General features: G+C 41.0%; 4 protein-coding genes across 6 annotated transcripts in view; 1 reads left to right on the top strand and 3 right to left on the bottom strand.

Moving 5' to 3' along the window:
- Nucleotides 1–14,764: 14,764 nt before the first annotated feature.
- Nucleotides 14,765–27,794, bottom strand: tent4a (terminal nucleotidyltransferase 4A). Its single transcript, XM_040122699.1, has 13 exons — nucleotides 26,730–27,794; nucleotides 23,850–23,973; nucleotides 22,670–22,716; nucleotides 22,452–22,572; nucleotides 21,410–21,517; nucleotides 19,457–19,585; nucleotides 18,953–19,166; nucleotides 18,125–18,251; nucleotides 17,935–18,038; nucleotides 17,378–17,562; nucleotides 16,690–16,848; nucleotides 16,317–16,490; nucleotides 14,765–15,355 (listed from the first exon to the last, which is right to left on the bottom strand). The coding sequence occupies exons 1-13, from the start codon at nucleotides 27,560–27,562 to the stop codon at nucleotides 15,191–15,193; spliced, it is 2,490 nt and encodes an 829-aa protein (XP_039978633.1). The 5' UTR covers nucleotides 27,563–27,794; the 3' UTR covers nucleotides 14,765–15,190.
- Nucleotides 27,795–27,907: 113 nt separating this feature from the next.
- Nucleotides 27,908–38,043, bottom strand: srd5a1 (steroid-5-alpha-reductase, alpha polypeptide 1 (3-oxo-5 alpha-steroid delta 4-dehydrogenase alpha 1)). Of its 2 annotated transcripts, none has more exons than XM_040122782.1 (6): nucleotides 37,590–38,043; nucleotides 37,298–37,464; nucleotides 35,048–35,149; nucleotides 32,496–32,646; nucleotides 32,294–32,391; nucleotides 27,908–28,133 (listed from the first exon to the last, which is right to left on the bottom strand). In XM_040122782.1, exons 1-5 carry the CDS (start codon nucleotides 37,898–37,900, stop codon nucleotides 32,325–32,327), a joined length of 798 nt encoding a protein of 265 aa, XP_039978716.1. In that variant the 5' UTR covers nucleotides 37,901–38,043; the 3' UTR covers nucleotides 27,908–28,133; nucleotides 32,294–32,324. The 2 variants fall into 2 exon arrangements, with proteins under 2 accessions (XP_039978716.1, XP_039978715.1); XM_040122781.1 differs by lacking the exon at nucleotides 27,908–28,133 and adding an exon at nucleotides 29,806–32,005.
- Nucleotides 38,044–38,449: 406 nt separating this feature from the next.
- Nucleotides 38,450–49,778, top strand: nsun2 (NOP2/Sun RNA methyltransferase 2). 2 transcript variants are annotated; one of them, XM_040122668.1, is made up of 19 exons: nucleotides 38,450–38,714; nucleotides 39,579–39,736; nucleotides 40,285–40,389; nucleotides 40,475–40,580; nucleotides 40,804–40,875; nucleotides 41,028–41,112; nucleotides 41,206–41,398; nucleotides 42,067–42,141; nucleotides 42,289–42,419; nucleotides 43,812–43,885; nucleotides 44,044–44,174; nucleotides 45,119–45,215; nucleotides 45,403–45,611; nucleotides 45,994–46,086; nucleotides 46,196–46,331; nucleotides 47,946–48,026; nucleotides 48,319–48,457; nucleotides 48,905–48,944; nucleotides 49,059–49,778. In XM_040122668.1, the coding sequence occupies exons 1-19, from the start codon at nucleotides 38,658–38,660 to the stop codon at nucleotides 49,378–49,380; spliced, it is 2,304 nt and encodes a 767-aa protein (XP_039978602.1). In that variant the 5' UTR covers nucleotides 38,450–38,657; the 3' UTR covers nucleotides 49,381–49,778. The 2 variants fall into 2 exon arrangements, with proteins under 2 accessions (XP_039978602.1, XP_039978601.1); XM_040122667.1 differs by lacking the exon at nucleotides 38,450–38,714 and adding an exon at nucleotides 38,793–38,916.
- Nucleotides 49,779–69,448: 19,670 nt separating this feature from the next.
- Nucleotides 69,449–71,684, bottom strand: part of ube2ql1 (ubiquitin-conjugating enzyme E2Q family-like 1) — an 11,684-nt gene continuing 9,448 nt past the window's right edge. The window contains exon 3 of the mRNA XM_040120916.1: nucleotides 69,449–70,813. Within this exon, the coding sequence (XP_039976850.1) occupies nucleotides 70,682–70,813 (132 nt within the window). The 3' untranslated portion in view covers nucleotides 69,449–70,681. The remainder of the gene's footprint in view (nucleotides 70,814–71,684) is intronic.

Here is a 71,684-nt window from a genome sequence, read left to right as displayed (position 1 = left end):
CTAGAGGTCATGCCAAGGCTTCACTTTAGCGCTAGAACCCCCGGCCTCATATGCTTAAGTCCTGAGATACATCCGATAACACATCGGGTTATTCTCAGAGGTTCTCAGCATAAGCTAATGGCGTTATTTTATTCATTTCAGATGCTAAAGCTTCTATTGCCTCCCTGTTAGATAAACAAATGTTGCTCATTCTCATTTTATATAATAAATTGGATGAAGAGTAAACTAATGCCTTTATCACAACTGGCAGACGAGGCATGCCTGCAGACCACCCTATTTAAGATTGTCCTAGATAAATTCACAAGCTTGGGTATTATAGTTACAAGTAAACTGCGCCGGTTATCATTGGGACAAGAAAATGAAACAACTGGAGAAAAACATTGGTTTTTTCAACACCTTGCCTATCTCAATGGTGAGACATAGCAATGCCATTAAAATGGTAGCAATGCCTTGGTTTTGAACAAGTCTCAGTCTATTCCAGTGAGCATTCATCAGTCTTACTTCAGGAAGTTAGACTCTGTTTTTTTATCTTTCATATGGTCGAGTAAAGTACCAAGAATTTCTAGGAAGCATTTAAGGAAAGGTAGAGTGAAGGCTAAAAAGACACATTGTATATGGAAGTAACACCAAAGTCCAAAACTTCTTAAAATCTTGGTCTCAGGTGTTGTCTATATTGAAAACCCTTAAAATATACCTGGACACCCCTATATGCTCCAAGCATGCATCAGGACCAGGACTGGAGGACCCAGTCCTCACAATTTGGAGGGAGAAAGGTATCATCTCTCGGAGAGATTTCTATTTTAATGATCACTTCAAAAAATATTCACAGTTGTTCTGTAAAGTCTGGACATACTTTGATGAAATCTTTACACAGGCTCCGCTTTTCTCCCACTAGATTACAAAAAATATTCAAAGACACTTCACTCCTCAATGTGAAATGTTCAAATGATCAAGGAACTCTGTCTCAACAATACTAACAATGTCGTAGGTTACAAACCATCCTGGTAAACACTGAGATTTTTAATGGATAAAAACTTTCACCTGCTGCAGGCACTAGATGAAAAGTGGGGAATTTACCAAAGTCATTGGGATTCTTTCTCTGGGGACCTTGAATGCCTGTACAAAATTTCATGACAATCCATCTAATTGTTTTGACACTTCAGACAAAACCAAAAATGTCAACCTCAAGGCGGCACTAAAAGAAGTCAGGGGGATCACCAAAGTAATTAGGATTCATCCTCTGGGGAGCTTAATGGTCTGCACAAAATTTCATGGCAATCCACCATTTGGGACAATCAGCCGTACTTTCAATAGTATGGCCTTCATTGTCATTCCTAGAGCCCCGCTGCTAGCATGGCAACACAAATGCATTTAGGCAGCCAATTTACAGTGTTTCTGTTGCCTTGTTTCGATTGATTGTACACATGATTTAGTCAGTACATAAATAAATTGCCACAGTTATGGTCCAGAGGGCAGATTATTACAACAAAAAACCATATTTAATCTTCTTCCAACTGTCATTTCCACCCCCTTCCAGTGTAATTTTGAAAATCCTGGAATGCAACAGTTAGACAAATTGTAAAAATCAGATTAGGAATATTTATGAAGTCACATGTGTGATATGGACGAACACATGAATGGACTTACTCAGGATTCATAGCTTCTTATTCCCAGAAGAATCTTGTGGAGGATATTGAGCTTTGGTTCTTGGATCAACATCAGTAAAGGAAAACAAGGACAAAGCAGTTGTGGCCGTTCAATGTCCGTGTGACTGCAGAAACGAACAGAAAATGAAGTTTAAAAAAAAGAAACATTTTATAGCAATTTTCAGAGTAGAAATTTTTATGTTTAAGTCAAATTTATAAATACAAAGAAATCTCCATGCAGCTCAGTAAAAAATGTTCAATTCTCTTGATTTAAAATGGTTCAATTAATAAAATACTGTACAACTGTGATGTCATTTAGATTTAAATCTGGCTAGTTTTTAACAAGACTAGGTCAAAACCTAGTATTTGCCTGGATCGGCCTTTTTCAGTTTGATTCTCTCCTACTCTCTGTGTTCACATATACAGTATTTTAATACAGCGCAATTCCCAATAAAGCTGTTCTCATTTACATATTTTTGTGTTACTGTTTTCAGACAACGAACAAGTTTGAAATAGTGACTGAAACACGGCCCATTAAGACAACATTTTATACAACAATCACTTCCAAGCCGTTTCCAAGCTGCTGCTCTGCACTGCTCAAATCCTGATTTTATAACCGGAACATCGTCTGACAAAATCACCAAACACATAAGTTAAAGACAACAACTGTGCTGTAATTTCGGCTAAATTTACTTTTAAAATGATCACTCAGGGAGAAAGTTAGAAGCTGATTCATGTCTATGACAGCAGCCGTGCAGTCAGTTGAATGAGACACATAGAGAGGTCTGCCTGGGGTGGGAAAGCCCTACCACGCGCTTGCGGGGCAATATAGGCGACTCTCTTCTACGGAAAGTAGTTAAGGTTTGTTCAAAAAGTCGACAGGTTCTCGTTAGGTGCTTTTGTGAAGAAAAGCAGCTAAAGGGATATGAAAAGTTGGTAAATATAGGGATAAAGGTGCTAAATTAGCAACACTGCCTGTAAATGGCCCCGTGATGTTGCAATAGAAACTGTGCCAATTCATTTTGAAAGAGTAACAACCAATGGGGAAAATCCAACACTTGGCCGGCCAACCAATGGTGTAACTTCATCACTCACTCACTCACTGATGGACATTGACGTTTCACCCAGTCGAGTCCAGCCAAAAACCCCTATCAAAGCCCTATCAACTCTACACTTTTGTAACCACTAGGGGGCAAAACCAACAGAGAAACATATAGTTTGTCCCAATTCAGTACTACCTGCCAACTACCTGGGTTTCACCAATAAAGAATTACGTTACTTTGCCATAAACTGAATAACTTTAATGTAAAAGACATTTGTATGAAGTGCATTCAACCTCCATAGAAAAAGACCCAGAAGTCGTCAAAAACTACAGGTTTAACTCTTCTAAACAAAAACTAGGAGCGTGAATAAAAATAATTTTAGACAAAGATGTCAATATTTGAAGTGCTCTGTTGATGAATAATATAGGTAGATGATTTTCAGAGTAGAAAATCATCTTGATGTGTCACACCAGGAAAAGCACAGGTAAAGCTAATTACATTATTTTTGGCTGCAGTCCATGTAGGGTACTTCATCTTTCAGGGCCATGGCCTTGTGTCTGTCACAGCTTACAGGAGACACCTATGGAGAGGAGCCATCATTAATGTTGTCAGTTACACCTGTGCTTTGTCCCACAAAGCAACATGTGCACGACACCCAAACTGGTGGGAGAAAGTAAATCTAATTGTCAGAAACAGAAACATCTCAGAAAAAAAGTATTAACTCCCTGAGGAGTTAAAAAAATGTTTTTAAATTTTTACTTTGGCATGACATTAACATTAAGCATGTACAGATTTCTTGTATGCTAATGCCAGCTATCTGTAAACTTTCAAAACAGCATACTGTTAAGAATTATAGTATATAGCATTAGTGTATACTTCATAGTATTAGTATATGTGTGGATTTGTGCTACAGCTAGCGTATATTATCATTTTATCTAATTTTATCAACAGCTAATATATTAGTAAACAGTCGCCTACCTAGAAATCCTGTTCTTAACACACAGTAATATTAGCATTTATCTGGAGATGAGTTTGTAGCCCCCTGACTCACGTTTTAGCTGTGTTTTGGTCTTAATCAATTCCTAAGAAAAATATCTGGGTCTTTTGCCTGCTATGTGTCCAACTTTCTTCACCTATTCTTCACCTATGACTCCAGCTCTCTTTTTTCACTGCTGGGCAGGAAGCGCAATTTTGATGAGAGCTGTGAGACTCAACCATACAGTGTTCTGCGCCATCCCACAACCTCCCAGCCCAACCCAAACCTTATTTCTTAGTGGTTTTACTTCAGTGTAAATATTAAACAAATATATCACTTAATTCTGCTTTAAATTAAAAAAAAGAAGAAGATATTTTTCACTTAAAGTGATGCATTTTGGGAAGTTAACTCTCTTTTCAACTCTTAATTCTTAATGCTTCATGTATCCTAATCACTCTGGACTGTATTAAGTGGGCTTCATTTCTCTTTGAATCATCTTCTGTAATCACTGCCAATACAGCAAGATAGTAAAACACACTCAGCTCTCTTGGGATCATCCTACATACTCCCTGCTACACTTACAGCCCCACATCAACAGAAAGTAGAAACTACAATTACTTTAAGGCAAGAACATGAATGGGCAAATAAAGTGTTACACATCTACAGCAATACTAATTATAGATAGATACTGTAGTAATGATAAAAAAAAACTGAAACAATCACAGTTAATAGTGTAGAATTATTCCACATAAAATTATTTACCAAAGTTTATCGTTCAGTTTAATTAGATAACATAAAGTAAACTATAGTAACAAGTCAAAGGTCCAAAAGGTGCAGTAACTGAGGTTTTAATATCACTCCAATTCAACAACACCACTCGCTACAGTCTCAAAAAAGACACAGATTTGGATAGTCTGAATTTATTAAGGCCAGCTGCTCCAGTGGTTGACCAACACATGAGGATCAAGTTCTCAGTGTCAGTAACCTCCTGAATGTAAAGCAGGGCGCTGCTGTAAAAGATCAGGCTTTCTGGAATAGCAGAACCCCCAAATATTTATTTTAGTAACAGGAACGACGGAAGCGAGATAGAAGGGATGATTGACGCCAGGAGTGACGCATCATAATAACCCAGATTCCCCTTGACAAGCTGATGGCTCTATGACATGAAGTGTGATGTATTTACAGCCGTTCAGTGTTGCTCACTCTGCCTCTTGTGACTGTGAGTCCGCGCCGTCCCGAAGGCTTTTTGCCCCCGTAGAAACTGGTGTGAATCTGTGTTTCATTGTCACAACAAAAAACCCTTCTGGTGGTAAAAGAGGCATTTGACAAATGTGTGATGAGGCTTTCATCTGCAATGTTTGGTGTCTATGTCTGTTTTATTAGTCTATATCTGCGTGTGTGTCTGTGTGTGTGTGTGCGTGCGTGCACGCTCATACCATATTGCAAAATATCATATGCTTCCTGCTTGGTTGCCTTGAATAAGCGTGTAATGTAATCTAATTAGGTCTGCCTTGACACAACAAAGACAAGATTAATGAACTGAGCTGAGATCCTTGCACACAGGCACACAAACAACCCCCATGACATTTTAGCAGTGCAAGTGTGTGTGTCCGTCTGTGTAATTGCGCAAGTGAGAGACTGCTTGAACTATGAGCTGTTTTCCCTTATTTAACTTGTCCTTCGTTCACAGTGTTAAATGTTGTTTTTTATGAGCCCTTGAGCAATGGGCTCAAATTCGGGGAATCCCATTCTTTACTACCATAGAGGCACATGCACACACAGACACACGGACACACAAACTTCCCCTGTGGAAGTGTGAAGGGTAATTTACACTGTGTGGGGAAGAGGAGCAGGAGGGAGAGAAAACTTGAGGACACAAACCCGAAAATTAAGTCAAAGACACACACACACACACACACACACACACACACACACACACACACACACACACACACACACACACACTAACAGATATCAACCGATATGAGCAAGTGGTTGTAAGACACAGACAGCGACAGACAATATACTGTTGTCAAAACATTTCATTCATCATTCATGCTTGTTTTTGCTATTAATGTAAATAAATAAACAAATAAACATATTCTATACTGGCTCTTATACTCCATCACATTAACAATAGGTGTGGTTGTGCTGACCACCTGCCACCCACTCCGCACACGAACACACACACATACACACACCCAGCACTAAATGTGGTGACAGAATGAGAGCACGTTGAGGAAGAGTGGCCTTAACACGCTAATACTGCATCAACACCCTCCCACATACAGACAGAGGCACAGTGTCAGGATAGAAGACGAGGCAGTACAAGCAGATGGAGACAGGACAACAGCTGCCTTCTTGCGCTATCGGAAATATTGCAACTACTATATGAGATGAGCATTTATAAATGCAGAAATGACCCCTTATGCAGTGGCAATTACAAATGTGAAGGTTAAAACTGATCTGTCTTACAACTATTAGTGGAAATATAATCATCTTTAATAGAGTCTTATTACCTCTTAATGCTATAAATGCTGTTTCAGGATTACTCACCTTGACAGAAATACAATATGTGGAAACAAGCTCAAGTAGGATCTTAACAAATTGAAAACACAATCTGATATATTATCTCCTTTTAAAGTTTTGGCCTATACTAGAAATTAAAACAAAAAAAGTATTAAACAGTTTGCTTTCTTCCTGTTAGGTTTCCAAACTTTACTTAGCATTTAAAAGTCGCACTTGGATAAACATCCTTTGTACATTCTCTTGTTAACAGTAAGGAATATATTTCTTGTATGGTAGGTACCAATATAGTATACTATAAAGAACTGTATACTTTATATGTTTGGATTTGTGCCACAGATACAGCATCAGTTTATCAACTTTGCTAATATGTTAGCTAACAGTTTCCCATTAACATATCCAGCAGACACGGAGCAACATTAGCATTCATTTGATAATGTGTTTCTGAATAAGTGACGGATGTAATTCAATCGTCTCTTTCCTTTAGCTCCGGTTTGGTCTCTACCGACTCTTGAGGGAAAGACAGTATCTTTAGCTGCTAAAGATTCCACTTTGTTCAGCAGCTAGATACTAAGTTTGACCACCATTTGGTACCGGACAGGAAGCATACAGCACACTTACCAGAGCTTTTTAGGCCTCCGCGCCGGCCACAGCCATGGCTGGAGGCATTATGTTTTATGTTATTATGTACGTCCATCCCATTCTCGTGAACATAATATCTCAGGAACACTTTGAGGGAATTTCTTCACATTTGGCATAAACATTCAATAGGACTCAAGGATGAATTTATTAGATTTTGGTGGTCAAAGATCAAAGGTCAAGGTCACTGTGACCTCACGTCTGTCCCATTCTTGTGAACGTGATATCTTTTATTCAATTCTTTCAAAGTCTTCACTACATATATTATAAGAGTCTGGACAGACACTGATGTAAACTGCAACTTGACTGGTTGGCAAAGGCACACAATTGCGAGACGGTCATTCTAGCTTTTGGTGAAAATAGCTGCCTGCTGTGTCTGGAAAAGTTGATTGGAGTGGAAGTTGCATGACCAGAACAAAAAGCCAAAACAAAGAGCTAAAAGAAGGTAAAACGCTCCACAGATTTTCTGTGGGTCCATCATTATAAGCAACCTCTTTGACATTACACTTGTCATATGATCCATTGTTCATTTAAAATATACTGATTGGTGCGGCTCTAATGATACGATAATTCAGAGTAGAATTTTTGAAGATACTGCATTCAAAATGTGGTTTGTGGGTGCACTCATCCCAAAATATTTAAACATATAAAACATGATGATATATGAAAACATTCAAAACCCATGTCGGTTTAACTTTAAATAGAGAAGTCATCAAAAAATGAATGGCATACGTGATGAGTGTATGTCTTTTTTTTAATCCTGCTGTTGCATGGCCAAATGTTTTTCTTGCAATTGACTGTTAAATAAAAACAACAACCAAAATATAAAAAAATTACCATCACAGGATCTATTTTTGGTGGATATGGTCTATTAGTGATAGTCTATTCTTGATCAAAAACACTTGATTGCAGTGACAAATTGTGTTTACAGATTATGGACCGGAAGAAAAACATTAGAGCCTGAGGTGCAAAGTGACGGCAACATTTGAACTGTATAAAGGCTTTGTGGCTGCGACAAAGGGCCTTTGTGTGTTAAGCGATATTTCAAATGTGTCTTTGATCATGCAGTTTTGATGCAGGTTTCAAGACATTGGCTATGTGTTTAAGAATCTGTTTAGCTGTTTTTTTTTTTTTTAGCTTGTCTTGGGTAATCAAATGAATAATTAGGATGCACGATGCTGACAGACCTGCTGAGAGAAATCTGCAGCTTGTCACATTTTTAAAACAAAGAGCAGCATGAGCTCAGGAGGAGCAGAGAATTACAATTGGATTCTAGAAGAGCTGCGTGTTGCAGTTTTAAGTACACCAATAACAGCAAAAATAAACCCATAAACCCACCAGGACTGTCAGAAATCAGCATATAGACCATCTTATTTGTGCCTGCTTGGTGTCACACATCCTTTGTCATTCATATAGGAAATCAACTGTGCTGGAGATCAATCCTGTTTTATGGATTCACCAAAGTGCACAAGCACAACAAAATGTCGAAACAGAATCTGATCTTCTATATCCTAAATATCTGAAAAGAGTGACAGCTAAAAATGATGTAGGTTAAAAAGCATCTTGTGATCACTAAATCATTGATAAAATTGGATAAGACCTCAGATGTAGCTGAGCATGATGATAATGATGATAATTACAGTAGGACTGATGATATGCTAGAAATAAAGCAGATTTCCCACCTTGATGAGAGAAAAGTGGGCTTCATCACCTAACTGGGTCTCTCTCAACCCAACAGTGATTAAAACACACCGAGATGACCTAGATAAGTCGCAATCAAAGTGGGATGGTGGGAAAGAGAGCGAGGGGGAGAGCGGTACCACCCACACGAGAACTCCTGATTCTTCTTTTGAGACAAACACTGTGGGATTCATTAAGTACGACACACAGTGTTTTTCTCAATCAATCCTAGTGATTTAAGCCAGGCGGTACAATCAGCCTGTTTTGACAAAAATGTCTTATTTGGGAGATAGACAGAGTATCTGAGAATTGACAAAATGCTAAACTAATCTGGCTTTTAATTGCATTTGATAGCTATTGTTTGGGGGGTTCTTACAAGGCTCGTTAGAAAGCTATTTGGCTCTTTCTGCTGGAGAAGAAAATCTTGAGAAGTGGATAATCGTTGAGTTTGAAGACACCCTGGATAAATACCGGAGCCACACAACATAATAAAGTGGGGGATCTCTCTGCACTAAAACTGTAAAAACAACTGTAAATAAAGGTTTTTTAAACTCACCTCCTGTTTCTTTATGACTGTCATACAAAGAAAAATAACGGATATAAGATATGCTTATGACACATCTGCTTTGTCTTGCCATTGCTGTCATATAATGTATCAGATCAGCAGCCTGTGGTGCACAGTATGATAACCTTGACCAATCATCAGGGTCATGAGATGACTCATGACCACAGGGAAGAAGAGAAAATCATGCAGCATTTGTGTCATATTCATACAAAATTTAATCTTTGCTGTTCTTGTCATATTCTCGACAGTTTTTTCTATTCAGCCATGTAAAAATGATTCAAATACAGGAAACAACCAGGAAACAGAGAATCACTCTTTGGTTAACCTGCCTTTACCGATTTCTGGCCACCTGGGGGCAGTAGAAACATACTGTTAACAAAACACTGACATTTTATAATTTTGAAATTGATAAGGTGAATGTGTAGCACACAGTCCGGCTGTAGGGCCTTTTCACTTAAAACAGCTGCCCGCTGCAGCCGGAAACAGGGTTGATTAGACAAGGTGAGACTGAACCAAAACGGTCGAGTAGCTGGCACTAAAACCGAAACGACGGGTCAAAAGATGCTGAAATGCTCAGCAGAGCCGAGGGAAACTGTGGAGTCAGGTGATAATTATCTGCGGGTTGTCACTACAAGCAACACCTTTTACATTACATGCGGTCATTTGACCCCGTATTAATATAGAAATATTGATTATAGCAGCTTTAAACGTTTCGCAGCTCGTAAACATGGGAGAACTGTCTAGAGAGAAGTTGCCAGAAGACACTGTTTTATTTAAATATCAAAAGCCAAAAAGGTTGAGAACCACTGATAAAAACAATCAACAATTAAACCTAACTTTAAAGAAATACATTTTTGATATTCTTGTCAAAATTCAATAAAAAATATATGCTCTTAACAGCCAGGAAATTAAATTTCAAGTGCCTTGAGCGTTATTGTGGGAGAAGCAAAATCTCACCTGCCTGTGCTCTCTCCCCTCTGCTTTTTCTATCTAAGGATCTAACGAAGTGTGGATGCAGCTAATCACTGACTTGTGAAAAACCTGTCCATTCAGCCGTGCATGAAGCTTTTCCACTCAAAGCCGTTTAATTCGGCGCTGGCTGAGGAGTGACCGCCGGCCCGGCTCATCAGGTCGTGCGGCTGGCACTGCTCAGACATACCGAACCAAGCAATCTGTTTACTGGACAGATTCCTCTCCAGCTTAGTTATTATGGACAGTTTTCTGTTTATTTGCTGTGAAAATACAGCACTTTTCAAGCTGAAGAGATAGATTCAATATGTCAACAGCATCACAAAGATAAACTCCTTGCTTGTCTCTGTAGTTTCACATGCGAGCTTGTCACCTTAAGAGCACTCAGACTCCTCTGAGAAACTTTTGATTCTCATCTTTTCCATATCAACCTTGTCTGCGCCGCTTGGAACACTTATCCATATGTCTCAGCTTTGAACAGGTTGATGTTTTACAATTCAAATGCGCTTACTTTTTGGTCCCTTTCGCCTCCTTCAGCCAAAGCTAGAAGTCTAATCTTTTCAAGCTCCGTCTGCGGTTTAACTTTATCGCTGCTCAGAGGTCATACCAGTGAGGTTAAGAAGGTTCGTCGTGAAGATGCCTAGGAAGATGCTTTCAGGGGTAGCTAGGCGGATTCTCTCCTATCATGAGACACACCACTGCCAGCACGGATAATACACCTAATCCTTAACAAGACCACACGCATGCAAAACACCTGACAGCCACCGAAGGCACGGTGTGACGGAATGTGAAGCCCGTGGACAGAGTGTGGCAATGTGGAGTTAACGCCTCTATATTTGGTTTAGGGGGTTTAAGTGTACTGAAGACAACAGTAACGTAGCAATGTAGAGCAGCCTTGTGCTTGAGAGGTTCTCTGAATTCAACACCAACGAACAGTAGAACATGTGCACCACCTAGTGTTGATGAGGAAGGATCACATGTTGACTGAGAGCTGCTGAGCTACATAGAGACTGACACAGTGAGAACTAAATCATAAACCCTGTGTGCTCAGAATAATTAGGGACGCACAGGTTACCTGAAAGAAAATATGGCAAGTAAAAGCTGCACCAATCGGGATTTTTATATGAATAGGTCAAATGACTTTGCGCTATATGAATGCTGTTGCACGTAGAGATGAACCAGTAGAGAATTATCATTGCACCCTGCAGTTTCCCCCTCAAATCTATAGTGTGGTTTAGCACAGTGTTTAGGTTTTGTGGCCCACACCTTTACTCATTTTGTCCAGTCTCACTGCTCTCATCTTGGTCGCTTTGTTTTCAACAAATAAAACTCTGATGTCAACTGATCACTACTTGCCCATCCCCACCACGCAACAAAGTCAGCGCCTAGACCGTGAACATACTGGCGCATTTCGCAGCTCAAGAGCTAAATATTTCCCTCAGGAGCTGGTGAAACCAAATCAGAGGTAAAAGGAGAATAAATACGCACTGGCCAGAAACACGACGGCAAATCAATGCTAATGTTGCTACAAATCTGCTGAAAGTGTATGCATGTACACACACACACACACACACACACACACACACACACACACACACACACTTCTCACCAGAACTTCATAAATGGATGAAATGTCAGTTGTGTTTACAGCTTGTTGCGTTGCCCCCAAGTGGCCAAAAATAAATTATTGCAGCTTTAAGTACCCATATAATCTCAGTGTCACTTCAAAAACCACACGTTGACTGGCAGTTTTAAAATGTTTATTAAAAAATAAAATAGAAAAAAATATATTTACATAAAAATGTCAAAAACAAAAAAACAAAAACAAAAGCTGGGCAGTGGTTCCCTCTGGCCACCGATAGCTAGGTGTCCATTTTGAGGGCTACTGCTCACATGAATCAGCCAGGACAAAGAAGGGCTGCCACCTTTCTCTAAACAGCGGCCGCCAGTTTAAAATCCCTCATTTTATTGCAATGAGGGTAAAATTACATTGCATCTACATGTACATGTGTATGCCAAAATCTCAGTGGTCCAAGCCACTCTTGTTGCTTCCTTTTCCCTCAATTTTACACCAATCTGGAGAAGTGAAGGCAATGTGGCTGAGCAAGACTGATTCTTTTAATTAACCGTTTCCATCACCATCTGATGAGAGAATGAGAGAAAAGTGAGAACAGAAAGTGAGCTACGTTGGACCGCTGAGATGCACAGAGATTTTAATCCATACAGACTTTCTAAGATACTGCATGTCAGTCTTTGCTGTGAAGATGCAGGCAACTCTAACCCAGTCAACAACCTTCCATCAGCAGTTTCGTTATCAGCTCCTCATAAATGCTGGTTCTAATCTCTAAAAGCAGACATGGCTATCAGGGATGCACTTTGAAAGGGTTAAACAGGTTTGCCTACTACAACCAACCCCTTTATCCAATTTATATTGGGATAGGATTACATGTAACGGAGCATTTCATATGCCATTGTGATAACCTCCTTACAGATGGAAATAATTATTTGGAAAATAACGATCCATTTAGAAAAACACTGAGAGGGTATGATAGTATGGTTGAGCACACTTCTGAAACACTTCTCCCCTTTCTGGCAATCTGAAGTGTCCTTGATTAATTTTTTATTTGGTCAAATCATTCAAAGTTGGAGGTGATGATTAGCTCATAATCTGCCTTGCCTGTGAGCCATCGGTCAAAACGGAAACCATTTATCTGAGATTGAATTGATGCCAGGTGAAGTTTTGACTGATGGATCAGAGTTGCCATGGTTTTAAGAAAAAGAAAAATAGTGTAACATTACTGAATAAAGTCTCAGTAAAAGGTAAAGAATTGTCGGTGGACGCTTTTGTCCCATCTGAAGTGCACCTGCAGAGTGCAAGTCGCTCTCTGGGTGCACTTACTCATGAACAGTTGGGCGCCCGATTAAAAACCTGTGGTGGCAAGTCATCAAGTCTCAATACCTTCTCACACACGTTTCACTATGTCACACACGACACAGACTCAGACCCAACCTTTAACAATAACATCCCCCATTCCTTACATTTGACTGATAGATGTAGAAAACTAGACTTTGAAACCTATCAGGACCTTCGTACAAATACAAGGGGGTCAGGGGATGGGATTATAGTTCACTTGAGTTGGTTTGAGAGTCTGACAGTAACATAACTCCAGTCCAACAAGCAGTGTTTGTCATTGGAAAATAACCCCAAACGGAAAACACAAGAGAGATGACACAATAATTAGAATAATCCACTTGCATAGTAATAACACCAGCATGTGTAGTGTTCTGGGCGAGTCACAGCCTTTGACAGTCCTGTCTGTGAGTGTGTGTGTATTTGTGTGACACGGTGTGCTCGCAGAATAAGAAGTACACACACTCCAAGTAAACACAAAGAAAGGCATTGCAAACAATTAGCGGAAGTACCTGGCAATCAAATATACACAAGATTCCTGAATGGAATCAAAATATAATTCCCTTTCACTAAGGTCCTTGGTTCAGGAAGACCCCCCCCCGAACCCTCCCTCCTTCTCCTTTGTCCAGGACCACAAAGGAGAAAACCTTATCGCTGAGCATCGTAGAGTTGGTCTTCACTGATTAACATCTGCGGGCAAGAGTTGACCTCAGCCTTGGGATCAGATTTCCACAACCATGTCCCTAAAATTGGTAAGCATCTGAGGAGTTCTCTGACCTGGAATCAGTGGCTTTCTGCCCTCTTGCACTAATCTTAATCTTCAAATTCAAGTCAGATAAGCTGTTGCCTTTTTGGCCCCAACCCCTCCTACAACATGTAATAAAAGAGACAAGCACAAAAATGAAAACACACTACCATATGTGTTCAAAAGAACAGGCTCTATCAGGCCAAAATCCTGCACTGTCTGGAAGCTTTTCTTCTAAAAATCAACCCCAGTGGAGAGAAAGATGGCCAAGACAAAACTAGCAGGCCACTGCCAGCCTTCCTCTGACTGATAAAATATGGCAACAGCACAGTCCCATTAGAGACAGACACACATACAGAAGTATACACATACACACAATCTCGAGATGGTTCTGCTAAAGCTCTATCTGCTCAGGAGCTACGTCTTTTAGGTCAAAACAGATGTACATCCTCTCCTATCTTTCTCAGGATATCCCAGGGTGCATTTCATCCTTCCACTTCCCTCCAGGATGCCTTAGACTAACTGGACTGAGGAACAAGACTTCCTTGGGGAATTTCATGTTAACCTCGCCCATTTTTACAAGACACATGAAGAAAAATGGAAAGAATATCGAGATAAGAGCTCCGTATCCCTTTCTGTTCCGCTTCTCTTTATCAAACAGAACAACACAATTAAAGAGAGGAGAAAAGAAGAGGGAGGTGGGGTGGGGGTGGGGGGCCTGCAAACTGGAGTCCATCTCAACCTGATGACAGACAGGAGTGCACACTCCCGCATTCACGCACACGCACACACACGCGCACACACACGCACACGCACAAGCAGAAATACCAACTGATGGACACTCATACTCCAGAGATGCTGCCTGGGGGAAGGTTTCGTAAACAAAATTTAAAACTCTACAAAAATAAAATAATAGTATAAAAATGCCTTTACATACACACACACACAAAATTAAATAAGCATTTACTTTAGTTCCAAAAAGAAAATATAACATTATTGCACAAAATGAAAAAAACAGTTTGTTCTTAACTGTATAAACTGTTTAAAAAAAAAAAAAACCCAAAAACAAAAACAAAAACAAAAAACAAAACAAATAAAAAGTAACACTGAACCTCAGCCAGCTTGGCTGTGAGGGTCGAGGCGAGGTCAAGTGAACTCGGTGATGGCATTACCACCAAGTCCAATAGCAATAAATGAAAAACAGGAGTAGACCTGAAACAAAGAGGAGAAAAACAAAATACGGAAATTAACATAATACTGAAACTACAAAACTGTGAACAAAAGTCATGCAGAAATGGAAAGGTAGAGATAGTAGGAGGAAGATGCAGAGCTGAAGGCTGTTGTTCCATGTCGTGGCAGCCCCAGAATGAAAACTGCTGGTCTCTGGTCCTCTGTCTGCCTGTCCATCCTCCTTCGAGACGAACGAAGAGCCAGGGTTTGCAGCCAGAGAGGAGGAGAGGGAGGAAAAGTTATGGGAAGAGGAGTGGTTTCTATCTGCTGAGGCTAACCGGTAGGCTGTCCCTCTTTCTGCGTCGCCAAGTGTTGCGGTGATACTGTGTGTGTGTGTGAGTGTGAGTGTGTCCGCGGTTAGCCAGAACAGGGTTGTTGACAAGCGGTGGGTTGTGGAAGCCCTTCACATTGAACTTGGTTCCATTCTGAGGAGGGGTGGAGAGAAAGGAGAGATATTTTTTCTCTATCAACAAAACTTCTAATTGCTTTATTGATGATGTACCAAAAAGGAAATTATGTCATTTAACTCTCTTTCATAGGACAGAACATTGAACCCCATAGATCGACTTCTAGACTCAAACATTTGAGCCTTCTGTTCATTACTATGTGTTAAGACAAAGTAAGACAGTAGCACTGTGTCAAAAAAAATTGGGGGGGGGGGGCACAAAACAAAAGATAGTAAAAAAACAAAAACAACTTGAAACACATTGCATTAAGCAGTCAAATCCATGCACGTGCAAACAGCTGAGAGATTTTTCTTACATTCACATACAATATATTTACTGAGCTGAGTAAAATGAATAATTTGACATTTTGGGAAATCCTAATTTGCTTTCTAGCTGAAATTTAGATGAGAAGATCGATAACACCCTCATGGGTGTACCAGCAAGCCAGCAAGCAGTTAGCCTAGCATAGATACTGGAAAGTGGGCGAAACAGCTAGTCTGTCTCTTACCAACGGTGAAAAAATCTCTCCCTACAAGTAACTCTAAAAATCAATAAATAACATGTGTTTAATCCATACAAAAATGGTTGCCTGGTACGCAGGCCAGCTATTCCCCCTTGCTTACAACGTTTTAACTACGCTAGCTGCCCACTGGCTGTAGCTTCACAATTAAGATAAGAAAGTGAATAACTGCATTTCTCAAAATGTCTAACTATTTCTTTAATAAGCCACTAGGCAATATGAACTAAAAACTGGATGAAATCATTATGGATCATGTCCCAGTTCATCTCATTTCCCATAGCAACAGGTACACATTAGATGAGAATGGAGACTGCTGAAGAGACACAGAAAATATGGAATGGAAATAGTATGAACGCGTGTGTGTGAGAAAAGTTTGCCTTGACAGTGTGTTTGAGTGTTTGTGTGGCATCTGGCGCCTACCTTGTGTGTGTGGCTGGAGTGGGGGCTGGGCGGAGGCTGGGGGCTGGAAGGGGCGGGGGCATGAGCATGGGCTGGGGGGGGCATGTGGAAGAAGGGGGGGAGCCCGGTGTCTATACACACCTGTCTGCCAGGTATGGAGTGCATTGCTAGACCACCGGGCAGAGAGACGCGAGCCTGGAGGAGGGAAGAGATAATAATTACTAACAGGTAACAGCAACTACATCTAGTTGTTCCAGATTTTATTGGCGGTTTTTTCCTGTTCTAATTCCAAAGGTCATCATCTATACTTTGAATAATGTTACTTTCTAAATCTTTACATATGATCTAATTTAATGTCGTCCCTCATTGTCTGCTGCTATTGCTGTGTGCCTACCTGTGAGCCTGGAGGCATGAGCAGATGGTGTCCTCCCATGCCGGGCTTGCCGGTGCCCATATTGAGTCCTGGTGGCAAAGCTAGGCCCAGAGGGGGGAAAGACGGGTATGGTGGCAGGGATGGCGGAGGGACGGGACATGACAACGTCGAATCGGAGTCCTGGCAGATCACACAAAGAGGAAGAGATTATAAGTGAGGTGTTTGTCACTTGTAGCTCCTGTTTGTTTGCGTGCTTCCATCAGCTGGGTTAGAGAGAGATAAATGCAGCATGTAGGTACTGTAAATCAGCTGGCAAAATTACACCATGATGTTGGAATGTCAATTGCATAATCACGAGAAATTGTAGTTGTACCAGACGACATATCATTTACAGAGGAAGAAAAAGGATGGTGGTCTGCAGCAAATTAATAGTTCAATTTACCAGTTTGTAATGGGAGTTCCACAACAGCAACAGTGTCAACAGCATTTCATGCTGTCTGCAGACGGCATTATGGAAGCATACAGGAGTTCATCAGAGTAGCTTTTACGTTATTTGACTCTTGTCATGTCAGAATTTACTTGACAAATACCTTGTACGTTCCCATCTGGTATTTTGAGTATAAACTCTCTTATTTAGACAAAAAACACATCAAGAGGTTTTACAGTTTGTGTGTGTCTGCTTATCCTACGTGTGTGTGCATTTTCGTACGTTGTCTGATCCAGACAGTGAGGAGACAGAGGAGGCTGATGAGTGCTGCTGAGGGCTGGAGATTGACATGGGGGAGTCTGCGCTGTGGGGCGACACTGAGTCCCTCTGCTGCTCCTCCGACCCAACACCACCACCCAGGACACAGCTGGGCTCCTGCTCCGACACTGGGTCCTTGGGATGTGAAACTATAGAAGAGCAAATGAGAGGTAAGGATGGGTGGATCCTACTGCAGCACACAAAAGATCAGTAAATGAAAAATTCTACAAGGTTTACTCAGTGGATTTTAATATTTCTACGTACGCAGTTTACTTTTTTTTTTTTTTCCCCAAACTGCCTTGGGAGACTATAAAATCCTAAAATCAAATTTTTTAAAATAAGAGTCATTGACCCTAATTTCTGGAGATATTGAATGAAGAAGTCTGCATACACTAAAAAATAAAAGTTAAATGAAGCAGGCATTTCGTACTCATTAAAATAATTGTTCTTTTTCCAGTCCATTCTTATAGCCTTTCGGTCAATACATTAACACTGTACTTTTCAAGTCTGAAGAATGGTACCTCTGTTGTCTGTTCGTGCCAGATCCCTGCCCCCCCATTTCTTAATGATCCATTCCCTGTAGTCGATCACTTCCTGGGTCAATCTGATTATCCTGCCCAAGGTGCTGATGGAAGTAGAGAGAAGAGTTTTTAAAGAGCACCAGTTTTATCCAGGGTATCTTTTTTACTATTGAATGGACTGAATTCTAACCTTTCACAGTCTTTGTTGGGATACGACCGTGCAAGTGGTGACACAGCATGACTCAGGACAGTGTAGGCATAATCAAACACCTGCTTGACATGCATGGCACCGTAGGAACCCCTCCCCACGTCATTACCTACATGGTAGCAAGACAAACACAAAAATAATAGTTATGAGTGAAATTCAACCACAGTCTCCACTTTCTCTACACTTTCCACTGACTGTAGCATTTTGTGCTACTATTATATGCTAATATATATTAAAATACACAAAGTATGTTGGCAGCACAAATTTATATTTAACATCAAACCATATGATCAAATAGTGTTGCTATATATTGGAGCCTGACCATATGAACTGTGGACCTTAAAGCTACTATGTGTAATTTTTCTATGTGATTAAAGCATCCTTAAAATTATTCTAATACCCGTTTATTTGATTGTAGAAAACAATGAGGCATTGCCAGTGGAAATGATGCAGTGTATGTGTGGGTTTTAGTTCTTTCATTCTGTGTACATTTGCTGCCTTCCAACATGTCAATCTTGATACCATCACCGGATAGTGCCACAATAAGAAAGGTTCAAATACATACTGTAGTTCCTTCAGCTTAAGTGTCAATCAGTTTTGTAATTTTTTCAATTAATTTACCCTTTGGAACAATAAATTAAATTAAAAAGAGAGATTTTCAAATACACTGAATCCTTTTCTTTTGATACATCAGTTTTTGCCTAAAATATATATGCTGTTTAAAGAGGTGTTTGTACTCGGAGCCATCTATTAATTTGGTAGGAATATTTTTATTCACTCTAAATGATCCTAAACTAGTAAAACACACACCTGGAAGCAGTGGGTCCTCTATGCAGAGCATGGATGGCCTGTATCCATTTGTCATGGCCTTCATGATCTCCTCTTTGGCTATGTATGCGCCTCCATTTTTGATGCGAATCCCTGTTTTCAAGTAGTTGAAATGGCGGCCGTACAGCTCAAAGAACTCGATCAGCAAGACCCCCAAGTTCTCATTAGGGTTCCTGGCATCGATACGAGGATGGAGCTGCAAGAGAAAGGACGGGGAGCTTTGATTATTATGTATTTAAAACAAATACTACTGTGCACTTATCAAGAGTATAATTCATGTCTGTCTACAACACCAGATATGTTTATGAATGTTGTTATTGATAATAATATCAGTATCACTTCTGTGCTTTTGCTAGTAAACTACAATACTGCTACAATGATTGTACCATTATGTGCACTGTATTAAGAAAAGCACTGTACAACATGTACTAGGGCTAATTCTCGCTCTTACAACATACTTTACCATTAGGGGTTGTGTTTCTGTACCTGTAGGAAGCTGATGACCATGAGGATGAGGCTGTAAGAGCTGATGCCCCCGGTGAAGACTTCATTTAGATCTCTCTGCAGCAGAAACTGCTTGAGTACAAAAATCAGGTAAGGCAGCACTGGATACTTCTGAAAGTGGAAGAAGAGACAGACATGGAATGAGAATGGCTGATTCAGTCAAACTGTGGATTAAGCCAAAGGAGCAGAGTAGAGGAAGGAATGTTAAAAAAGAAAAAATGAGATGAAAATGGAGTCAGGTTGGATTTGCATGACTCACTGAGGAGAAGTGGGGATCTCTGATGTATAGAATTCCGCGAGTTCGAGATAGGACTAGATTTAACTTAAAGAGCATATCATTCAAATGACTGCAAATGAATCAATTTTGTAAAATTTGATTTGACTCAGCAACTATAATCATTAAATAGGCGTAGTGTATATCCCTGCAAATAAATCTTGCAGTAGATTTTCTGACAGTTTGTAGATATAACTGCAACACCTGCAGCATTCAAGTCACAGATTGAGATGAAATGCTCTGCTGCCTGACAATTTTATACATTATTCATGTTTCCACAGTAACTTTGATACACTACTGCAAACTGTTCCCATTCTATCTGATCAAGCTGTCTGTTTTTCTTTTATGATGCTATAAAGCTGCCAAGCACTGAGAAACTCCCTGCTGAAGCCACAATGGTGCAATGTTATTATTTCTTTAGTAAGCTGAGGTAGTTGAATACTCAATTTGTAATCAATGCAACGTATGAATTGTTAGACCCCTACTTACCACATAAATAAACTATCTAGCTTCCAACTGAACCAAACTATCTAGAAAAGTTATTAAACAAGGCTTCCTAGAGCCTGTGACTTGATAATGTGCTTAAAACCCAGAGGGCCTGGGAATGGGAATTACAAATACCTTCATCTTCCAATTGAAAAGGCAGCAAAAGCTCCTGGCAGTTGCGTGTGCATATCTGTGCCAGTGGAGCAGCATTACTTGGTTGACACTTCAAATATGCTTTCAAGACGTGAGAACATGACTGGGAGGTAAGCTGTTCTAACTGGCTACATGGGAACCTGACCTATGAGAATTAACTTAGAGGTGACCCCTCAGTGACAAGAGTGCACTGGAGTCTGTCACACCCACACATTAACATCAACTATCACTGGATTGATGCCGGGTATGGTTGTCAACGGCAGCCTTTCAAGCTGTGACATGTTTTCTCAGAGAGCCATAACACAAATATGCAGCAACAACAAAAGACAAAAGCCAAAACATGTCACTGGGATATCAGCACCTGGAATTCCTCTCTTGCATTAGCTACTACAACCGTGACTAAAGCCAGCAGAGATCCACCTTCAGCAGGAATTCTGTCAGAGCCACGGGGTGAAATTCATCTCTGCTGAGTAGATTTGGCAACAAGGTCTTCAGCAACACACAGACTCTGTTTGAGTTAAGTGGAGTGTACGAGAGTACTATACTGAGCACAGTTGCTGGGGTCCGTTCCAGCTTCACTTTGGAAATGAGATGAGCCGGTACAAGATTGGAGTGAAGTAAAGTGTAATGCTTTAAAAAGCTGGCTTGCCTGATTCACAGAGGGAATTTCCAAAGTTCTGTATTTAGACCCCAATGTAAAATGGTAATTATGTGACTCCTCTGGTGGCTTTTTTTCCCCTTCTTATATATGTCTACATGACTTCTTCCTGCTCTCTTCCTTGATCTGTATGTAATGACTGTAATGTGTGTTTTGGCTGAATTTCATTTAGTCTTTGAACATTTTAATTCACAATCCTTATCCAATTTTAAAATGAAGTGGCAATAGGAATGAAATGAATTTTCTTTGTGCCATTTGTTGTCTCCTGGTCTGTTTTAAGAATTAAAGTCATACCAAAATAACATGTGTTCATGTAACCTGTGGATCCTGACAGCATATCTCCAGGGGAGAAAGTTTACCTCACCTTTACATAGTCTTTAATGAAGCTTGCCGCCTTGACTCCAGTCTCCACATTGAAACTGATGTCCACCTTCACCTCAGTCTCCTGGTCTGTCAGCTTGATTATTGGCACCTGAAAGAGGACAAAGTGACATGTATTAGCAAACATTACAGCCAAATATTTAGCTACTTATTAACATGTCAGTCAATACAGAAGCAAAGCCTGCAGTGGTTTGCCTGGTCCTCTGCTCACCCCACAGGATGGTACTACACATGCTGGTGAACTACCGTACCAAAACTCCCACTGTGGGATTGCAGCTGTTAAGACTTCCAACAGAGTAGGTGCACTCCTGACACTGAGCTGCAGAATAATGGCTTGATGAAACAATGACAGGAAGTTATGATAGAACTACACTGAAGTAAACAGTGGAGTATCTCTGACCTGGACTGAATTGGTGATATTCATTTTGGGTGAACTAGAGCTGAGAAAGTATACAGTTAAGTAATTTATGTTACAGTGGTATACAATAAACAGCGATCTATATAGGAACTGTTTATCAGGAAAAAAGACCATCAAGTCCACCACAACTGTTAGAATGTTCCACCTATCATGCAAACAGATGGAGGACACTAATTTAGTCTCACAGGTTAGTTCACCTCTTCTTTTCCCATCATCATTGGACAGAGATAAGAGAGTGATGGATACTTTTAACTGACCATTTGAAGTCCAGAGGAACTTTTCTAGGAATGTAAAAAGTGCTGCCAATTTTTGATTTGGCTGGGTTTAGTCCAGTTCCCTTCTTGGTTTCCCATTTAGTCTGGCTGTAATATTTTATTACTTACTGTGAAGAATACAACCTTTAAGAAGACAAATTAACCGTCAAACAATTTCACTAGACAGATCATTAATCACTGCATCAGAGTGAACTATTTTAATAAAATCTGTTGTATTTGATGTATATCTGTTTTTGCAAAGCAGTTTGGCTTTATTTGAGGACAGAATATGAACGTAAGATGACATAATGCTTGGAAGAGTTTAGACACGTGGCCTGAATGCCACTACTCACTGTAGCCTTGTCCAGCACTTTGATGGAGAAAGGTTCTGCCACATTATGTTTGCGAAGAGCTTGTTCTAGCTCTTGCAGTGGAGGGCGCTCCCACTTCCCAAACACCACCAGATCAATGTCACTGAGGGCAAAACAAAAAAGGTCACAGTTAAAATTGTGGCAGACGAAATACAGCATACATAAAATGCTTCTCTTTAATCATAAATAATATAGCTTGCCTTGTTGGAAGGTAGAGTCCTGTGCTGAAGCTGCCAAATATTTGGACCTGGAAAACAGTGTTAAAGAGAAGATATCCGGTATAAAGATAAGCTTAAACGAGGGATATTTAAAGAAAACCAACACACTGACATTTCATAGCCTCTCCTATGACAGTCTAACCATAATGGTCTTGACAACATGCTTTTGAAAAACTACAGATCCTTAGGCTGGCAACAGTTCATTTGTGGTGATGACGTACATATCCAATTCACGTTTGCAAACTACCAGGAACTAGGTATTTCCGGGTTCCACTTCAGAGACGCTAAACACTGCCAAGTTGAGTGTGCTGCCAAATTAAGTATACAATAGATAGAAAAAATGCTATGTGTGTTTGGGGGCTGCAAGTAAAAGCTCTCCAAAGGAAACAGTGGAGTTCTTTCCCTTTCCGTCTGGTAAATACGACAAGGCAATAGCACAAAGACAAGCCAGGATTAATAGGTTGAAATGAAAAGGGAGGCTGGTACAAATCAGAGGCTTGATCCATTTACCTGACAATCTGGCTCGTAGTGGAAGTGGAGAAGACTGGCAGCCAACAAATCACTGCTGCACATGTTTTACATGATTAAGTAATGAGAGGGGCATTACATCAACCCTACCTCAATACACTACTCAACCAGCTGCAAGACCCCTCTCACTGTTTTTGCACATATGAAGTGCAACTACTTCCAAATATCAATGGATATTCAATTTTTAAAATACAATGACTTCTAACCACTTTTGACTGAATTACTTTTTGTAATTTCAACTCTGCCACTTCAAAACCTAACTAACTAAATATCACATATCATTAAGATAACATAAAAACATAGTTAATACTCTTTTGCAAGTTCTGACCCGTCCACCTGAAGTCATGCAAAAGTACAGAATTGAAAATTGTATAAATATAAAATAAGTTATTATCTTGTAAAAAAAAAAAAAAAGAAAAAAAAAGAAAAACACTTGCATCACCTTTAAAAGAAAAGTGTGTAAGCATAGTATCTCAACATTAATTTATGAGCAATCCAACATCACTGTTTGTCTACATGTCGATAATTCCTCCTCCAAGAGTGGACGATTTAGGAGCCTGCTCTCTAAGTAATCAAAATCCTGAAAGGTGGGAAAATTGATCCAAATACACAGGGGCATGTGTGTGTATCTTACATCCGCAGTGGGCCACAGCTCCTTGATGATCATCTCTATCCGGTTCACCACCTCCTTTCTCATAGCTGCTTCCTCTGGCCGAGGAGACATGAAGTTGTAGAAGTCCATCACCTCCTCGTGCAGTCTGGAGGGAAAGGAGGTTGACAGATATAGGTTATTCTCACCATATTTAACACGTATACAAACACACAGACCAGTATGAAATCTGGATTAAAGTAGGAACTGTACATGATTTGAAATAAATTCTTTGTTTTAATTAATTTCATTATTTTTATTGCCAATGTGAAAACAACTAACAATCTCATGAGGATATCTTCTTAAAATTGATTTACACACATACCAGATTTGGCTTATATTTTGAAAAAAAAACAAACCAAAAAAAAACAAAAACTGAACTTCAAGCCGGGCTTTAAGCCAGAACCAAAGTGGTCATACTAAGAAGGGAATGAGACTTTTCAGAATTCTTCTAATCTTAGTATCACTAAAAACTTTGGATCAACACAAAGACACAAGTACAACAACAAACCCCTTTAAAAAAAAAAAGAGTAGGTAGAGAGTCCCAGGCCTTATTATTATCACGGATATGGTTCTGTGTTTGGCAGCAGAGGGGCACGTTTAACGTAAAGATTTCTGACCAGTCAAATGCCTCTGAACAGTGGAACTCTGTTCATCTCCGTGGCCATTCATTTCAATCATTTCTAGGAATGCATGCCATGATGTCAGTGTGAAATACAGAACAGGGAGACTGTCACAATCAATTACCAGAGCCCTGGAGAAAATGCAGGCAGTGCCCACTCCTTGGTGAAAACTCTCTGCCAGCAAGCCAGTGAGGCCAGGGCGTATCCATGCCAATGGTCCACCACAGACAGAGGGCATAGTTATTGTTAGGCCCCCCACAATCAAAATAAGAATTGCTATTGCAGCCATCTCTGACAAGCTAGTGTAGTCATATTTTTCTTCAACAACTTTAGGGCCTAGTAAGTAACCAATGGTGTTCACTGCTGCAGTCTATAACCGGACTACGATAGCAGCCATGTATCTTACTGTGGAATCAATGTTTTTATTGCAACACACACTATTTTCTATTAACCCAAACCTGATCTCTGACCATCACAATAACAATTCAGCATAACTGCACAATTATTTGTATTGTCAATTTTGAGGTATAAATCCTTCTAAACGGGACTTCAAAGAGCACACCTGAAGGCAAACCACTGCAAGACTAGTCAGTGCACAAGCCAAAACTTGCAGAGAACTTGTAGAACCACAAATACCCAGAGAATATGAAATATGCTATTCATTTACTATTTGCCAAACGAAAAATTGACGCACAACTTAAATCGCCAGTTAACTTAGGTTTAGGGGTAGTGGGAAACTTAGGATCGAGCATGTGGACCTGCTTTCATGGCCAACACCAAGTCGCTGTAGAGAAAATTCCCAGATGGGTGCAAGCAGCCATTACAAATATCACAAGTTCCTGCAACACATTTGGAAGTTCTTTGGTCATTTGATTTGCAAGAGGGCTTCTGTCAGAGCAAAATGACTATATTTATAACATTAAAAAAAAAAAAAAAAAGAATCGTAATACATTCAGTTACATTACTCTTACTACACTAACAATGTAGATGTCATACTTTTATACACCACCTACTAATCATTCGTAACACCAAACAACAAAAAAGCCCCACCACTTTAGCTGCACTGTGCCCATACGGTAATATTAAGTCAGTTTTGTGGACAGGACATATGTACATCAAGTCCTACCCCTTTCTGTTAGGTCACACTGATAGAGCACCAAAAAAAATAACCTGGAAAAAGAGTAATAAGTGTGACTGCACCCAGAGAAAAACTTGGGAGTAAAAGGTCAATTATCCAGACCTGAATACAATGGCGTAAAGAAGAGGTGCATTACCCAACATCCTAAGTATTAGTTTTACTTTACTTTTATTCATTGTAATGAAATGCAGTAGAAACTACTGAAACATACAAAATCAAGATTCCTCCTTTAGACCCAGACTTTTGTCATACTCTTATTGCACGCAGACTGAACACTTTTATGATCAAGCAGTTAGGAATAGTTCAGGCACATTGGACACATTGCCCGGGGGTGAATGCACAGCTCAGTTACTTCACCCAACATTACACAAGTGTTATCCAACCCCGTTAGCTAACCTGGGCAAGGTTGTAGTATTTTGTAGTATTTTAAATAACAAAGTCCAAATAATTTGGGAATTTCAACTTTTCTTTCTAAGTCGGCTTGATTTTGTTCAATTAACCGGGGTAAATTATTCATTTTGCTATGACGTTGCTGGCTTCCTAACTTTAATGTGGGGCAAAAAGGGGAAAACCGTTAGCTAAGTTAGCTATAGGCTCCTCTGTCAGGCTAATATACGACTACACTAAAAAGCAACATATCCGGTGAAAACCTCCCGAATAAACCACCCATTGAAAAACACTACTTAATAAAAAAATCGATGATGCGTTTATATTCATATACACCTTCCCACAATGTGTGTTTTCTAATCCTACTTCTCAATAGTTTGTTGGAAATCCCTATTTTTAACGGCCGGGTTTAAACTTCAAAAGACAAAAATCACAGCACTTCCGGTCTTGTTTTGGCCGTCTATCGCTGCCTTTACGCAAAGATCTAACGGCAGCATTTTAGCTATCCAGCAAACAGCCCAACTCCAGTTCACACTGCAATACTGGGTGTACTGTCATATCTAACTGCATCGGGAAACGAATACAGAACATTATATGTACCAAACTACTCAACAAACTTGGAAGAATTAACGTGTTTCAGCCATTGAAACCAGTAGCCGTAGACAAACGTTAACGTTAGCTTTTTAATCCTAAGGCAGTGAGTGTTAAGCTACTCACCCGAGGACCCCAGGGTTGTACTTCCTCGTCTTCCAAGGCGTCCAAGTGCTCGCATAATTGCCATTAGTGCAGTTTGAAAGCAAGTAATTCATCCCATAAGTGCTCGCCTTATTGTCACTTTTCCTTCGGCCTGGGTGGTGATTGTGTGTGTGATTTACAGGTACAGAGGGGTGAACCTGATGACGCTTCACGCAGACCTGCTGTATATTGAAAGCCGGGTGCTCCTGTAGGTGACGGTGATGATGGTGGTGGTAAAGGTTGACATTATTGTCCATGCTGTCGCTCAAGCTAAAGAGCACATTGGCACCCCCGACGTTTTTATTAATGTTGCCCGATACATTCCCACCCATAGTCCTCTCAAGTGAGCAGCTGGAGGGGGGACTGTCCGTCGAGGACTCCTGTGAAGAGGACGAGGAGGAGACAGATCCCGTCTTCTGAGGCAGGATTTTGCCCTCACCTGGTTCAGCGGTGTTTGCCGTGGTTAAAGAGTTATGTGCGTTCCCGTTGTACAGTGCCATCCCCAGCGAGGAAATCGCAGTGCCGTTAATACTAGTAGTGCCGTTCATGATGCTGTGATGGCTGCTGCCGCTGCTCCGACTGGCAGTAATGTTACCGTTGCTGCTGCAAATGCTCTTGCTCGATGCCACCGCGGTGGCCACATTTTTTAAAACATCCAACGCAGCGTAATTCACACACTGGTTGTGATTTTGATTGTGGAGCTGCTGCTGAGCGGAGAGCGTCCGTACTCCCTGAGAGGTCTCCCAGACGTGCATCCATAAGGCGTTCGCAGGTCCTTTCTGTTCGGGCTGAATCCAAGCTACCCTCGGATCCATTCAACTTCTTTCTCTGGCAACCCCCCTTCTAGTATCTAACTAAAGCTAGCGAGCCCGTTGTGAATCTGCGCCGCTTCCTGGACCCTTCAAAGGTCGCTTCGCTGTCCGGGGTTACGAAAAGAGGAATATTTAAACATTAAACCGAATTAGGACCATTGATAAAGTGGCCCCTTCTCACCGCTAGCTGCAAAAAAAATGCTAGCCCATTCCTGCGAGAATTCAATATGGCGTATTCTCTTCAAATCCATGCGCATGCGCTCTACAAGGAGTTTCTTAAATGATGACTGCGCCCCCCCCATCCGCCCACTCCTTCATCACTCCGGCCGGTTGGTGAATCGCACAGAATAAATATTAGAATTTTTATTTGATAAATACTTCATTGAACTACAAATGAGATACACGTAAAACGTCAATAATGAATACGGGTCCTGTGGTCCGTGGCTCCTGAAGTAGGGCCGGGGAACCCAGAGGTCCTCGTAGTCCATCTCCCGGCCATTACCACTGGGTAGGGGAACGGGTGGGAGGGTTCGTAGGGCATCCCCTTCAATATGAGGCTGGAGAGTGGCTGAATCTTAAAGGAATGACAGATAACATCCTAGCCTCAGATAGCTGGTAGTATTGGCACATATTTAAATTGAAATTAGAACAATTTTATATATTTATATTTAGGCAAAGCTGCATATTTGGGGGGCATTAATAGTCTGGGGCCCCAGGAAATCAGTCTTGCTCTGTGGGTAATCCAGGCATGGGCGCACAGCTTCATGTGCCTCTGTTTAGTAAAAATAACTGGAAAACGCCCACTGTAAACATCTGAAATCCTTGAAAGGGAAAATAGAGCAACATAATTTGTTGCCAAAATACAATTTACATAAACATCAGACAGAGAGGGAGACCACATTGTGTTGTCAGCTGGCATCTGAGATACTGCTGGGGGCCATAATCGCAACCCCTGGCCCTTGAAATGCTGCTCACATACATACAAACAGCAGAAAACTCACATTGCATTCCACAGGATAACACACTGGGTTTTTTCACTGTCTAAGCGAAAATGGAGCGCCTCGTTTCTGTTTATTATTTCAGATGTACGCTGCGACCACTGAATCCAAATGTTCATTTTCAAGGGGCAATACACAGCAGGTGGCGTTGAGCATTCCAGACTCTGTATCCCGCCCCAGCCACAGTAACAGCCATCTCCCAGCCCATTAAACTCTATGATGGAGGGGAGGCAGGTTGCAAAGGCCTAACCAGCACCTTCTGGGATGTGTGTGCATGTAAAAGAGAGAGTGAGGGAGAGAGCTTCTTGCATAATGCCCGCCCCCAACCCCTGCTACTCACGTGCAGCATGTGACAGAGTCAAGGAAAAACCCCCCAGAGCAAATTATGTGTCAGCTAGGATATGTAGCTCTCTGTGTAACACACTCAGGCATAAACACACAGCTGCTCACCCCCACTGTACGCCTGTACAAATCCAAGCTCTTCTTACTAACTCCCTCTATCTTACACTGTATGAAACACAGGCGTTTGAGTGACACATCAGATCAAATAGGTTATTCCCTTCATCTCTCATGTCACAGTCTCGGCTCAAGCCAAACGCCAACACTGACTGTGTGCCAGTGTGTGTGTGCGTGTGTTTGTTATTTCAAGGCTGGTTTGCCTCATTGTCAGCTTTTATGGGATTACCACATTGTTGATGACTGGACCATAGCTGACAGATGCCTAACATACATACACACACACACACACACACACACACACACACACGCACGCACGCACGCAGGCACGCATATAAACAGAGACAGGGCTGGAGAAGTCAACAATATGCTCACAGGCATGACAGTAATAGTGGATAGTATTAAGGAAGCAAGCAGTTGTCTGAGGCTGCATGTGGCTTGAATGGTAATGAGGCCAAAGCATTTTCTAGTTATTTAACCCACATTAATGGAAAGCTGCGTTAACACTGTTATATCAACTTCTATTTCACATTTAAGCACATGATCGTATTGTCTGTGGTGTGTCAGCCCCTGTCTGGGGTTACGTATAGTATAACGAGCACAGGGTTACAATGGACTGAGCGAATATTATCCTGCGGTTTCAGAACTGCAAATCTGGACCACAGACTTTGGTCCGGAGCTGCAGTTCCAGTAAACTTGCGGCACCTACAGGCGACAACAGTAACAACAACGGTTTACACCCGAAGATTTAGACATGCCAATGTGTGCCATCTACTGTCAAGGAAAAACCGATTCTTTAAATGTCACACTTGCTCTACCTGCAGGCAATAATTGTACTAGCTTTTTTTGTTTTCTTTTGTTTGTTTTTAACACATGCTCTTTATTACTCTTTGAGGCTTTATGTTTGTTTTTCATGCATTGCTTTTTACACGTTGCTTTTTACGTATCACACTTGTCACATATTTTAAACCAGCAAAATAAAGTTGCTGGTCCACTTCTCTATGGAGCTCTGTTACCTGGACAATATGAGGCCAAAGAAAGGAACAAAAGAAGATGTAGCAATGTAATTACTTTAAAGTTCTGTAATGGATGCTTAATATTTTAAACTACAAATTTTGGTGTTGATTGAAATCATTTACATGCTTGTTTTTTATATCCTGAATAGGCGGCTCTGGTCCGCTCATTGTTTCTCCTGTCACCTGTCTTATTGGTCTACTGCCTAAAAAAACCTAACATGCATACATGTTTAGACAGAAAAATAAATGATAAACTGAATCACAAAATCTTAAAAAGTGAGCATTTGGTGTTCTGTAGCTACAACTTGAATTCTCAAAGCCACTTGGGCACCCATGTACTTAACAGCAGGCATTAAAAAAAAACAATAACTGCAGCTGTGACTCTCTTTGCCTGAAGGTGGCGCATGTGTTAAAATTGAAGCAGCTGTTCCTATCTTTGCCTGTAGGAGACCCTGCAGGCCTCAACTGCTGCTGCTGCCGTTGGGTTTTCTTTCCTGTGTGGCACAGGTTGACATGTATATTGAATATTACAGAACAGCTCCTCTTGCGAAGTATCTGCTGCCTGCATGAATGAATACAGTGTGAGTCTGAGAGTTACAAGCCATTTCATTGAGTTGCTTTGCATATAAAAAAGAAAATCTGTTGGTGTCTGCTTGCAGATGAATGGCATTAAAGTAAGATGTCAGCCTCGGTAAATGCTGGCTGTGTAATATAGTGATGCAATTATAAGAGGCTTGGATAAAGAGGATACACAGAAGAAATAGCCTGGAAGAGAAGGAGAGAGACTGAGTGTGGATCGTCAACATGAAGGATATCACTCTGCATAGCCCTTCAGCAAGATGCAGCCTTCATTTTTCATCGCACTCACACACGCCTAGTATTTATTGATGACACCATGTGTAAAAACGATGACAAAATACATTCATTTTCGATACAACCAATTTAAAAAAATTAATAATGACATGACCTTGGCTATGACTGGTTGGAAAATGTCCTACATTGGGAGAGAGAGAACTGATGAGTTATGAGAAGAAGCTGAAGCCGACACTTTTTGGAACAGGTACTCCTGGGAAAGCTTCAGTATATACAGCACAATCTAAACTGTCCGGCTTAAGAAGTGAGTGAGCCAGTGTCATTTTCACCATACGTGAATGTGAGGTTTTACCAAAGTGAAGTTATATTTGCACTTGTTTCCAATGTAAACCTATTTGGAGAAGCACTGAATGTAAGGCAGTTCAAATTTTTAGTATCCAAAAAATAAGACATGATTCAAGAAAAGTCCTAAGTCACACTGACAAGGTTAATTGGCTCACGGTAAACATCATTACAAAACAGTAGTAGAGCAAAAGTGATGTTAAGATCAATGTCAGTGTTTCTAGTGTACTCCACAAATACTTTTCCCTTTCGTTTCTTCACCAGTTCTTCTTTACTCTCTTTCTGAGAAACCCTGACAGGAGCGATGCATCGAGGCACCGCTCTCTTCTTCTCATTTCAGGCATGGGTGAGTTATTGAGGGCCATGCATGAGCTCCCTTTGATTTCCCTGTAGCCCAGTAGATGGGGACAGGCCTCCTACTGTCTCCGTCTTGACAGGATGGAGATGCAGTTACCTTTTGGTCCAAAGTGGCATCTCTATCAGGAGTTTCAGATGATGAAGTAGTAGAAAAGTCTCTCTGATGACACCCAGAGCCAAATGAGGCAGGAAAACGTGTTGGAGTTAATTCAAGGTCCCTTTTCTATCTACAGTATTTAATTCAAATGGATATAAAAAAAAATTCTTGGGGATGAATGAAAACTTGAAATGCCTGCTTTGCACTTCTTAGTTTATGTTCCATCTGCGAGAATATGCAGATCACCAGAGAAGCCTTAAAAGTGTTTCCTGCTGGTGCAGAGTGTTATAAATCCACTGTACTGCTGTTGAGGTATGCTCCAATCACTATCTTATTTCCTCTGGAGGAGTGCTAACTGTTGCCTCTCCTGCAAGCACAACACTTTCAGTAGTAAGTAGTAGTAGCAGTAAAGAAATGGCAACAATAAAAATAAATAAAATTAAGAAATTAAAATCTTGATGAAAAGATGAGGATTTGTAACTGTTGCATGCGTGCAGCTCAGATGAGATCATTTACAAGCATGCAACCTGTGTTTGAGTCTGTTCTCAATGAAAAAAAGCATCTTCAAGGTTTGTTCTGACATCAGAGCTTTCCTAAATTAGAAAAAAAGAATTATGGGAATGTTCTTCTCAACTGTTGAAAGTAAATACGGTACCTTTTCTCGCCTCCAGTGCTCAAAGTGTTTTCTAGAACAGGAATGGAATCAAGGCTTTCCTGCTTTTTGGGTAGTCTTCAAACTTAGCAAGGTACCATCTACAGAGAGAGAAAGAAGAAAGAGCCATTTTCTTCTGTTAATACTCCTGCTTGCTTCAAAGTGTGTGGTACACTCCATACTGTGTGTGTGTTATCCTGCTTACTTGTGGTGGGCCACAGCCCTGCTGGTGAGGACCACTGTGGTAAAGATGGCAAAGGCTGAACTGTGAACAGAGTGGCCAGCCAGTGCAAAGCCTGCCCACTCTGTTATCTCTCCTAAGAAGTTGGCTCCAGACACATATTCAAACATTCCACCTGTGGGTGGAAGACACAGGAATTGGGACAGGTATGCTTATCCTTTTATACTGTATTTTCACTGAAGCAAAAACAGCCCTAATATTTCACTCTGGAAGAAAATTAAAATTTGATGAATTTTCACCAACTGCAATTCAACATTTAACTGATGGAGTACTGACATTTCCACTATCTCTAAACGTAATTTTGAGTCTACATGCTGCTAAAAAAATTCAAAGGGCATCCACACAACTCCCTCCGCACTGAGCGGTCACTATTTGACTGCAGGCCATGTTCGCCGTAGTGCTGCTACCCTCTATGTGAAAATGGCAGATTCTTGGCTGAGGGGATTCCAGACGTGCCTGGAAGTTCATTTGGAGCAACACAGCTCACAGCTTCCTCCTGCCTTGCCTTCTCCACTTTATTTTCCATACGAGTTCAGGATGGATTGTTTCAACAGGGTCACTGCAAGTTCAGGCTCAAGGTGCTATTGATGAGACTGTGTTCGTAATCAGGGGAGCCACTCTCTTTGTGAACCTGTTTTGATTACTGATTCATTTAGCAAAGGAAAAAGCAGCAATGTAGACTTTACTTTACTTTTCCATACCGCCCTCAAGGCTATTTGTCAAAAAGAATTTGGAGACGGGCCAAAATCTTGTTTACTCAACCCCCTCCTCACGTGTCACATCAGACAGAATGTGCATCCATTTTCTCACAGCAAAGGTCATACACTGTAAAAAAAATGTCCACCCTTAAAACATTTGTCTGTTTAGTCTGTTTTTGTTATGTTAGAACTATGAGTGCAAATAAGCTGTTGACCTAACCCTGGCAACTTCACACTGATGATTTTAAATGTCAACACTGACCAAAAATGTTTAAACCTTAAATTGAACTAAAATTTGGCAAGAACCAGTTATATAAAAACAGCCAGTACGGTGACCTGTTTTCAGTATTAATTGACTTGTATCAATAATTGGCAAAAATGTTCTTTTTCTAAATGCAAATAGAGCACTGCGCCCTATCATTCCTTGTTTTAAAGGAACAGTTTGACATCTTGCTAGTTCATATCTCATATCTGTCTGTCCAATATGAAGCTGGATCAGGCAGTCAGCTAGCTTAGCATAAAGACCAGAAAGAGGGGGGAAACAGCTACACTGGCTCGAAAGTATTAGATTCCATCTACCAGCACCTCTAAAGATATAATCTGTACAAAACCCCACCTTGGCACCAACTTAGCCCGGCAGCTCCACGGAGATGACCAGTCTCCATGAAGTCACTGCTCCCAGCCAAGAAATAGTCCAGACCATAAAACCATTAATGGCCATTTTAGCGGGATTTCTGATGACTTTGCACACAGGCCGGCTAGCTTTAGCCCCTCTATTTTCAGTCTTAATGCTAACCTAAGCTAACTGCCTGCCGGCTCCTGCTTCATACCAAATGCACATGAGAGTGGTGTTGATCTTATCATCCAATTTTCAGCAAGAGAAAGAATGCATGTATTTCCAAACATGTTGAACTATTCCTTTCTAAGAAACTGTCACTAGTTTTGGAACTATCTGCCTCACAACTGGAAGAATTATTTAAACTGTCTCGTGAAAAATAAGCATTTACTTCTGAAGGTTAAAGTAATAACATGAACACTTTTTACAGTCCATAGGCTGAATGCTTTATTTAGGATGAATCTTGAATCAGTCTGGCCGCTACGTGTACAGACATATAACGTACATGTTCCAGTGCAGGCTTCGCTTGCTGTCTAATATGATTACTATCAACACTGTGCGAGTTAGAAAATTTCTCTGTCTGTGTCAGCTAAAGCAAAACTACACACACCAACACAACAAGTATTGTGAGTCACTTGCACACAAGCTGAGTTGGATCATATTAGAGTCAAAGCAGCAAGAACCTTTTCATACACTAATGTAAGGGCCCACAGAGGGCAAGGCAGAGAGGAAAAGATAACTAGTGACAACCTGTGATTCTGCTTACACTGTGATCCTGTATAATCATGTGACCACACTGGAAAATTAGCATCTAGCGCTGCGTACAGAGAACGCGGTGTTCTCTGCCATGATGTGATTACTGCTTTCTTGACTTTCTTGTCACTGCGCAGCAGTGGCGGAAAAAGTATTCTAACTGTAGACCCTGAGTAAAAGTAACATCACAGTGTAAAATGTGCCTTTAACAGTAAATGTCACGCATTCAAAATTAGAAATACTCATTCTGAAGGATAGTCCCGTGCAGAGGGTTAAATGTAAGCATTTTAAGTGTTTTTAAGTGGCACAGTGCAAACATGCAGAGGAGTACAAGTAATCAGTTAAATATTAAGTCTGAAAGTTAGATATACTGTCATAATAGTATAAGACTTATTCGCTGTGGTGAGAAAACTCATTTGTTCCAGTGTTTTTATGACTAAAGACCCTACCTGTGGGAATCTTGTAACCAGTCTCGCCGGGCTTTCTCAGGTTCCTCAGGATGTGGTCAGAGTGCACATTCACCAGCCAGCCGACCAACCACAGTACAGACCCTGGAGACGGACCAAAAAAAAAGCTGCTTTAGCATGAGGTTTTACTGACCAACAGACAGGCAGCCAAGCTGTAAAAGTCAAGCCAAGTTAAAAGGTACAGCATCTATTCACAGTATTCAGTCAGTATTCGAGTGAGGAGTTGCTGCTGTGACCTGCAGAGCTTTAAGACCCTGAAAGCCTGTTTTCTCAATCATCTTCCTGCTGATTTAGCTATATTTGAATTAAATCTAATGATAGTTGTACTGTTAGCTGGTAATGTTGCCAGGCCTCTGCTAATCAAATCTGCTGAAGACACACCCACACAGTCCTGATGAAAGGAGATTTAGCTGAGTTTATGAGTGTTAAACTCAACAAATGATGTGTTAGAATGTTTTTAACTTAATTGTTGCACATTTAGTCATAAATACATATTTTAGAGAAATGCTTTGAAGATTTGAAACTAGTTTTTTAGGGGCTTTAATATACACTTACAGTATTGCATTCCACACCACATGAATACAGTTTTATCATGTTTTTGTAAACAGTCTGTTAGAAGCTGTTTAGTTGGTCCTATTGTGGCTAACTATGGCCTAAAGTATATATCATGAGAAACCTTCATATTCACGTTGCTAATTACAACTGTAACAATAGTTATTTAAGAATAAACACATATACATTATATTTCAGACAATGCGTTAGCTCAACTCTTACATGTTTGTCCTGATTAATCACAGTGCGACCTGTTCAAGAGTCTGGACTTCTGGGTTGGACTATGGACAGACTATCAGCTGGGTTCCAGACCCTGAATTGCCACCCACAGGTTTCTCAGGTTTTCTTAGTGATTCAAAACAAAATGGTAATCCCAGTACCAGGCTATGATTTCACACGTTTCGGACAATATAATTACTGAAAATAGGGATATAAATTTAGGTCAGTAAGAAATTGATCATATTTCGTAACGCTACTTCAGTATATTTGGCTTATTATCCAGCTCTAGGTCAAATACTCCCCAATTTACCCAAAATGCTCTCGACTCCATTAAGTCAGCAATATATTCACTGTATATACATGTACAGTATATCCGTTTATTGGGAATCTTACAGTTTCCCTTGTCCTGTCGAGGGTGTATAGTAAAATGCTGAAAATTAATGAATAAAAGTTTTATTTCTTATTTTATTCTTAAAAGCAACCTTTTCACATTGTGTCTTTAAAACTGTCACTTCATTGGGCTAGAAATTTTTATATTTTGTTACAATTGTCTTTATCTGCTGCAGATGCAAGGATTGATAGAAAGTGGAGGAACAGCGACAGTGGAAAAACATATATTCTAAACTGGCAGTTTCCTGTGTTAGCTTGAACAGCAAGGGGAGCCAAGAAAAACTGCTGAGCACCTTGAGGTTTGGAAAGTGTGATGAGCACCTGCAGTGGAGCAGAAGCCAGAAGAGGAAAATGACAAGACGGACAAAACAGTTTGAATAACCGCTATGCTTTTAAAGTCTTGGCCTTTCATTTAATTTAAGAGAGAGAGAAGGGTAGAGGGAGATAAGAAGGGTATAAGGGATGAGCTGGGAGAGATGGTAAGAGGTAGGGAGTCTGTTATCATCCTGACTGTGCATCTTTCTCTGTTCCTCCCTGAGTCATTAAAACACATTTTATCCAGTGCTATATTATTGTTTATTTTTAAGTTACTTGTACTTTGAGTAGTTTACTAACCAAGTATTTTTTTTAAACCTTTATTTGATTATTTTTTTCGAACGTAAAAGTTGGTTTTACTTAAGTATTCTTCTTCTTGAGTACCATTTTTAAAGTTTCCATCCACCACTGCTTATTTTTCCTTGTTCGGTATGTTGAAGTCTTTATCTAATCTATATATTATAATGACAGCATCAAACAAATAAGAAATAGATTATATATGTATTTTTTTTCTCAATTAAAGACCCCATGCTAATGTGACATAAATCAGTTTGATACTACTTGCAATTAATGTTGTGAGTGTTTATGCCAAACAAGCTCTATTTCACACTTAAAATGGTGGGCAACTGTATTTTGATTAGCCCTCATCTTTATCCCTGATTATCTGGCACTGCCACAGACAAGCTCTCGTACAAATAAAACACTTCTGGTGACATTGTCTTGTGGGAAATTGAGTAGCAGGCACAGAACACCTACCAGTGATGAAGCATGGATGTGTAACCCAATATTCAGGGTACTCAGCATAATGGCTCAGGTACCTAATCTGCATGTAGCCATTATAGAGGCAGAAAACAAAGGCCAGGGCGAATGAGACGAATGGTGTTGATTTACCTCCCCGGATTAAAAAGGGATAAATAATGGATCTGCAGCAGAACAAAAATAAAGTTATTTGCACCATCTCCACGCTCGTAATAGTACTTGAACATTAACTAACACTTTAGTGCATCCAGGTGTAAAGTTATGGGTGCGACTAATGGTGGCTACCTACCTCTGGACATAGTGGTGGAAATACATGGCAATGAGCAGCTGGTTGGGCAGCAGTGAGGTTTTCACAGAGGAGGTCCAACAAACCAGACACAAAGGCACAAGGAAAGCAGGCATCTCCTGAACGAACCAGGCAAACCTGACATTAACTGGAAATCCATATTTGCTGCTAGCATATCGCCCGTATGGGACATTTTCGAAGAGCAAGGTAACGAAAGTGCAGGCTGCCATGAAAATCATAAAGTAAGCCATACGGTCCAAAACGTACAGCTCTTCCTCTTCCGAGGAGAAGAGTCTGGAGAGGAGAGCATCCATCACGGTGGGGGGTAAATTTACGACACAAAAAATGGAAACAGTATGAAGGTCACTAATGTTAGCGACAATAGGATAATATAGTATATCACTCGCTACTATGGAAGTATGCTACAGCTAGTATGGACGTGCACATGACTGACGTTTCCTCCCCCTGACTACTCGGACCAATCACAGTCCCTGAACAGATATGGTATCGAATCCTATCGACCAATCAAGATAGTCGGTTTTACACTGATGTCAAAATAAATAGATTATTTGGCATCTGCTGTAAACGATGACCTGTTACCTGGTGGCTCACTATATTGATATTTCAAATCAGAAAAAATGTACGCATGTACCTTAGTTTATGTTACATTAAAGCTTGAATAGATGCGATTCTAACAATATAGTGTAAAAAATAAGAAAAAAACGTAACTTTTAAAATGTAAATTTTGTTTAGAGTGTAACAAATGTATATTACACTAAAGCAATTAAAACCAAAATAATATTTTGGTGTGATAACGTTTGTCCCGAACTGCCCCGAAGATGATTTATTTCAAGTCAGGCATTTTTTGTGGCCACCTCAAAAGGTCCTGATTCACGCTGCTTCAGAGGCAACACGTTTCGAGGATACGCCGCAAAGCAAAGCAAAGCAAAGCAGAGCATCATCAAACTCTCAGTAGATATACAATTTATCCGAATTGCGGGTCACGTTTCTTTGCTTCCGCCCAACACGTCGTTCCGCAGACTTTGCTCCGGAGTCGTGTGCTATTCCAACATGGGGAAAAGAAGCAGGCAGCGGCAGAAAAACCAGCCTGCCGGCAGGGACAGCGCTGTAAGAGTCCCACTTCTGCTGCAACAACTCTTGCTAATATTAGTTGCTCAGCCAGGCCACATATTGTGACCTATATTTAAATTGAGTTAATGCAAAGGGGGCCGAGACGAAAACAATGATTTTTTTCGGGGGGTGGTTATCTTTTCAAACCTTGTGCAGTCATGTTGCAATGACAGTGCTAAACGGCTTCAACACCAGAGAGGTTTGCTGTTAGCTACCGTTAACTCATCTGTTTTCTAAGCCATGTGGTTGACCACCATTTGTCACCTTTATAATCTCAGTCCAGATACGTGCTTTTTTGTAACTGGCAGTGGATTGTGAGGCTTCGCCGGCCTTCGCTCAGAAATGTGTTAATTTAATGTGGTCGTCCGTTGTTTTACCCCTTGAAAATCTAATAATGTTTTCTTACAACAGCGTGAAGGGAGGAGGCAAGCAGGCAGTCTTATTGAAATGTGTACTGTTGGTGGATTACTACAAGCCGAATTGATGACTAGACAATACTCAAATGTAACGTGTCGTATGACATTCTACAATGTATCTACCTTTGACCATAAGCAAGAAAAAATTACATTGACATATTTTTGAATGACATTTAATGCAACATATTTTTCCTTATAAATTATTGCATCTCCATTTAGTAGCCGCTTTTCTGGTTATTCTGTACAGAAAGGCAGTCCAAACAGAAAGTATACACTTGCAAGTTTATTCGATTCGCCTAGCTAAATGTAATGTAGTCTAATACAACAGTAGAATTTATCACAGCTCTGCTCTATTATACTGCATTTGTTTTAGCTAGGTTTACCTAATGAACTGGCAAGTGAGTGTATAAGGCCTATACTAATGACTATGCATCCATGTGTTCAGGGCTGGGGCGCTGGGTATGCCGACATTGTCAAGGAGAATAAGCTTTTTGAGCACTACTACAAGGAGCAAGCCCTGGTTCCTGAGGGAGAGTTCGAACAGTTTATGGAGGCAATGAGAGAACCGCTGCCAGCAACCATCCGCATCACTGGATACAAGAGGTCAGCTGGACATAGTTATAACCTGGATTCATATTTTCTTGCTCATGCTAAACACCATGCAAGAGCTTGTCAAATTAACATGCCTTAGCTCACTGTTTATAGATCATTATTCAAGACTTCTCTGAATTGAAATTTAAATTACAGTTCTGTCATCTTTGAACATCCATTTTTCAGGGCAAGGGAAGATTGTGCTCTCTCTACCACCTCACATAATCAGGAAAAGCCCTCATATTTAGACTGAATGTAGGTGTTTGGCCATGGGAGATGGTTAGACTCTGTAATTTAGCTTTAACATGAGAAGGCTAATGCTTTTGAACGAAAGACAGCAGCAAGTGATGACAGAAAAGCCAAATACGAAAGAGTAAGATGTGAATGAAAGTTGATGTCTGAAGCAAACCTTAAAACCTCACTCAGCTTTGTTGGACATTATAGCCTGTTAACTGTGCAGTCTCTTGACCTAAGCTCTCCCACTGCTGCCTGACGCAAATGTGTGTAGCTACTTCAGTTACCACATGCTCTATTTCTCCTCCTCTTCTGCCTTGTTCCAGCCATGCCAAGGAGATCCTCCACTGTCTGAAGGGAAAATACTTCAAGGATATTCAGGAGCTGGAGATCGATGGCCAGAAGATTGAGGCTCCACAGGCTCTGAGCTGGTAAGATGTTGCATGGTTTACCCAAGGCTAAAAAGTAACACAGGTTCAAACTGAACTCAGTACGCACTGGGTCTGTCTTCTCCAGGTATCCCGATGAGCAGGCCTGGCACACTAACATGAGCAGGAAGATCATTAGGAAGTCTCCCCTGCTGGAGAAGTTCCACCAATTTCTGGTCAGCGAGACTGAGTCGGTGAGCGTAACACAAACCAAACAAGAAATTTACCAGAAACACCTGTGACCTTATAAAAGGCCGTGGTAAAGAAGTTAACTTATAACAGGAGCATTGCAGGTTTGACTATTGGCTGTGTTTACCAGATTTACCCTGGATAGGGAACTGAAAAAATAAGGAAAACAAAATGTCAGAAGTTGTCAGAGAAATGAAGAGACCGGCATCATTTTGTTTGTCCTTACAGGGTAACATCAGTCGACAGGAAGCTGTCAGTATGATCCCTCCTCTGCTCCTGAAGATTGAGCCAAACCACAAGGTAAAAGTCCTGACCTCTTTGAAGGTTCAAACTGTCATTACTTAATGCATTTTCGAGTTTTGATTTTCTTCCTTTGGGCCCTGAGGAAACAGCTGCGCTTAAAGAAAAAAGAACTTGTTTGAAGTGCAGATGTGCATGTGTTTTGTCTGCAGATCCTGGACATGTGTGCAGCTCCAGGGTCAAAAACAGCCCAGCTGATTGAGATGCTCCATGCTGACATGGATGTGCCATTTCCAGGTAAGAAGCTCACATGTGAACCGGAAAGTAGTACCAGCCATAGTGCCCCTGCATTGATAGTATGTAATTCTAATCTACGCCTCCCCCTCCCAGAGGGCTTTGTAATTGCCAATGACGTGGACAACAAGCGCTGCTACCTGCTGGTCCACCAGGCCAAGCGTCTCAACAGCCCCTGCATCATGGTGGTCAACCACGATGCCTCCTGCATCCCCACACTGCAGATTGACTCAGACGGCAAGAAGGACATCCTCTTCTACGACCGCATTCTGTGTGACGTACCTTGTAGGTCAGTGAACGGCCGCGGGATGTGTCGGCACTGATGGGTGTTACAATACTGCAGGAGTGTCAGGGTTGGGAAGTGTGAGGAGGAAGTGGATAAAGAAAGAAATATGGTTGATAATCTCTTCTGCATGTGTGGGTGTTTGGCTGGAGAAGAGATTGTGAGCGACAGATGGAGATGAGGCTTCACCATCTCTGTCAAATTTCAAAGTATCTACAGGTCCTTATAAATGGTTGTAATTCGTTTTTTGCTATGTATTTTCTTCACGTTTTGGATATGGGATAAGTGGTCCAACATGCATCCCAATCATACATGGAATAACCAAGGCGTATTTGCCTTCTTTACTTGAAGTATAGCGTCATTTTGCGGTCAAAACCGAACTACTAGTTAGTTTGCAAATGCTGCCTGAGTTTGGCCAGCTGCAGTGCTGAAGCCAGGAGTCCCTGCCAAACACAACAGAGGGAGATGAAGAAAAGCAGTAGTGAAGACAGGCAGGCAGGCAGCAAGGCAGCAGTGATGTGAGCAGTCAGTTAAAGTCCGCCGTTTAGATAGTTCGTGTTTCGCAGACATTTTTACCCTGTGAGAAGTGTCGGGGATCTCTGGTGGTTCCAGTGCCTCGAGCCAGACTGGGGATATGTCTGAGTGGTGATGCTGTCTGCTCTGTGTTTCTGCAGCGGGGACGGCACCATGAGGAAGAACATAGATGTGTGGAAGAAATGGACAACCAGCAACAGCTTGCACCTCCACGGGTGGGTGGGGAGAGTGTGTGTGCTCATATCTACATGACAACATAGGCATCCACGCACTTGTGTGTTAGACCAAATTGACTAAACAACAAGGGAATGGAGTGGCTACATTACTGTGTCTGTGTCTATGTGTTCGTGTTCGTTCAACAGCCTCCAGCTGCGGATTGCAGTGCGTGGGGTTGAACAGCTGGCTGTGGGAGGCAGGATGGTCTACTCCACCTGTTCACTCAACCCTATAGAAGACGAAGCTGTCATAGCAGCACTGCTGGAAAAGAGTGAAGGTAACAAACAGACAAAAATGCTCACAGGTTATACAACTTAAGCAATATGGGTTCAACTTGTATTTTCCATATCAAAGTTATATTCTAGTTTTTACAGTTTTTACTTTATTCCCTATTACTGAAATGTTTCTTGATGAATAATATATTGACCTTATGTGTACTGCCCATTTTTTTCAATTGCTCGATTTATGCTTTTGTATCTGAACTTCCGCTTGCCATCGCCGGCTATAGTAAACTCAAATCAAGCGTTTCAGGCCCTGATCAGTCTAAGTAGCCTAATACAAATTTCTCAAACTTGGGAACACACTTCCAAGTTTGTGAGGAGATCATATGACCTGGAAACACCACATCCACTGCGGATATCGGATTAAAAAATACGATCCTTGCTGTAACATCACCTACGGTTTTCACTAACCCTCCAACTGGCTTCCAACTAACTCAGCTGGATAAACTGTGTGTTGTAGCAGTAGCTTGATGTTTCTGTGGTGAAACATTTCAAGAGCTGTTATGCTCTTGAAATGCTATGTTAATTATCCATGAATTTCTCAATTATTTTTTTTAATTAATCAGTTATTGTCGGTCAAAAAAATGTCCGAAAATAGTGACAAATACAAAATCACAATTTCGTGAAGTCCAAGGTGACAACTCCAAATTGTTCATTTTGTCTGACAAACAGTCAGTAACTATTTGTTTCAGCTCTAATGATGATGCATGTTCATAAGTTATTAACATTTTTGCAGTGGTCAAACAGTTTTTTTTCATTTGTTGGTCTGAAAGCTTATTTAGAGTTGAAACACAACTTTTCACCCCAGCATTTTATATATAATATATATATATTTTGTTTGTAATGTAATTTTGAATAATCAGCTTAATCATAAGCCCATGTTGTGGGAAAACTGATTGTGTTTATATCAGATTCACTGAACCTGATACAGACGTATGAGATGGTATAAAAAGTGTTTTTTATACCATCTGACCATCCTGCATAGTGTAACGGTGCAACAAAAAACCAAATGAGTGTCCACTGAGTACTCTGTGTTCTGGATATAGAAATATTGTGTTACTACTCGCTTTGAACAGCCACATTCAGATAACCTCTCTTAGGTTACCATATTGTTATATATGCATGTTCACATTAGAAAACACATACCAATGCCTTTTGGCCATTCTAAATGTTATATTACAAATTTAAACAGATCTTTTCAAAGTGATCTGTCAGAGCCAAACCACTTGCTTATCGCTGGAACGCGTAAGGTCAATAGTTGTAGAGCCTACACCAAAACTTTCAACAGGCCAAGTACATCAGAACATATGATATGAAAATTACATCTAAATATAACCCCTCAGTCTTTTGCTGCCAAGTTGTAATGTCTCTTCTATCCACATTGCCAGGAGCGTTGGAGCTGGCTGACGCCTCAGCTGACCTGCCAGGACTGAAGTGGATGCCTGGGGTTACTTCCTGGAAGGTACTGGAATGTTTAGTCTTTGGCGGTCATTACAACAAACCAACCGCAACCGTGAAGGATGGAAGTGTTTAGGTCATGGAAGCGTTTCAGCTTCAACATCTTACTGAATTTTTGTTAAGTCAGTATCCTGATTGTGGATCATGCTTTTTGGCCTGTAGCTGATGACCAAAGAGGGCCAGTGGTACTCGGACTGGTCCGAGGTTCCAAGCAGTCGGCAAACACAGATCCGTCCTACCATGTTCCCGCCCAAAGACCCAGAGAAACTGGCTAGCATGCATCTGGAGAGATGGTAAGTATACACACACACACACACACACACACAATCTAAAAGTTTGTACCATTAATAAAGTGTGAAGGACTTGGTTTATGATTTTTTTATTTCCTAAGCCTAGGCCTTTCCCAAAACTCTAACTCTCAGCCTAATCTTTAAGTCCATGTATGGTGGACATGGTTCTAACAGTTTTGACTAAAGGCTCTATAGCCAAAGCAAATAGGAGCAGCGGGAGTGGGCAGCTTGTTTGACACCCCTTTGAGAGCCAAAATAATCAGAGCGTAGTCTATCGGTGCGTTCAGAAGCAGGAGGGTGATGTATTAAAAATGACGAACCATAGGCGGAATTTTTTCAGTGTATAAAAAAAGGAGCATATGACACACCCAAACCCTTTTCCCTCGAACCCTAATCTTAATTTAGCTAAATTGTCTCATCTTTTTATCCTTTTGAGAGTACTTTGTTCTCACGGGAGCAGAAAAATACGAGCACGCAGGTGGAGCCTTTTCTCTTTACATTGATGCCAAATTCATTGGCTGAGTAATGTTTCTGATTTATTTTTTTTCTTTGCACAGCCTTTGACACACTCGTACACACCTACTGCATGGATGCCCATACATATACGTACCTGCACTCTCACATAATGGAGAATGATGTAATTTCTTCTTTGCAGCATTTACTTAAATACCCCGACTGACATGATATTGGCCAGCAGAGGGACCTATTGTCGCACATTTTTAGAGCGCCTCTAATTTTATGCTGGGGAAAAAAGTCCTTGTGTATCTTTCCAGTAGGTGGCACCAAAAAACTCAAAGCCATGATTGATTTTTGTGTGTGTGTGTGTGTGTGTGTGTGTGTGTGTGTGTGTGTGTGTGTGTGTGTGTGTGTGTGTGTGTGTGTGTGTGTGTGTGTGTGTGTGTGTGTGTGTGTGTGTGTGTGTGTGTGTGTGTGTGTGTGTGTGTCAGTATGAGGATTCTGCCACATCACCAGAACACTGGAGGTTTCTTTGTGGCTGTGCTGGTGAAGAAAGCCCTGATGCCGTGGAATAAAAGATATCCCAAGGTACTTCCTCACAAACACAAATACTTACTGGATGATTATATTGTCAGTCTGACTCACAGAGGGGAATGGAGCAGAATTCCCCCATGTGGGTATTCTGCTTCACTCACCTGTTCAGTTTTACTAACCACGGCTGAGGACTTTTTCTTTTTCTCTCTTCTTTCGTCCCCCTCCCCCCCCAAATCTCCAGCTGAGGAAGGACGTGTCATCCAGCACAGCAGCCCAGATTGGAGGCTCTCAGGCGGCCCCGACCTCTGCAGACACTCCCCACCTCCCCGAGAGTGTGGAGGGGGAGGGGGGAGGCCCAGAGGGAAAAGTAGGTGCAGGGGCAGAGGAGGAGGCACCCAAAGGAGCTTCTTCGGTTCAGGAGACTACTGTTAAACAAGATGGAGTGTGTGGGTAAGTCATGTTGGTCTGGTGATCTAATAAACAAAGGAAAACTATAGGCTCCTGAGCCATTATAAAGGAAGAAAAAACATTGCTTTTGCAGGGAATGAGAAATATATCTTCACTGGTCTTGAAGAAATGTGCAAATTTTAAGCAATTTCCTTAATTTATTGTCGACCATGGTAATGATGAATATTCAGTCATCATTAAAAGCTCATACAAAATGCATGTTTTTCCTCCATTTATTTAAGCTAGTGACATGGGATAGTTTTGCAGCACAATCTACGTTAAATTGAGTATCTGGCATTTAAATAAACACAAGTACATCTTTTGAGGTAATTATGTAAGGTAAATATGAGTAAATTGTATGATATGTCTCCTTTTTGTTTTCCAGGCCTCCACCCATGAAGAAGATGAGGCTGTTTGGTTATAAGGAAGACCCCTTTGTGTTCCTGACTGAAGACGACCCTGTTTTCACCACCATACAGTAATCATCTTAATGTGTATAAGACATGGACATGATCGTTTTCAGGATTTTGATGTAGCAAACCTACTACTTTTATTTATTTATTTTTATTGTATTTTGTTTTCCGTAGATCTTTCTATGATCTGTCCACTGACTTCCCCAAGCTCAATGTTCTGACCAGGACCCACGAGGGTAAGAAGAGACACTTGTACATGGTGTCTAAAGAGCTCCGCAACGTTCTGCTGAACAACAGCGAGCGCATGAAGGTGTGTGTTTTTCTTTTGGAGCAGCGTTCAGATCATCAGAAACATTAAAAGCTGGATTTGATGACAATGGTGATGGTAAAGGATTTTCTTGCACGGAAGTCGGATAAAAATAGACACAGCAAATCAATAATCAAGTCTTTCCTGGAGGCAGTGCATCTAGTATTGATTAATTATACAGTGCAGCCAGCTGCATCATGTTTATGATGGCAGAAGTGCACAGTCTGGTTAGTTTTTGATCGCAGACATGTTGGCTGTACATTGATACCTTTGTTTGTTTTTCTAGTGTGGGCATTTGTGTGTGTATTTGTGTACATGGACTAGCCCATCAGAGAGAAGCAGCCTGACAGATGGGACCCTCTCCCATCCCAAATCCCTCTAGTCCTCCACCCTGTAGCACCTGCACAGGTGGCAGTGTCTGTGTGTGTGTCAGTCTTTGTTCCCCTCATTGTTTTTGATTTTTCTAATTTTTTAGTCCCTTTCAAATGGGCCCAACCACAGTGAATTGCATGTTTCCACATTATTACAAATTCTGGATGTGGTGATTGAAAAACAGTGCCTATGTTCACCTTCCCTCTCCTTATAATATCTGTAGGTTCACAAAGAAAATCCATGGAATTGGCCTTTTTCAGAATGCGAAGGAGACATTCATGCTTGGGGCGTATAAGCATATTTGTTTTTCTCATATTAAGTTATTACATAAAGTTAAATTTTGCTTCATTTGCCTTGGGTTACAGCAATAGAACACACCATTTATTTCAGAGGTGTAGTTGAATTTTACTATGCAAATCACTAACAGGTGCTTCCCGCTCCTGCTGGGACACCAGAGACCAGCTACACTGTGTTTTACCCACAGCAAAGTCCTTATAGGCAAGTCTTGCCATTTGGCAGCCATTTTGGCAACATCCCGGGGCAGTTATTTCAGGCTATCAAGACCAGGCCCCAATCTAAATGAATAGGGAGAGAGCCATAACTTAACATTCAGTGGTTACTGGGATATAAAAACTGCATGTACATAATCACCAGTCAAATTTGATTAAAAACCACTTAAAAAGTTTGATGACTTAGAGGTTTGTAATGCCCCCCCCCCCCCCCAAAGTTACACTTCTGCTACACATGGGCAAGGTTTCACTTGCGTCAGTGTGCCGCCATGATTGGCTTGATATGTTTCCCGTTCGGCTGTTATAAAGCAGACGATTGACTTTCAGGGGATGGGCCAGGATATGTGACGTACAACTACCAGGCGTTGCAGACTGTTCCATTTAAAATGCTTTAAGTGGTTTTTCTCCTCTCCTATGACGTCTCTGCTGGCAGTTATGTAATATCTTACAGTAGATGCCTTGATCAAGAACGGTTGATAAACATCAGGGATTACAAAAACATTATCAGTGATATTACCACACCACAAGTAACTTAATTAATCATTTTATTTGATTTAAATTATTTAAATTACAACCTTTAATTATAATTTTAGCAGTGATTAATTAGTGTATTTAAAGTCAGTGGAACCTGACATCATTGTGGTTTTTTTTGTTTGTTTTTTTGTTTTTTTTGGTACAGTCATGTGTCAGCCTGTGGATTATTTATTTATTTATTTTTTCTCCCTTCTTTTTTTAGGTTATTAACACAGGGGTGAAGGTGTGGTCACGCAACAGTGATGGAGAGGAGTTTGGCTGTGCTTTCAGACTGGCTCAAGAGGTAACACAAACACGCACACACACACACACACTGCATTTATGACCAAAGCAACCTGAACATTTTTATAATAGATTTAATTGTACTAGCAGCATCTTCTGTGTGAGTTCAAACATGCAGTAGTTTCTTTTTGCTATCACTTCTGTATCAACCATCAAAGAAATGCAGACAGCTGAACAAGGGAGCCAGATGGTGGCGTTCACACTCAAATAAACTGATAATTAATTCATTTTATATATAGAGTGTAACTGTAGAGAATTTAAATTTATTGTAAACCACCACTCTGTCCTACCAGGGTATCTACACTCTTCAGCCATATATTCGCTCCAGGATAATTAGAGTGAGCGTGGAGGACATCAAAGTTCTGCTGACCCAGGAGAACCCCTTCCTCAGCAAGCTGGAGGACGACGCTCACGCTCAGGCCAAGAAACTGGGTACATACTTCACCGTTTATGTCTTTTTTAACCAAATGGCCACTTTCACGAAGGTAAAGCTCTATGACTAATATTACTACAGATTTCTTTTGCATACTGACCAAAAAACCCCACAAAATTTGGATTACGGAAGCCGCACCAGCAGCCAAGAGGTTAGAGTAGTGAATTAGTGACTGGAAGGGGTCTTGCTTGCCAGGCGAAATATGAAAGAGGAAAGTGAATGAGTAATGCTCTGCCTTCCTCAAAAAATGCTGTTTAGCTGCCGTTGTGCAAGGCACTGAACCAAAAACTTCACAAAGGAACAGATCCAGAAAAAGAAAGCTGTGGTTACACTGGGTAATTCTACAAATAGCAAGCACAGTGGCGATGTCCTGCAGAAGAGGTATCTAGTAGCTAGAAAAAGGATTTTAAAACAATCCCATTATTGATACGTGTTTATTTCCACAGGAATGGGTAGCATTGTGTTGAAGTACATTCCCAACCCAAAGTAAGTTGTTTTTTATGTCTTGATGTTTTTTTTGAATATTTTATCATTATATGTTAAAGTGGCGACCTGGCCTTTGGCTGTTTCTGACACCTATCATTTCCTGCTGTTTGTAAGTAACCCAGCAGAGCCTCAGTGTCCCATCCAGCTGTGTGGCTGGAGGGGAAAGACATCCATCCGTGCCTTTGTCCCCCGCAACGAGAGATTTCATTACCTCCGAATGTTAGGCGTGGAGATCTTCAGAGACAAACCCGGCCTGGGGCAGAAACGGAGAGATGGAGAAAAGGAAGGAAAGGAAGAGATGGAGGACGAGGTGGAAAAGGTCGCAGAGGAAGTAGCAACAAAAGAAAATGAACGCGAGCTGGACTTGGAGAATGGCGATGAAAATGGGTCATCAGAACCAAAGACCGACAGCGGAAAGCATGGGACTAGTAGCTGAGAATGCAGAGGAGACAGGAGAGAGAAAGGAGGATTGACTGAGGACGTATTAGAGCTCTGAGAGCTGTTGACCAGATCCAGGATCACATGATGGGGTAGAAGAGGGTAATACGCTTCTACTGGTTTCTCTGTTGATCACACTGCCTTTGCAGAAGGAGTCCCTCCCAGAGATGGACTCTTTAAGGTTTTTGATCCCTCCAGGGGTCAGCTTTTTAGTTAATGGCTTGTCTTATTTTATATAGCTGTTTTTCATGTTTTAACAAATTTATTCCACTGAATCAGGTGCTATCAGTTTTTTTCAGTTGCTAATGTTTGAGAGGTTTATATTAACTACCATCTCATTTTTTACACCTGTAATTCAGCAGAAATACGGAGTTGATTAAATGTGCGAAATGTTAATCGTGTCGCAGGTCAAATTATTTGACTTTAAGCTCATTCTGGGCACGCTCATAAAAGGCATGCTTCAGAAGGGGTTGACTACGTTGTGCAAACTACATTCATAATAGAACACAGCTATGAGGAACTACAGTTAGGTACATAAGTATTCAGACAACAGAATTTTTGTAATTTTGCCTCCATACACCACCACAGGGGATCTGAAATGAAGCCATCAAGATGTCATTGAATTGTAGACTATCAGCTTTAATTCAAGGGGTTTAACAAAAATATTGCATTAACTGTTTAAGCATTATAGCCATTTTTATAAATAGACCCTCATTTTCAGAGGCTCAAAAGTAATTGGACAAACCAACATGAATATAAGAATTATTTTTAATACTTGGATGAAAATCCTTTTCAGTCAATGACTGTCTGAAGTCTGGAACCTATGGATGTCACCAAATGCTGAGTTTCCCTCCTTCAGATGCTTTTCCAGGCTTTTACTGGAGCTGCCTTCAGTTGCTGCTGTTCATGGGTCTTTCTGCCCTCAGTTTTGCCTGATGGGAAGTAAAAAGCAGGCTCAGTTGGGTTAAGCTCAGGTGACTGACTTGGTCATTGAAGAATATTCCATTTCTTTGCCTTCAAAAGCTCCTGGGTTGCTTACGCAATATGCTTTGGATCATTATCCGTCTGTACTGTGAAGCACCGTCCTATCAGTTGTGCAGTACTTGGCTGAATCTGAGCAGATAGTATAGCCCTATACACTTCAGCATTCATCCTGCTACTTCTATCAGCAGTCACATCATCCATAAACATCAGCAACCCGTTTCCATTGGCAGTCGTACATGCCCATGCCATAACACTGGCTCCATCATGTTTGACAGATGATGTGGTTTGCTTTGGATCATGATCCTTTCCTTTTCAGTCTCCAAATTCTTCTCTTCCCATCATTCTGGTACAACCTTGGTTTCATCTGACCAAAGAATATATTTTACTCTTTTTTTTTTTTTAAAAGATGATTTTTGGCAAAGTCTAATCTGGCCTCTCTGTTCTTGAGTGTTGCCAGTGGTTTGCCCCTGTGGTAAACCCTCTGTATTTACATTGATGAAGGCGTCTCTTGATCGTAGACTTTGACAATGTAACATGTAACACCTACTTCCTCGAGAGGGTTCTTGACCTGGCTAGATGTTGTGAAGGGTTTTTCTTCACCAAGAAGAAAGGCTATGATACCCAGTTAGCTCATGAGACAAAACATGCCTCCTTAGCCAACAGAGGTGTTTTTGTTGTTATATATTTGTCTTCAAACAACTAAGGGGGGTAAATGAAAAACAGAACCAATGCACAAAGCTGAAGGTTAATTCTTTGCCAAAACAGAATGACAGAAGTACATTATACCAAGTAGCATAGTAAATTTTTTATGTTTAAGTTCAATATTTATCAACAATCTGCACAAGAATCTAAAACCGCTGACCTCTTTTCTGACCAAGAATAGGTTCGTGTTAGTTCATATAAATACTATATGTGACATGACCTGGATGGGGTTGGGGATGGGAAACACACAGAGGACTGTCATGCAAAGAACAAAAGGAAAAAAAAATACCGTGAAAAGATGCCATGGTTTAAACTAGACAGAGTCTACAGTTGCTAGCATGCTCACAGTTACAATGCTAGTGTGCTGACACTTAGCAAATATAATGTTTTACCATGTCCACCATCTTTGTTTATCATGTTAGCATGCTAAAAGTTGCTAATTAGCACAAAGTACTGAGGCTGATGAAAATGTTAATTTTGCATGTATTAGGTCATAAACCAAAGTATTGGACAAATTCAAATTGTAACCTCATGATGTTGATAGATAAAAAGTTAAGGAATCACCAAACTTACTACAGTTCATCCTGATGGAAACATGAAAGGTTTTACCAAATTTCATGGTAATCCATCCAATGGTTGTTGAGACATTTCACTCAAAACCACAAACGTCAACCTCATTGTGGTGCTACAGGAAAACTTAGAAGATCACCAAAGTCATAAGAATACTTTTTCTGGGAACCATGAATGTATGGACCAAATTTGACGAGACATCAAGTAGATGTGGAGATATTTCAGGGGTCAAAGGAAACCTTTGATCTGCTGGTGGTGTAAGACGAAAAGAAACCAAATTCATTACAACAACAATTTGTGGAGATCTATCCAATATCTGTTGAGATATTTCAGTCTGAATAAAATAGGTGAACCAATCGACCGATCAAGTGACCGTCCACGTCGCTAGCATGACTTAAAAGTGCAGTAACCACCTATGTTGCCATCTTGTAGTGTTAAAAAACTTGGAAAAACACTTATCTCCAAAATGTCAAGTTTCAGGAACTAAGCCTTGTCGTTAGTTTGTGAACCATGTATTTAGATAGAGGTCTATTTATCCAAAGGTTGTACAATATCCTCAGACTACAGAGAACCGTTAATTTCTCTTAGTGGGGATCAAAACATGAAAAACATAAAATCAAGCTTCCCACGACTACAGCATATTTGCTGCGTCCTGTCAGCAGTTGCGACAGCCGTTTCACTGCATTGGATGGACGGATGGACAGCCATCTCTTCCTTCTGTTTATTACCCAGTCCATTTGCCATGACAACAGCTGTCATGACAACCAGCTCCCTCACCTCTCTCTTGCGACAGGAGGGAACAGAGGACAGAGGGACCACAAAGAGCATCCTGCACTCCTCCGCTCCTTTAATTTTTTACTCCCAACTCCCTCCTCCCTTTCCTTCTTCTCAGCTGTTCCTCTGTCCTTTCTTTTTTTTTAAAAAATTTGATCTGTGACCTCTAACGTGCGTGGTAGCGGGTATTACCATTCAGGAGAGCGGCTGTCATTTCAATTCCCCCAGCTGTGGATATGCCAAAGACAGAGCTGTTTGCAGAGGCAGAAGGGGACAAGTCTGGGACAAGAAGAGTCAATGTTTAGGTTACATGCTAGGATCAAGCAGAAGAGCAAACCCAGTCGTACTCTGTTTTCGCTGCATACAATTCAGACAGATGGAAAAGAAAGACGAAATGGTTGATTATTTGACAACACGGCTGAGGGAGGGGGTAGACAGGATGAGCAAGATCAGGGAGAGAGGGAAAAAAGAGACTGAGATTTTTTTTATTTTTATTTGTAGAAGGTATTTCAGATTGAAGGTGAAGCCATAGCAGAGGGGTGAGCTGCTCATGGAGTCAGTCAAGGATGAACAAGGAGAGGAAAACACAAATTTTTTTCAAGCTGAGTAGGGCATAGCACATGAAAATAGAGGGAGTTGAAAATGGTAAAAGCCTTGGGTGGATGAAGAGAGCTGAGTGGATGGAGGGTTAGAAAGAGAGGATGGGGATGAATAAATTGAATTGGACGGATAGCAAAAGGTTTGAAAATAAGGCAAAAGTTGTTACTGAGTCATAGGCCTGTCTGTGTGCGTGGGAGTGTGTGTGTGTGTGGAAATTTTTGTGTACTTCAGCTAAGCCTGTTGTGTGTTTAAAATGTGTGTGCGCTGTTTTCAGTGTGTGATGCCTTCTGCCTTTTAGCTCCATCGTTTACTGCCAGCCTACTAATACAAGTAATGACATCAACCCCACACAGACATGAACTTTTTGTCTTCTTTCTCCTTCGATCTCTACCATCCCTCTCCTCCTTTTCCGTCCTTCGTTCTATGGGTTCTACGTTATATTTAATTTTCCATCCATTCCGTGTCTCTAATTTTCTTCATATCACTCACCTCCTAATTTCTATTTTATCTTTCTCCCTGGAAGAGCTTTCTGGAAGCGCTTATGGCCTCCCAAAGCTCAGATTCTAAAATGTTCTCAAACTGAAAGGTGTCACCCCCTAGTGACGACCTAAAAGGCGGAAAGTGAAATTACGTTATTTGAGCGAATTTGACCTCTGGACCGTTTATTGTTTATATGCACCTAACAACCAACTATACAGATGTTAGCTGTAAGCTAGCTTGCAACGTATGCTAGCTGCATGTGGTCTTTGATCTCACAATTCTCTGTTATTTTCCTCCAGTCTCTCTCTTCTGTTTCATATCTATATGCTTATAAAGCAGATTCATATACCGCAAGGATAAGCACAAAAGCTCAAGCTGTAACATTTAACTCACGTGGATCTGGCTTTGCCTCAGTTACTAGCTCCCCCCAGTTTAATTAGCATTTGCACCTGCCTTGTGTCTTACCACTGACCGTGTATGCAGTCGCGTCACCTGTAAAATTTTGTGTTGTGCTCTGTCGAAACACACCTTGAGCCTCTTTTATTATATTTTTGGGGTTTACAGCCTGCAAATTTCCCTTCTCACCAACCGTCTCCAGCAGCAGCAGGCAGGCGTTTTTAGCAGTGAAGCGGCGTGGCGACAGCACACTCCTAGACACTCCAGCAAAATAAAGCTCTGATAAACCCACCATCCAACTTTAATAAAAGTTCATTTAAAGGGGTTTATAAGCTTTAATTTATGGGTTTATCGATAATTAAGTAAGACTTTAATAAAATCTTGACAGAACTACCATAAGTCACTACAAACAGGTTGTATAAAATCTCTCTGGCTGGTGTTTACCTATTCTTTAGCATGATAGTTGCTTTGTCTTTTCAGCTAACTTTTTAGTTCATCGGGAAGAGCGCTCCAATGGACTGTTCAACCACTTAAATTATCTTTTAATAATTAAAATATTAATTTGTATCTTATTATTTGGTATCATTTAGCCGCCTTTAATGCTTTCTGAACCCAGTTTAAGGGCTGAGAACACACATTTGACACACATTTATGATATAATGACAAGTTACATCATTTCACATTTATTACATCATCCTTTGCTTGACATCTTGTACCATTTAAGGAAATTAATAATATAACTCACGCTGCCTCATCTGCTCACCTGATCTTACATCAGTATGAATGGATTTAGAGCAGTAGCCTAAATATGTGATGTCACTGGAGGTCTAATCCTGACAAGAGGTGAACTCAGAGTACCTCACAGCTGGGGAAGCTGTCCCCTCTTCCCCTATTCCTTTTCCCTCTCTTCCTCCTCCTGCTCCAAAGCATCCCCCTCTCCAGTTTGATGCTCTTGCATGCTTCATGCCCTCTAGCGCTCAGCCTCATGGACATGCATATATGTTTGGGATTATATAATCAAGCTGTTACGCAACGATCAAAGAGACTGAGGGAGGCAAATTCACACACACACTTAGAGGGAGAGAGTGACAGGGAGGAGGGGGGGTGGTGGTTTGTGTGTGTTTCATGTTTGGATTAAACCAAATCCCACTCAGCTCTATACACACACACACACACACACAACTGCTTGCCCTTTTAAAATCCGCTGGTAAATCTCTGGTTATGGATGTTGGCTCTGTCTGATAGTGTTATTGTGCAAAGCCAATGTGTGTTTGTATCCATGTGTGCACGTGCACCCTCAGAATATAACATTTCCAAGGCAGCTGCCTTCCTATTCCACACATGTACAGAGCTCGTCCTATGCGCTTTTATTTCTATCTTTGATTCACTCTCTGTTCTCTACCGTATGACGCTGCAGCTTTCACAGGCTTTAATCCCTTTTTTCCTTTCATTCTCTGTCCCTGATTCGTGTGTGTGGGGTGTGTGTGTGTGTGTCTGTGAACACTCCTCATATGGCACCATTATTGCTGAATGTGCCGTGGACTGCATCTAGGATTTAAATGTGAATTTACCTCCAAAATCTCTCACAGGTGAGCCAACACCCTCTCCTTCATTAGGTCAAATGAAAGCCTCAAGAGATACACTTACACACTTACCCTGAAAAACAGCTGAACAGCACCAACATTATGATGAATCGCTCTGCTAACCCATCACTCAGTGTCCGTAAGAGAAGCAAAATAAGGTTGTTAGATTAATATCAGGACCTTACAATCTTATTTATTAAATCTGGTGATATGAATATGATAGTCTTTTTGCACAGTTTAATAATAGGTTTACATGAAAGCATTATGATTATTTTTATTTACCAGGATTTAAAAAGGATGGGTATAAACTTTACTTACTTGCTGCCTGTCAGGTTGACTAATTTCATATATGGTCCAAAGATTTATCTTCCCCAGCAAAACGGAGAGAAAGATCGGGTAGTATGTCAGAATGACAGATGGGGGGGGGAGTTTTACCTGCCCGTGCCCCCAAGTTTGCTGTCTTTAACTACTGCCTCTATCTTTCTAACCGTCTCTGTCTCGGTGTCTCGGTCTTCTCAGCCCTCCTGCTGGCTCCGCTGATAAATCGCCAAACGAGAACTTAGTGTCCAGGTTAGGGCCGGATCACCTGTTCACCCTGCGCATTAATACTGCATGCCCATTGGATTCCCCAGCATTAAATTGGCAGCGGTGTCTCCATTCAGATCAGTTTCTCTCGACAGATAAAGCTCACACCACTCAACTTTTCTACACTTTACTGATCAAAAAGTGGCAAACACAACCTTAAACAAATACAGTATCAGAAAATATTTCTGGAGGCTTTTACCTCCCCCTTTAATCCCTTTAAGAATGTATGAAATACTCCATATGTATTAAAAGAACAGTAGCTCAAAGAGTGAAGGATGAAGAGTGTTTCTGTTGATGTCTGTGTAGGCGGTCTGTTGATGCTGGTTCATTGGTGCTCTGAAGGAGTTCTGAGCCACTCTGCATGAAAAATAACAATAATGAAAAGCAACAACATTTGAATTAAATAGAAAGCCTACATTATACGACTAATTACGAAAGAAAATTTTTTCAAAATTCAAAATCAACCTGCCTTTACAAATGTTCTTTTCTTCATGGTTCATTTCTTCATTATGAAGAGCCCTTTCACTTTCCTTTGTATTAGCCATCCAATAAAGATTTTATGCCTTTTGCCTTAAAAGTGCCTTGAAGCATTTAGTGCAGCTTCCCAGAATCAATCTAAGTGTGCTTATGCAAGTCAGAGACTGTTGGAGTCACATTAAGTCCTTGTGGCAGCGCCATGTCTCCAATGCTTAGATTATTAGCAGAACTGATAATAACCTCTATAGACCAGGAGCTGGACGCACCAGCATCCTGGTCCAGGTTACACTAGGGATAATAGCTCTTAAGTAGAGATTAGTTGTTAATAAAATATTTACAAGCAGTAGCTTGCCAGGTGTAGCTGTTCTGTAGCTAACTGAGCTAAATGACAAAACTAACGTTAGCTTGCTAACATGTGGCTCGTTAAGACTTAGAGTAAAAGACATCGTTTGGAATATGGTCGATACATCTTTCCCAACACTTGATAATACTGCTTAATAATGATGCAAACTGGGAAGATTTTAATTACATTTTCACAAAACAACACACACAACATTTATAAAACCTTATGCCAGTAAGGTTTTGCTACATGACCTAATAAGGTTAGCAAGGTTAGCATAATCAGAGCTCTGAAACGTACATTTCTCCATCTATGCATACAGTATATAAATACAACAAAAATACCACCAACATTTACAAAAGAGTGGCAGTTAAGTTTAGCCTAAAATGATGTTTACCCCATATTAATGTAATTTTTTAAAGATATTCTACAGTTTGTGATGCTGCAGTTACTGCTGCAGCCTACTTCGTAGGCTACTACACGGTTCCTAGCAAGTGATTTACCTACTCCTTCAGTCTTTACTAACTAAGACATTTATTAAAATTTTGATAGTGCAACCAGAGTAAACCGCTAGCTGAAAACTAGCTAGTAGTTAAAAAAGCTTAGGAAGGACCAGAATTTGGGTAGTCGATTTAGGAATATTTGCTGCAACCCCATCGAGCTGATAACCTTGTATCCTAGTTGTTTTTTCTACTTCACATTTACCCCCAGTCACCTTTATCATAATATTATCAAAGCTAGTTTGCTCCTTTTATACATTAGGTTGTAATCTTTTTGCAAATGTATGTATGTTTGTATGTAGGAGGTATCATTAGTGGTTGATGAAAATTATAAACGTTGACTTGGATTCAATCTCTGCAGCTGGAGAAAGTGTAGTTACTTTTCAGTACAGAAGGAGAAGTTCTTAATCAACACTGGAACCTGTAATCGGACTCACCTTGCTAACCATGTCCCTAAGCTTTTTGTTTTTTCAAACCAAGGAGCGCTGTCGTTCCTGTTCGGAGTCAAACCAGAACCCCAACCAAAAAAAAACCTGTCTGTTCCAGTCTGTGGACTGGATTATAGAGGAGGCAGAGGATGACACAGGAAAAAAGAGGATGTGTGAGAGGAAGGTAATGGGTGCTAGGATGATGGGGTGAAGGGTAAGGGTCCTGGAGAGTTAAGGGATTAATGAGGGAAGGAGAGATGGATGAGTTTGATGAGGCGGGAGACAGAGTGAGAGTTGGAGTTAGAGACGGAGGGGTGAGGTGGGGTGGGGTGGGGGGTGAATAGCGGGTACAAAGCTTTATTTAGTGCATGCCTGCAGGTGTTGCCTAGTAACAAAGAGGAAACAGATCGAGGGAAGAGAGCTGGAGAGCACATCTCCCTTTATCTTTTTCACTCTTTCTCTTTCTGCTCCTGGCCTTACTCCCTTCCAAAATCCCAACACAGGCAGGCGCACACAAACAAAGACTCTCTCTCTGTGTCTTTCTCCCTCCGACTGTCACACACAGATAGCCAAAACCCTGTCCCTCATTAGCAGTCAGGATGGCTGCTGTCCTCCTGTCAGGAAGACGACGAGGAAAGGAGGGCAAGGGGAGGCAGGAGGAGAGAAATGAATTAGGGAGGAAAAAATGGGGAGAGAATCCTCCTGTAAAAAAAACATCCATCATGGTAGTTGCCATAGCATTTGCTGCTCTTCTACCCTTCCTCATCATTTTGCTCTGTGAAAGCTTGTTTTGGATGGTTATCATGCGGTTCAATCGTACATTCCACATCCAACCTATATGATGGCTTTTAATGAGTCTGATTTATATTCAGTATCTTACCGGAGAGTGTATAAAATGAGTAAAGAAGGCAGCTCAATAAACTGCTCAATGAGCTGTTGTATCCTGCATCCAATCATGACCCCTTCGTAGAATTGATCAAGGTTAGATTGAGGGCACTCCAGGTGGGAGTGTGTGTGTATGTGTTATCGACCCAGTTACCCGTAGCCTTGTTCAAAAATACAGCAGCTAACAGATCAGGTGTAAAATAGACTGAGCTAGATAATCACATTGTATCTTTTTTTGCTTCCATATTAAACATTTCCATTAAGATGTTGTGTGGCTCGACTGAAAAACCGAACAAAGCCTCCTCTCCAATGCCTGATCTACTGATGAGTGTCAGTGTTTTTTATTTTTCTATCCTCTTTTGTGTCTAAGCGAATGCTAAAGGCTACATCCTGGGGTGTTTGCAATGCTGCAACTGTGAGTGTGTGACCACTGTCTGCTGCTCGTGTTCATGCATGCATGTCTTGGTGGCAGGGGTAAGGGTGTGCTTTGCATTTTAACATCCTATCCCACAGGCTTTTCTCTCTTCCTATTCTTTGATTTATCAGTGTCTTTGTCTTTCTAATTGTCCATTGGGAGAGGGGGGGTCCGCCTGTTTAACATCCCACATACACTGAAACGCAGGTCCTTAAAACTGGATCTTTATTGAATTTAAAGCTCACATAGAGTATCCTACCTTAAAAGAACTCATCGAGAATCAATGCTGTAACTGTTGCCAGTGGAAAGCAGTCAGAATTGATTAAATGAATCAAGGCCGACCCCGATGTACATGCGCACATACAAGGATAGTCAAATGAATCCACACCAAAAAGCTGTCTGGCCTCGCAGAGCTGGCTTCTAGTGAAAGCACTGGAATAGTCTAAAAATACATTTTTCCCACATGCACTGTGCCATATAAAATATTTATAGTGAGCCCCAGTCTGCTAAGAATGAGAGAGAGAGGGGGGAAGTGGCTGCCAAAGCCTGCCTCCATCCCAGCTCTAGAGCTTACATAAGAGCTAACTGCAGTCTGAAAGAGAGGAGTACAGAGCTTTAAACTCTCTATCTGTAGTTCTCACACACACACACACACACACACACACACACACACACACACACCCTCAAACAGAGTGTGACAGAGAAAGACAAACAGGAAGAGAGAGACAACTGATTCGACTGTGTTCTTTCTCCAGCACTCTATATTTATCAGCCCCTCTTTATACTCTACAACTGGCTGAGGGAAGAGCACACAATTTTGATTTGGACTGCATTAGTACCACATTATTTATGAGTATACGCTACATGAAATCAAATGAATTAAGGACTAGTACCACTGTACTGCAAAATAGGCAGCTATCCTCTGGACAATTAGGGACTTTCAGTGAGATCATTCCTCACGTTTCAGGAGGCAGACAAATGGGAAATACCCATTTTTACAAGCTTCACATAAAATGCCAAATTCTACGATGAAAATTGTCAATTTCAAAGCATTTTTACCCACAAAATATCACATAACCTACGATTAACAAATAATCATTTAGTATGGACTACAGTTTTGTGAGAGGCACAAAGGAAATACTAGAATGGCGCTCATTACAGCGCATACCTCCGCTGGGGCAAAAAATACTCTGTCGCTGTGTTGAGGAAAGTGATAAAAGAATTCCTGGATCCACCCCTCTAACCGGATCTGGCCTGAAATTTAATGGGCTTTTCCCTGGGCCATGCCCCAACCCTCCACCAATTTGGTGCAAATCAGTTCAAATCCGTTTGCATTGGATCTTTCCCTTCCCTCTCATTTACGAATGCACTTAAAAAACATACTCGGCATTCAAGTGGACAAATGGTGTGGTGGTTCTTGTGCTTTTTCAAGGATGAAAAAGAGGTTTCCACTCAAAGAGAGCAGAGTTATCATCTTTATCTTTAATACTTTTTAAGCATTTGCTGTCAGGGAAAATGTGTGAGGAACTGGGTTGTGGACAAAAATATGGTTATTCTATGTCCTTAAGCCAATACTTTAAGATGAACTGACAATGACCCGCCCTAAAACAAACAAACAGACAAAGAAAATCTGTGGCTACCAAAAATATATTTTCAAATTGTCAAGGAATAAAATATCTTTCTGACGCCCATTCAGAAGAAACTTAGAGTGCCTATAATGTGATTTTGATACTGTGCCATTATTGCATAAAACAGTTTGTATTGACATTGACCTTAGCTGTCTCCTGCACTCGTGTCTGACTGTGTAGTCTGGGAAAACACTGTCTCAGATGAATCGATATCCTGTGATGGTAAGATTTCACTCTTGACAACAATATCATAGTAAGACAACGTAGCTCTTTCATTAATGAAATCTATGTTGTGAATGTACTGAGTGAGAACTTTGTCTCCAGCGTTGCAGTTAGAGATCCGATGGAAAACTGATCGAACACTGGAAAACTGCAAATGACTACCTCTGTTGCTCACTTGTAAGATTTCGGCTCTTACCTTATGGAGGCGGATACAGATTTACAGAAAGTGAATAAGGTACAATTTCATCCTTTCATTTTTAACAATTACTACATTTACGAATTGTGATGCTGAGCAGAACTGTGTGTATAGCAGAAAACTGTGTCAGTATCAGTAGCACCGAGCGGGCATGACGTATACAACATATTCAAAGAAGGTAGCCGGCTAGCTAAGTAAATTGCACACAGTGATACTTATGAGCAGCAGCAGTTATGCTAACTGAGAGTTAAGAAAGCTACACTTACTGTGATTGCTGCAAACAGCTGCCATTCTCCAAACCGCTTTAAGTGTCATCCTTTATCTGGTAGATGTTTGCTGATGGAACAAAATCAATTTTTGGCCCCATTTATTCACACATGCAGGCATACAGTACATACATGCTATGCATAGCAAATCCTCCAGCGCGCGCACGCACACAGACACACAAACACACACAGTCCATCTTATCCACACATCCTTGTATGAACAGGGAGAAAAAAATTCAATATTTAATGCCATATTTCCAAGTGAGACACCAGCGTACTGGGCATGAAAGCATAATGCATGCAGCCCGTAAGGAATGAAATCACATCTCCAGCGTCCTTCACTCTTCACGGCGAAGCTTCATCGCATGCTACACTGCAGCTATGGCATCGCTTGTGCACACAATATTTCATATTATTTCTCATCCTGCTGTGGAGGAGAAGCATCCTCCAGTCCACTGATCCAACATACAATTTTCCAAGACAGCATCATTGTACTGGAGATCATCCTGCAAGAATTAACATGATCACCGTATAATATAAAATGTGCGATCCATATATCATTGATGCAAAAACACCTCCAGTATTTCATGTATTTTGAAAGACGGTTATATACATCATGCATTGACTTATGTATGGAGAAGGAGGGGGGGATCTGTAATTCAGCACAGGCTTTTTGATGACTTCTCCCCAGAGATCTCTGCCCTTCTGCATAGTTTTTCTTCTCTGACCCCTTTATAGCCCTTTCCTGCCTCAACTGATGTTCTTGATATTAACACTGTCACCAACTGAACAGCAAGTGTTTCCGTGTCTGCGAGGGCGTTCGATGTACGTGTGTGTCTAATGGTGTGTGTGCGTGCGTGCGTGTGTGTATTTGCTCGTGTCCGCAAGCAGCAAGCGTCCTCTGGCCAGCTCCCGACATGGCTGATCTCATATAGAGACATTCTGGTAAATATCCTCGGCATAGTGTGTGTCAGTGAGGAAGGCGCGGAGGAAATGGAAGACTCACAAATCACATCTTATCTAATGAAGCTAATACAATTCAGGCGGAGAGGAGAAGCTCACCCCCTGCTCTCCGGGCAGTGTGGCCTCATTTCACTGTCCAGTTACTTCCTTTTTTGTCTATTAAAATACTCCTTTTTCAATGTCTGCACTTGCTTCATTGAAAGTAACTATCAGATTTTTTTCCCCAATTAATTTAGCAGTTAATTGACGGAGAATTAATCGACGACCATTTTGCTAATTGATTGCAACAACTCAGGGCTGCCAAATCTCACGCATTGAGCGTGAGACTCACGCAATTGACACAGATCAAACGATCTCACACCACGCATGTCTTTTTTCATGCTTACTTCTCGTCTTGGCTTCCTCCGATGTAAAATTTGGGATTTTTTAGCGAAGGAACAGCAAGTGCTGGCAACAACAAATCATTGCGATGCACGTTCCCGTGGAGCGGCCAATCACAGTGATTCTGTGGTCGGGCAACTCAACAGAGCAAGGTTGGAGAGAGCCAGACCCATTATATCGAATGATTGTATACTGTAGGTGGTGGTAATGCGATAATGTTGCCTAATCTTACATTAAACCCGAAGAAGAAGAAGAGCAAGGTTGGAGGAACGATCACACGAAGAAGGTAAGCGCACTGGTCTCTTGCCTAATTTTATAAATTTTTTGGGTTTTACTCAGGATCTGTTGGTGTAAAGTTGTGGAGCTGGCCTACGTAGAGCAAGGTAAGCAAGTTATTGCCGCATTGCAGCACTTGTTTACATTATTTTATGCTAAAAACATGATAAAACTTAAGGTACCAGACAAACACCTGGACATGCCTTGTCGTTAATGTTAGACGCTAATTGTTGTTTACTAAAGAAACAGACCACAACTGTTAACGCCAGCTCAGCTTAAATGATCTTATTTATATATATATATATTATATTAATTTTAATGAAAAAGTTACCAATCAAAAACTCATCATAATCATCATCACAGTCACCTCCCTCTCCGCTTGCTCTCTCAACTCTGCCTCCTGTTGTTTTGTTTTTGTTTTTGTTTTGTTTTTTCAGTGTCTCTGAGCTTTGCTGAGGTTGTTTTGGATGTTGTCTGTGCCAAGGTAACCTTCAGGGGATTGATTCTTGTTGTCTCACATTTGAATAATGAATGTTCTTGTCTGCTGCTTCCAATCGAGCAGGAGTGCATGCAAACACATACACGTACGTACACTCAAAATTCTCCTCTTTGTCTGTCTATTGTGTTAACTAATCAGGAAATTAAGTGTCTTTGCTTGCGCCGGTGTCCTCGGAGCATTCAGCATGCTGTCATTATAATCTCGCTCGCTCGCTGTGATCCATACACGGCTCGGCCTATCCTGCCCTAATGAGCAGCGGGGAAATATCAGCTAGACAAAAACAAGAGTGCTCAGGGATCAATTAATTGGGATATGTCAGCAATGATGATAGCAATGTGTGTGTGTGTGTGTGTGTGTGTTCATTTAGTTGTTGGGAATTTGCAAAATTCAGCAGATATGAGTATTGTACCTGCTGAGAGGTTCCTAACAAAGGCTGTATTTTGACATTGGAGTGTATATCCGTGTCATTTTTTTATGACCTCACTCTTCCCCTGGTAAATCCACAGCGTGTTGGTTTTACAGTTCGATTATTGTTTAAACAAACGAGATATAACACGTTAGTTAGTGAGTTTTAAAGGACCCGGTTGACAGATTTTGTTACCTTTGGACAGCAGGGGTTGTAGTCAAATCAGTGGTCTGCCCAGTGTGTCCACGGGCCATGGTTGCTAACACGGATCAATGGTTACCACAAGGGGTGCTGAAGCTAGTGGTCCGGATCATAATTCTTTGTCTGCTTAATATACTCTATTATCGATTATGCTTATATTCTTACTGTTTCACTGTATATTGTAGTTTGTGTGGTTATACCTAGATAGAAATCAATGTATCTATCTATGCATGTAAGTATCTATTTTATTTAACTGTTTATAAATATGAACCACTCGTTTCATATGGTCTTTGTGGCCGGACCAGTTCTTCTGTGGTTTGTTACATGGTCCTAATTGTTGACTGAGACAAATAAACACTACAAATCTAATATTATGTCTATAAATTATAATCTATTGTTGATTAGACCCAGATTGTATTTTGAAGTGAGCTAGATATAAGCATACATTTTTATCTCTCTATCTGTCTATCTGTCTATCACACAAACTTAAATACAGTACGACAATAACAGGACAATCTAGGCTTAATCAACAACAGAATATAAATTATAGACAAAATATTATGATTTGTGGCGTTTATTTGTCTCTGTCAACAGAAACAATGCGTTAATAGCTCACAAAAGTGTAACATGACCATGCAATGGATCAGAGGAGAACTGGTTTGGACCAAAAAGACCACACGATAGACCACTGAGCAATTGGTGTGGACCACAAGGACCGAATGGAACACTGGTTCATATTTATAAACAGTTAAATAAAATAGCTACTTAATGATAAATTGAAAGATGGGCTGACAACAAGCATTTAAATTTGATTCTATAATCGAATTGTAAAAAACAAACAGACATTCGATGGTGAAAAAAATGCAGCGCTACTGCAGCTGTCTGCCTCAATAGTTCTCGCTTGGGCTTGGGCCGCTGCACTGAATGCACTGCGTGACGGACAGGAGTCACGCAACATCACTCTCACTGGCTGAAAATGAAATGCAGGCCAGGCTGCAACGAGCGAATAATTCAACAACAACCGTGTGGTAATGATGGCAGAGAGTTCACCACCACACTCGGCCGCAGAGAGAGCGATGTGCACTCAACTGAACAACTAAAGTTGTATGCAAGCTATGTAAGCTACAGTTAGCCTACTATTCCAGATCTAGCAACCTGAGGTCCCGTCTACAAAATACCCAAGTAGTGTCTCACATTGATGTCTCTCGTTTTGATTTGCGCTCTTACAGACATTATGCACATAAATATTTGAATGGTTTGAACCTACGTGTTTTTTTAGAGGTAATGATGGAAAGTCATTTCTGGCCAGTTTTGACAGCACTAATAGATAGACAGACAGATAGATAGATAGATAGATAGATTTATTTCTATCTAGGTATAACCACACAAACTACAATATACGGTGCAAAAATAAGAATATAGGCATCATCAATAAAAGAGTATATTTAATAGATAAAGGATTATGATCTCTGACATTTATTCGGCTAACAGTGTTACCAACACAGCCAAATAATGGAGAAGGTGGATTAGGACCACAAAGAACACTCCAGAGACCACTCACTGACTGGTCTGGACCTGGACTGGACCACTAGCGTCAGCGCCCCTAGTGGTAGTAACCAGTGATCCGTGTTAGCGACCATGGTCAGAGGACAGACTGGACAGAGCACTGATTTGGTTGCAACCCCGTCTCCCTTTGGACATAGCAGCCAGATGGAATTCACCTATCACTCATCTTAGCACTCGGAACTGTTTTTCCCACTGGGGCATGTGAAAATCCCTTCATGAACAACACATTGTTACTAGAGCGAGATCAATCCAGGTACTGCCAGTGAAATTCATCTTGTTCAGTCTACTTGATCTGGTGACATTTTTTTTCAAATACCAAGGATCATTGCCCAAGAAAAAAAACCTGATTTTCACTGGAAGAAAATCAAGCTTTCTTACTCTGTCATCACAGTTTCTGTCTCGTTTTAAATGCTCCGCACGCCCACACGGGTGGTTTTCAGTGACCTGATTAGTCCTCTGCTCGGGCTGGAGGTGTATGATGATAAAGGTGGAATTTGTCCCGTACAATCAGGTGCAACCATGCTAGGAGGAGAATGACTGCGATGTCAGTCAAGCACATCCCCCCCTGTCAGTCTCTGCACACCCACACAGTCCTGAGAGGAGGTCAGCTCGGGGAAAATAAGTAAAAACTTTCTGCATGGCTTATATATAATACATTATGGATCATAATGATACATCATGCTGGGGTTTTTTGTTCATATTTTCTACAGAAATTCCGTTGAAGTGAACGTAAAAGTAGCACAGCAGAAATGTCAGTTATAAGCCCTCATTGCAAAGAAAACGTGACCGCACAACTTCGCTCAGTATGATAGACCAAAGTCAGTCTGCAAAATGGTAATTGGTATTTACAATGGACAGATTAGATAGTGATTTTAAAGTTTGCCTTTTTTCAGCTCCCAACTAAGTTTGAGCTCCTTGCCATCCTTGCCTTCTAGACTCTATTCTAATTATATAAAACTATATAACTTAAAACTACATTAAGTTCATGTTGTAAAAACACTGAAGTTTTTTTTTTTGTTTTTTTTTTTACAGTGCTTGTACTTTTACCTTCACAAAACTGCTTGAATGTTATGTTCACCTGGAATCCAACCTTAATCTCTCCCCATGACCCGTGCACACACTCTCTCTGACACATCCACTTACAGGTGCCCGTGTCAGATTAGGATGACCACTCCACACACACGCAGAGGGAACACTGTGTCTCCATCAAGCTGGGGGCCTTCTGATAAAAGCACAAGAGTAGGGCATGGATGATTACAGTCTGTCCTTACTGAGGATGTTAGAAACACCGCCCTATTGACTGCAGTAAATGAAAGTAGGACAATGCGGAGGACAGAGCAGCCTGACGAGGGTCATTTAAAATGTATGCATGTGTAGCGGGGAGGCTCAGAAGTATCCCAGGTGTGACATTAGCTCATATGAAACAAAACCACCAAATCCGCAGAGTTTGAATAAGCTGTAACTTTTATTGCACATTCCTGTTTGGTCTTGCAACGACCCTTCACCTTTTGAACTTTTAAGACCTTGGTGTCGACCAAAGACTCAAGTCAGGAGTAGGACGAAGTTGCCCGGAGTTACTGATCACAGGTCAGATTCGCTTTACGAGTTAGATTTGAATCGATGGGAGGTGACGCTGATCCTACATCTGTGACTGAGGGGAACTTCGGTCCAGATCTTTGTGTTGACTGCATTACCCACAAGCCAAATCACTGTCTAGAGCGGGACCAATGGGGAAGGGACAGTAGTGACATCATGGAGTGGACTAGGAAGTATTTAAGGGAGCGCAGGAATTTTCTTGATTCCACTTTGATGCACTCCCAATGAAGGAATTACTCCTTTTATAATCTTGAGGCTTTGCAACTTTTTATCCTTCTGAACTCCCTGAAGTCCCCCCAAATAAACACACCTTCCCCCATCACACAAATACATAGGCTATCATTCTTAGTAAGGTTTTTTTTTTTTTCTTCTCGTTTTCTTGTGACAATACCTGCAACATGCTTCAAATCTTCAGTTTGGCAAACCACAAATAAATTAAAACACAAACATTCATATAACACAATGTGACATTTTTAGGACGCTTAGAAAGAAAAAAAAATACATACAGTACAGAACCCAAAAAAAGAAAAAAGACCAAGGAAAGAAAAGCATTTGCATTTTACTTTTTCCCCCATATTTTTTCTTGCTTTTCTTGAAAAAAGATATACAGTAGCTAGCTACCAATCACATATCACATGCAGATATAATACAACAGAATCAGTTCACCCAGTTAGTGTCTGCAAACTACCAATCTAAACTATATCACAAAATTATTCTCTTGAAACCAGCAAACACTGAGCTTTTGAGATATTTTGTCTTAATAATAATTCAGTTTACAGTTTTCTCCGCTGACAAGCCAAGAGATCACTATACGATCGACCCTGAAATGACTAGCCAAATTCCACGAGGACTAACACGCTTTCGTACATGATCACGTACCAGATGGTGTGTTGTTTTTCTCTCTATTTTTTTTTTTTTTTTTTTTTTTTTTATATGATGGGAGCCTAACACACCTATTTGCTCACACGTGTACTCACACACAGGCGGACACTTGTTATCGGCCACAAACGCATCACAAGGGGGGCTGTGAGACGCAGCGCAACCTGATCCAAACGTGGCACGCTGGTGGCGCGGCTTGGCTTCAGCTCAGCGGTTTAAACATCCTGCCGCAGGAATACGGCTGGACCTGCTGAGAGCTGACTGGCATCGAGCTCCTATACCGCTGTCCGCCCTCACCTAACCCCCCCCCCCCAAAGAAAAAAAACAAACAGGGAAGGAGCGGAAATGTCAGTGCCAAGCGGGAGGTTTGACATCCTCCATCCTTCTGCTTTCGCTGCTCTTCTCTAATGACGCTCTGCTGAAATGTCAGACCAATTAGCAGCTTTCCCTCTGACATTTAACTGGCAGATAGCAAAACAAACACACGAGGAGCCCAATGAACTGGATGGACGGATAGTCTGTGACAAGTAGGCGCCTGATTGATCGAGACTAACATTGCTGCAGCCATAGAGGTAATATTAGATATTTATAAAGTCCTTTTAAAGGTTGGAACTCTGGAACTGTGTGTTTCTCAAGTAATCACAGCAGGTACAGCAAATAATATCTGTCTTTGTCCATTTTGAAAGCCACCTGACATTTCTGAGAAGCAGCTGCTAGTGATCAAGGCTCCCACAGTTCCCTCCTCTCCCTCTGTTCTTCTTCTTCTTCTTCTTCTCTCCCTATTGCCTGTCTTTCAGCAGACATCAATCAGGTGGGCTGTGAAGCGAAGACTCATTTACAGCGCCACTCCATCCACGGCAGCGCTTACGCTCCTGTCTGTCTTCATTTCTAGGTGTTACCGCCACCGTCAAGGCTGCAGGTGGATGCGGCGAGTTTGTGTGTGTGGGGGCTAAACTAAATAGGTGTGTGCGCTTCTGGAGCACGGCTAAATGTCCAAAGCGTATTTTCTACTGACCTTTAGTTCTTTACATGGATGCGAGACGAGGCTATGTGCACGTAGATATTCGCTCTCAGCCACACATGTGTGTACAGTAGTAATAATCAGGAGCTGACAGACAGTGGAACAAGACGGCGACAAGTAATTTAGCAAAAAACAGCCCTCCCTTTAGGCCTTAGTGTCATTCACAGTAAATCATATTTTTCTCCATTTAAAGGGTTGTCTCCCTTACACACACACACACACACACACACACACACACACACACACACACACACACACACACACACACCCACACACAGACACACACACACACACACACACACACACATACTGAGGCCTGGCCTTCAGCTGTACCATCTGGTATCTAAATCATGGGAATTACGGTCTTCTTCCTCTCCTACACACACACGCACACACACACACACACACACACGCACACAATATAACATGAGAGTAAAGAGAGGAAGAAAGAGAGGCGATTGACTGTCATTCTATTTATCATACATAGTCTCTGCATAAAGCAACATGTGACTTTTTTTCTCCGTTAGAAATCAATAGCCATCTACGCAACAGTGAGCTCTAAACTTAGCCAGAAGAGACGGAGAGAAAGAAAGAAAAACAAAGTGAACGAGCGAGCTAAAGAAAGAGAAAGAGAGAGCACAGCTCCACGTAAATTACAATCTTCATGTTGCATTGAACTGTGAGCAACGGCACAGTCGAAAAAAAAGGGGAAATGACAGAGTGAATGAGTGAGTATAAACGCCAGTGTGCTGCCTGTCTATTAAACATTAACAGCTTCATTTACATGTAAATGACCCGACAGCGACATAGAGAGACGGTGGGAAGTAATGCCAGTTCATCGCTAAAGAGAAGAAAGGAGCGAGGGACGGAAAGAGAGAAGAGGATGGGATGGTGAGAACAGGGGAGGGGGATGAGTCTCCCTCATTTAGTAGTCTTTCACATGGGTGGAAAAGTCCACACTGTTTGATTTGTCCAAGTGCACATGCATGGGTGTGCGTTGGAAAAAAACAAAAAACCAAAAAGAAATCCACCACAGTAACACACACTCCGATACACGTGCACACACTCCCAGCTGATGTCCGATGGAGTGACAAACACACACACAGATACTCACGCACACAAACACACACGCACGCACGCACGCACACACACACACACAACTCGCTCTCAGGCCTTTCCGAAATGGGGGAAAGAATCTCCCTGGGCAAGAGGGAGGTGAACGAAAGTTGTTTCTTGTTGGAGGAGTGACGATGGTGACGGTGTGTCTGCTCTCCGAGAGTTTTGGTGAAGATGGAGGACAAAAAAATTAAAAAAATAATAAAACAGACACAGAAAACTGAAAAAGAGGAAAACTTTTGAGTGAAACACCGTAAGGTAAAGATGAGAGATCGTTGAGTTAGCGTGGTGTGTCGTTTTGCGTGTCGGGGCTAGCTGGGTTTGTCCGGCTAGCGCGGGGGTCATGGGGTCAGCGGCCGAGCACTCAGCCGTCGGACACGGGTGGGGACACCCAGCCGTACTTCTCGTGGGTCTTCACCAGGGACTTGAAGGTGGCCTCGGCTTCCTTACGGCTGAATGCTTTCTTGGACTTCCCTGCTTTCCTACATATACGTCCCTGCGAGGAAAGACAGAAATACAGACAGAGAGAAGGGAAGGGGGTGAGAGGGAAATGAGGTTACGCTGTGTGAAAACCGTCAAACTCTCGGCTAATGGGACAATAAAAGAATGAACACATTCCTTAATTGCTTTAAGAGTCTTAGTGGGGTCGGTTTTACATTCTTACTTGGTCATTTCATTGCATATGTAGAATAGGTAATAATACTGTATTTTGTTACCTTCAAACAAAGCTATGCTAGCTGTTTTCCCCTGTTTCCAGTCTTTGTGCTAAGCTAAGACAACTGCCTCCTGGCTGTAGCCTCATATATAATGGACAGACATGAGAGAGGTATCAATCTTTTCGTCTAGATCTCCATCAGAAAGTAAGCGTATTTAACAGTAGTTTGACAAAAAAATGGCAAACTATTCCTTTAGTTGTCTGATTCTGATATTATTTAGAGTCTCTTAGGACAAAAGTAAGTTGAATTAAAAGAAAATTCAGTAATTATTTTATTTGTACCAAAATGATATTCTTGGCAGTGTAGAGAATGATTTTAAACAGCATTTAATTTATCATGTAGGTGATAGAATTTACAGAAAATACAACAGGGAAATAAATCTGTTGGTTTCTAGACAAATACTTTGTTAGGGAAGATGAGGGAAGTTGGACTCAGTCTTTCCTCAGTTTTATCCCAATATTTACAAAATCCTGGCTACAGCCTTGCATAAAAGTACTACGTACGTCTTCCAAAGCAGTTATTTTCAGGTAAAACAGGTGAAACAGTATAAAAATGGCAACCTAAAATGGTTACCTAAAGCCAAAGGTGACATCTTTGACTGACTGCCAAAAACCCAAAGATATTCAGTATACTGTAATATAAAACATAGAA

Source organism: Xiphias gladius, chromosome 24, assembly GCF_016859285.1.
Source record: "Xiphias gladius isolate SHS-SW01 ecotype Sanya breed wild chromosome 24, ASM1685928v1, whole genome shotgun sequence".
NCBI lineage: Eukaryota > Metazoa > Chordata > Actinopteri > Istiophoriformes > Xiphiidae > Xiphias > Xiphias gladius.
Note: the sequence above shows the minus strand (reverse complement) of the source record. Positions and strands in the feature narration are given on the sequence as shown.

Excerpts from the sequence above, each read along its gene's own strand:
- tent4a (XM_040122699.1), bottom strand. The coding sequence starts at position 27,562 with ATGGATCCGAGGGTAGCTTGGATTCAGCCCGAACAGAAAGGACCTGCG. Across the intron at positions 22,573-22,669 it reads GGACTCTACCTTCCAACAAG|TGACATTGATCTGGTGGTGT; the intron begins GCAAGCTATATT and ends TTTTGCCCTCAG. Across the intron at positions 15,356-16,316 it reads ACTCCAGCCACACACACAAG|AATGGAACCAAGTTCAATGT; the intron begins GTAGGCGCCAGA and ends ACCCCTCCTCAG.
- srd5a1 (XM_040122782.1), bottom strand. The coding sequence starts at position 37,900 with ATGGATGCTCTCCTCTCCAGACTCTTCTCCTCGGAAGAGGAAGAGCTG. Across the intron at positions 37,465-37,589 it reads TTCCACCACTATGTCCAGAG|ATCCATTATTTATCCCTTTT; the intron begins GTAGGTAGCCAC and ends GTTCTGCTGCAG. Across the intron at positions 32,647-35,047 it reads TGGTTACAAGATTCCCACAG|GTGGAATGTTTGAATATGTG; the intron begins GTAGGGTCTTTA and ends TTCCACCCACAG.
- nsun2 (XM_040122667.1), top strand. The coding sequence starts at position 38,830 with ATGATTTTTTTCGGGGGGTGGTTATCTTTTCAAACCTTGTGCAGTCAT. Across the intron at positions 44,175-45,118 it reads AGCATGCATCTGGAGAGATG|TATGAGGATTCTGCCACATC; the intron begins GTAAGTATACAC and ends TGTGTGTGTCAG. Across the intron at positions 46,087-46,195 it reads CCTGTTTTCACCACCATACA|ATCTTTCTATGATCTGTCCA; the intron begins GTAATCATCTTA and ends TGTTTTCCGTAG.